At 35.9% G+C, this 72,089-nt stretch overlaps 2 protein-coding genes and 2 non-coding genes across 4 annotated transcripts; 2 read left to right on the top strand and 2 right to left on the bottom strand.

The window, feature by feature from the left end:
- The first annotated feature begins 23,491 nt into the window (after positions 1–23,491).
- LOC148954166 (protein CFDP2-like) lies at positions 23,492–23,908 on the top strand. Its single transcript, XM_089086184.1, has one exon. It carries the CDS (start codon positions 23,492–23,494, stop codon positions 23,906–23,908), a length of 417 nt encoding a protein of 138 aa, XP_088942310.1.
- Positions 23,909–39,582: 15,674 nt separating this feature from the next.
- TRNAK-CUU (transfer RNA lysine (anticodon CUU)) lies at positions 39,583–39,655 on the bottom strand. Its single transcript has one exon. It is a non-coding gene; the product is annotated as a tRNA-Lys (tRNA).
- Positions 39,656–41,051: 1,396 nt separating this feature from the next.
- On the bottom strand, positions 41,052–41,124 carry TRNAK-UUU (transfer RNA lysine (anticodon UUU)). Its single transcript has one exon. It is a non-coding gene; the product is annotated as a tRNA-Lys (tRNA).
- Positions 41,125–49,849: 8,725 nt separating this feature from the next.
- LOC148954163 (protein CFDP2-like) lies at positions 49,850–50,716 on the top strand. The gene has a single exon (XM_089086183.1). It carries the CDS (start codon positions 49,850–49,852, stop codon positions 50,714–50,716), a length of 867 nt encoding a protein of 288 aa, XP_088942309.1.
- Positions 50,717–72,089: the final 21,373 nt, after the last annotated feature.

Raw genomic sequence — 72,089 nt, 5'->3', positions numbered from 1 at the left:
CTTTATCTGTTCCTCCCTCTTGTGCCTATGGAGGGCTAATTATACTTGGGCCATCAATACCCTCCAATTTACTAGTTCAAGTGTTATAACCTTGGCAATCAAAGATTTGCCAATCTGAAAATTGCTGCTGAAAAATGGTCCTTGAAAATTAACAAAGTTTTTTAATTTCTAGGATTGATGTTGCATATACGCTTACAAACAATAATGCCACCAATCAGTAAGATCAGGGCCCTATTCTGTATTTTTAGTACAAAAAAATTCAAAAATATTTGATTAAATAGCCGAAAATTGTTAATTGTATGTAACTTTTCTCATTCCTTCTGAGCCGGGGTTACAGTGTTAGTGGGGCTGTCTGTCCTTCTCTAATATAATATTTCGCCCTTATTAATTGTTGTTTTGTAGAATTTTTTTCTTATGTTTTCTTTATTCATGTTTTATTTATGCACTTTGAATCATTTCCATTGATGTTATTATTATTACTCCTGTCTCCAAAAAGACAAAAGGTATTAAGGTAAAACTATTAGAAAATGTTGGAGGGATGTCAAGCAAATCATGTTTTACCATGCTCGAATACATTAAATCATTAGTTATCGGTTCCAATGACATTGTTAAGTCTGCCCGGGAAAATTTTACGTAGAATGCAGGAGATGTCTTGGTGTAAATACAATCTACATCATCTTCTGTGTTTGAGTCATGTAAAGAGTTATCGGTCGGTTCCACTGAAGAAGTTCTTAATATTTCAACAATTAGTGGAGTTGCTGCGGAAAGTTGTAGTGACGATTTTGAAAGTATAGTTCACAAGGGTCCAGGAATAAGGAAACCAATCTCTAACAAAAACCAAAGGAAGCACCTTATTTCATGAGGTCTTAATTAACCAAAGCTGAGTGTCTTCCGGGTTGATCCTTCAATATAAAAATAAAACAGTGGCGTTTTCATCTGGGATGCTATGAGGATAACCAGTATTTATAATATAATATCGATAAAGATGCTGCCTTCTGCTTCCTGTGTTTCCTCTAGAGATCCAAGGAGCGACCAATTCAAAAAAGTTTGGGTTGAAGCCCGTCTGCGGCAATGTCACAAAATGAAGAGCAAATAAAAGGCGAAGCAAGGAAAACTAGCAAGTCATTTCTCTTCCGAGTCTCAAAAAAACTTTGTTCTATTTTTGTCACTTCGTTAATAACAACCGTCATAGGGATTTCTTACTTGATAAAAGCACTCGAACTTAGGTTTAGCAGCAGGCAAAAGATGGAGAGACAAAGAGAAAAATTGGCTTTTAAACCTTGCTTTTAGTGCTGATTCTAGATATATAAAATTCATTAAGTTTACCGAACCTGTCAAAAGCTACGAGCCTTAGGAATTATGTGTGGTTTTCGAGAAAGGGGGGGGGCACCCCCCAAGATTCGATATATCAGAAAACCCAAGTTCTCTGATATTAAACCGAGTTTTTTTTTTTTTTTTTTTTTTTTTTTTTTTTTTTTTTGCCAGGGTGATTTTATTGAACTAATGATCCTAGAAGATCGGGAGAAAAGTCCTTATGCCTTTTTAAGTCACCAAAAGATTTACAGGCAACTCTTCTCCCCCCCCTCCAACACCCGTTTTTTCCCAAAGCCATCCGATCTAAAATTTGAGATAGCTGTTTTAATCAGTATAATTGAAAGGTCAAATATCTATGCCTCTGAGGAGACAAGACCACCACAGCCCCTAGGGAAAGGCCTCTAAGTTGTAAATTTTTCCTATTTTACATGTCGTGTTTGTTATTGGGAAGTAAACGGACATTTTTCAGGACGGGGGAATTTCATGTGGGGGGGGGGGGGTCCACGGAAAAAATTTAAACGGGGGAATTTACTCGAATTCCTAAACGAAATCCTAAACGAAGGAACTTTCCAAGGAGTAATTTTCGTGAGGGGGGATTTTCGATGGAAGGAAGAGGTAGAGATTGCGGTATTATTTGAAAAACAATCATAAACGAAATACAAAAACAAGTTTTTCAGCAGAAAGTAAGGAGTAAAATTATGACGTAAAAAGAACATAAATTATCCTGTATATGAGGGGATAATTTGTGTATGACTTTTTGTCCCAATTCTTTAAGGACAACTCCGTAAAAACAACGGTCGTTTAATTAAATAAGAAGTATTTTTTAAATACTAAAAAAAATTAGAGTGAAGAGCGAGGTATTGAGGAGGGGGTATTCCCCTCATATATGGAATAGTTTCTGTTCGTTCTAAGTTTTAGTTTTGCTTTTTACTTTCAGATGAAAAACTTTTTTTTTTAATTTAATCACTGTAAGGCAGAATCAATTCTGAGGGGAAAATGTTGAAATGTTGCTGATTTTGAATAGCCAGTAGGTTTTTTTCTTCATCCTGAGCCTTAGTAATTTCAAAGCTCGGTTTTTGTGACATTAATAGCTAAAATCGTAGAAACGTAATCTTTAATATCATCTAATCGAAAACAGACTGAAACATGTAATTTAGCAAAAGTCGTTCGACCGCTCCAATAGACCAGATTTTCCTATCTAAAGGTATATCTCAGGACTAATGTGTTTTGATGATTATAAGATTATAAAAATAATATTCTTTTCAACTTCAACAAAATTTACAGAATTGCAGTTTGGAAAATTTTCGTTTTTTGGATGTCAAAATTACATATCCCTTAAGCTAGTTTAAATTTTTTGTAAGTTAGTTTTTATAGTAGGCTTGTTTTTCTTGAAGATGATCTTTTTGCCTTAAATTTGGATATATATATAGAGAAAAAGAACATATTCCCAGATTTAACTCAACCATCTAAGGAACCTTGCCTCACAGAGGTCGGGGGAACATGACGGTCCCAAGTCCGTTAAATGAGGAGGGTTGGGCTGTGGGTTTGCAACCCAAACCCGGGACCCTGAGGGGCATCCCTCAGGGGAAAAACACCTGCAACTAAAACGCCTACAACAGCCTCGGATGCATCACCTCCCCCCAGATAACGACCCCCGCATGCCCCCGGGACCGATTTTTGACTGCGAAACAACACCTAAAGATGAATTTTTGGAATGTGAGAATGATGAACCAGATATCCAAGACAGAACAAGTTATTAAAGAGATGAGACAATACCTTATCGATATACTCGTTCTCACTGAAATAAGGTGGACTGGAAATGGATTAGAGAAATTTGATGATGGGTATGCTATAGCATTTAGCGGTCACCCTTCCGTCCACGCGCTGGTGTAGGAATTATGATGTCGCCACTTGCACTCAAAGCAATGGCGAACTGGACACCAGTTAGCGAACTTATATTGACAGCTTGTTTCGTATCTAATCATACAAAAATGCTCCGACCAACTGCCTGCCTGCTATGCTCCGACCAACAAAGCTGATGATGAGGAAAAAGATGCTTTCTACAACATGCTACAGTCGGTCACCAAAGACGTTCCCAGGCACGATATAATCTGTGTTGTTGGAGATCTAAATGCTAAAGTCGGTGCAGATCGTAAGTACTGCCCTGAAGTTCTGGGCCCATATGGCATCGGAGACATGAATGGAAACGGTGTACTCCTAATTGACTATGCCCTAAGCAACGACTTGGTGATAGGCTGGACAAAAACCAAATCGATCATTTCCTCATATTAAGACGCTGGAGAAGTAACCTGCTCGACGTGAGGGGCTTTCGAGGAGCGGACGTGAATTCAGATCACATCTTGATGATAGCCGAAGTAAGAATTAAACTGAAAGCTCAGAAACCGAAAACCAACGCCACAACACACAAACAGTTCGACACTGATAAGCTGAAAGATCGTGATATCTGCAGAAGCTTCTGCATATCACTACATAACGAATTTGAAGCGTTAAACCTGCTCGATGAAGCTGAAGACTCTAGTGTTGAAAAGGTATGAACCTCAAAGACAAGTGCATACCATGACGTCGCGAAGGCCAGCCTTGGCTTCAAGAAAAGAAAGAAAGAAAAATGGATCTGGGACGACACCTGGAAATGTATCAGTAAATGCAAGGAGACCCGGACGTTTATCCTAAACACGTTGAGCCCTGAACAAAAAGCCCAGTTACAGCTGTGTTACAAAGAAGAAGATAAGGCGATTAAAAGAAGTGCAAGGAAAGACAAAAGAAACGTTATCGAGGAAAAAGCAGCACTTGCAGAGGAAGCTGCTAAGAAAGGAGACTCGAAAATTGTGTATCGACTAACGAATGAGATAGTCGGAAAGAAAACAAACCGAACATCCCTTGTAAAAGATAAAATGAGGATGTAAACTCGGATCCACAGAAAGCTGACGAGATGGGCCTCGCATTTCGAGAAAGTCTTAAATAGACCCAGACCTGACGATCCAGAAGTAGTACCTGACACACCGTTTTTAAAAATTGACGTAAGTGCTGACCTCTCAAGCACTGAAGAAGTGACGACAACTGTGAAAAAGCTGAAAAATGGACGGGCACCTGGAGTAGATGGGATCACGGCAGAGATGCTGAAGGCGTCCCTTTGAGCCTGCATAACCGTTTGGACTGCTCTCCTAGTGGCCATCTGGAATAGCAAAAAAGTTCCAAAAGACTGGAACAAAGGTATACTAGTAAAACTCTTCAAGAAAGACGATGCGCTAGTCTGTGACAACTTGAGCAAAATACTAGCCACAGTCATACTAGAACGCCTAAGAGCATCCCTAGATTCACACCTCAGAGAAGAGCAACACGGTTTTCGACCTGGTAGGTCTTGCTCTGACCTTATTCTCATTCTGAGGCTGATGATGGAAGAGACAAGAAAATGGAACAAAAAGATGTACCTGCTCTTCATTGATTTTGAAAAGGCTTTCGATTCTATCGACCGAGATACTTTATGGAAGATTCAAAAATATTATGGATTACCTGATAAACTAGTCAAAATGATAATCGCACTCTATGAAGAGAGTGAATGTTGCGTGCGCACAGAAAATGGGGAGACGCGTTTCTTCAAGATAATGTCTGGAGTCAAACAAGGTTGTGTCCTATTCCCGTTCCTGTTTGTCATTGTAATGAAATATATTCTACGGCAGTCTTCAGGCTGTGGAGTAAAGATTAGCAGCCGGCAGATCTCGGATCTGGACTTCGCAGATGACGTTGTTCTTCTCGAAGAAGCGATACAGCGACTGCAGTTGCTACTCGACACCATAGATGAAATGGCCAAGAAAAGTGGAACTTGCAGTGAATGTCAGTAAGACAAGGAGCATGGTCACATCTGACTCCCCGCTTATAATAAAATACAGGGGTAAAGCAATTGACCATGTCAAAGAATTTAAGTATCTTGGGAGCTGGATTGAATATGATGGTGAAATAGCTAATGAAATTAAGAGGAGAAATGGACAGGCGACATCGACTTTTAATAAATTGAAACCAGTTTGGCGCAGTAGTAAATACTCTCATCGCTTCAAGCTCAGACTCCTAAATAGCTTTTGAGAACAAGTGCCTTAGAAAGATCCTGAAAATACCGTGGCATGAAAAGGTCACCAACATAGAAGTCCGTCGGCGAACCGGTCAGCCATTAGTTACTGACCTCTTGATACGTAGGAGATGAACGTATCTTGGTTACGTCCTTCGTATGCCAGAGGATCAACTCCCAAAAACAATATATGAGTGGCGCCCCGAGGGAGGTGGTGGAAAAGAGGTCGACAAAGACACACCCTACGACGGCAGTACGACCGGGACCTGAGAAGTGCGGAGCTGTCTCTTCAACCACAGTGGGAAGATGTCACGGCTGCAGCTCAGTTCTGAGATGTCTGGCGAGGCTTCGTAGACATCCTATGAGCCACTCCTGGCTCTGGAGGGTCTAAGGTAAGGAAAGAAATATGCCTATTTAATATATTTTTCTACAAACCAATAAGATCAATCGGTGAAAAAAAAAACACACACACAAAATGAACACACGCTAAAAATGAAAGCCATGGAGAACAAAACTAACAAACATCGAATCAACTCAAAAGATATATTAATAGTTGTAATGCTTCTTGTTTTGTCAATAATAGAAGTTAAGATTACCAAAATATTTCTATTTATCTTGTCACCCTTTCAACTTTTCGTTTGTTAGCATATGTATCTAATTTACTTGTGCTATTTTAGTGAAGAGAATAAAAAAAACAAGTTTTTTTAGTGCTGAAAACTTTAGCGTAAAGATCAAGGTATTGAGGAGGGGGCAACCTCTCCATATGTGGAATAATTTCTGTTCGTTTTGAGTTTTAATGTTGCTCCTTTCTTTAAAGGAGTCTCATAATTTTATAAAAATTTAAGAAAAATATAAATATTATTGAAATCAGGATTCATATTAGAATTGAGGAATCGGGTTGAATTGAACCTGCCTCCTCTTGTATTTTGATTTATAATTTCCAATGCAATTAGTTTATACTTGGATTCAATCACAGTCATCAAACGAAAAAAACATAAAAAATGAATTTATAAGGAAATTATGCCACCCCCAATGAAAAAAAAATGTGAGGAAATTAAAAAGGTTAATAAAAAACAAAGAGGGGGTAAGCCAAAACTGATGATTTATCCTGCACCCCCTATCGGAGGAGGCGGGAAAATCATCTCAGCTGATTGCAGAAAAATCCTAATATGACAAAACAATGGTATACACATCGTTCTCTTCAATGAGAATTGAGACATTGTAATTAAAATTAGAACTAAAACAATTAATTAAGTAATTAAAACAACTAATAATAATTAATTATCACTATTTTAAACATTAAATCCAGTTATATTCTTGTTGAATTGTGTCAACAATTGTATTACCACACTAAATCATTGGTTATGATCACTGGGTCTTTTATAGATTTTGTTAAAGAATAAAGTCAATTTTTTTACTTATATTGCAAGTTTTTAGCTTCCAATATGCAGAGGAGGATCAAATAAGCTAGACAATTTCAATAAAGTTGCCATTTTGTTCTTCAATTATCCTAGAGCCAATGCCCTGTCTCGATAGGGCTCCTGCAACGTCGGAAAAAAAACACAATTTTTCTCTTTGTCTCTCCATCTTTTGCCTGCTGCTAAACCTAAGTTCGAGTGCTTTTATCAAGTAAGAAATCCCTATGACGGCTGTTATTGACGAGGTGACAAAAATAGAACAAAGCTGCTTTTTGGGACTCAGAAGAGAAATAACTTGCCAGTTTTCCTTTCTTCGCCTTTTATTTGCTCTTAATTTTGTGACATTGTCGCTGACGGGCTTCAACCCAAACTTTTTTGAATTGGTCGCTCCTGGGACCTCTAGAGGAAACACAGGAAACACAGGAAGCAGAAGACAGCATCTTTATCGATATTATATTCTAAAAACTGGTAACCCTCACAGCCTCCCAGATGAAAACGCCACTGTTTTATTTTTATATTGAAGGATCAACCCGGAAGACACTCAGCTTTGGTTAATTAAGACCTCATGAAATAAGGTGCTTCCTTTGGTTTTTACTAGAGATTGGCTTCCTTATTCCTGGACCCTTGTGAACTATACTTTCAAAATCGTCACTACAATTTTCGATAGCAACTCCACAGATTGTTGAAATATTAAAAAGTTCTTCAGTGGAACCGACCGATAACTCTTTACATAGCTCAAACACAGAAGATTATGTAGATTGAATTTCCACCAAGACATCTCCTGTATTCAACGTAAAATTTCCCCAGACAGCCTTAATAATGTCATTGGAACCGATAACTAATGATTTATTGTATTCGAGCATGGTAAAACATGATTTGCTTGACATCCCTCCAACATTTTCTAATAGTTTTACCTTAATACCTTTTGTCTTTTTGGAGACAGGAGTAATAATAATAACATAAATAGAAATGATTCAAAGTGCATAAATAAAACACGAATAAGGAAAACATAAGAAAAAAATTCTACAAAACAACTAATAAGGGCGAAATATTATATTAGAGAAGGACAGACAGCTGTACCATGAGTAAAATGCGATATATTTAAAATACAAGATTCTTTCCTTCTGAAGATGATTCAGGCAGAAATTAAACGTCCCCTAATTGAGTTCAAATACCGCTTCCAAGAGTCTAAATTTTTAATCAGCAAAAAGAGAAATTGCATTCTAGCTTCAGTCAAACAACGACGCTAGTCGTTCGAATTTCGCTAAGATAATTAGTAGTAAAAAATGCTATGCACAATATTTCTAAGGAAGTTTAAATGGCAAAAAACTGCGTGAACGCTTTAATAATCAAAAATATTTAAAAGACGTCAGTGAATAAAATACGTGCATTTGTGGTTCTCGTTTGCAGATGTTGATCAGTTTTTCACAGTGCTTAGAAATAGTACTTTTCTTTACTGCATGATAAAAGGTATTTCTGATATTATTATTCTTACGCGTAAAGTGGGTCCTTTAAGACATTATTCTTAAACTCTTACATCTAGGTCACTATTTTTGTTATTTGAAGTTACCTATTGCTCTACACCTAAATATGTAAGTCAATAAGTATATTGCCTTTTTATCTGTGTTTATTTCATTTATATGTCTGCGTCTAGTCTAATAATAGGTAATTAGTTCGTATGTCTCCAAGGTAAACGCTCCCCAAGGAATCTGATCTCCAGATAGCTCGAGAAAAAAGAGGCCACATTTATATGTCTACATGTTCAATTTTCTCCTACTAATTGAGAGCGGCGCTAGCCCAGTTCACACAATCTCCCGCCCTATAAGCACCAATATTAGAAAAATTTCTACTGCTACACATATAAATCTTTTTTATCGCTATAACTGGTATGAGTTGGAAGTTAGAGAAAAACATGCGACCTAATTAAGCACTAAAACTTTTTAATATAAATTTAATTATTGGGAAAGATACAGACATATAAGAAAAGTGAATAACCCTATTGCCACTAAGCTACAACAGGAAACCCCTTTTATCACATAGGAGATAATAGGATCCCCCAAAATAGATTAAGTAAAAATAAATTTATTTGCAATTGATTAAAAAAAAATGGACGAACTTAATGAGTTATTAATAGTGCAGAAGTTAGTCGCGAAAAATATAGAGATAGCAAAATCTATCCCGGAGTACAATGGTCAATCAGATATTGACGAATTTAATACCCAATTGACCCAGTTTGTACAACTAACAAAAACAGGGCTAGAAGCGTTAGTCGACATGCTACGGGGCTAGAAGCGTTAGTCCTGCTACGATTAAAAGGCCAGGCCTTAACATTTTTGAAGCAGATTGAACCTACTATAGGCGACGACGCCAGCTTGCCAATAAATTCGGTTGATAAATTGTTAAAAGCATTCAAAGATAGGTTTATAGACACCAGTTCTATAAACAAATTAAAACACGGAGCAGTAAACTTTGAATTTTCACAGAATATACGAGAATACCTGGATAATATACGCGTTTCTGTAGAAGCAAAATACGGAAGTGGTTCTGGGCAACTGTATGAAACAGCCATACTAAATATATTTTTGAATGAGCTACCCCAAAAACTCTATAAAGTAGTAATATCCAAAAATATTCGGACGCTGGGTCTTGCAGTTCAGCAAGTAAAGCGCTTAATCGAAGTTAATACAAAGGTCGCTAATCATAGTAAAGCAAAAATAATTAGCCTAGGCGATTCAATCACGAACCTAATTTTCAAGGGCGATCAGGCATCCCCCAATTTCTTTTCAAGGGATTACTCCCCAGTTCCAAAAAGAAACAAAACGCCAGAGCCCGCTAGGCAGAAAACAGTACGTTTTCAGCCTATTAAACAATCTAATTATGGAAATAACCCTACAATAATAAGGTGCTATAATTGTAATCGTGTTGGCCATATCGCCAGGGAGTGCCAATATGTCACCAATCGCATACCAAGAATTGCTGTCGGTAAAACACAAAATTACGGCAACTATTTGTTCAGAAGAACAAATTTTAGCACCGGTCGTGCAATAGGCTATAGCCAAGGGGGATTGCGCCAATCAGTACCCTATGATGCGTACCAACCAAATTTGTATAACCCTCCCCCAACAGAAAAATTAATTATCGATCTGAAAACCCAAATACTCGCCAAGGCCAATATAATGCGAGAATGTAATATAGAAATCATGAAAATTTGCCGATGAGAAATAAACATTTTACAAGTCAACGGCAGTGGCAATCAGCGCCAGCAAACGGCACTGACACGAGACATCCACGTTACCATAATAATACATGGAGCAGACAGACAGACGTAAATCAATGAAATATGCCTACGGAACCTAATGCGTCTGAATATGTATTACATGCACCGACACTTGAAATAAATTCCCAGAGAAAAGTTTCAGGCGCCTTAGAAATATACAACGGACCCAGAGGGTGCCCGGAATATTTAATAGGTCCACGAAAATATTAGTGCCGTCTTGTCGTGATATTATTACCAAGTAACCTATATTTAACGGTTTTTGTGTAGAAAATGTTTATTTTAAGGCTTTGATTGACTCAGGTGCAACAATTAGTATCATAAACTCTTGCGTATTCAATTTATTGCCTCTTCATATCAAGCGACAGAGAAACCCTAATAATCCCAATTTAACAAGCGTGACAGGTCATAAATTAAATGCAAAAGGGTCAATTTGCCTAAACGTAAAAAGAGACAATAGAACGTTCATGACAAATTTTATTATACGTGATAACTTTCCATATGAGGCTATTATAGGCGCAAACTTTCTAAGGTCTAATAAAATACTATTAGACGTGGCTAATGAGAGGCTTGTCTACCCAGCTAAGGTAGGGGAAGACATTTCTACCTTAAGAAATCGTAACAGAGGTTACGAAGACAACGTAACAGTAAACAGAGTTTCTGGTGGTAGAATGTCGCAATATTTTGAACCTCATATCTCGCAAAGACATGGAATAATTGGAAATTTGTTCAACTACCCTGAAAGATATTGCAGAAATAAATTAAATTTGAACAATGAAAGTATTGAATCTGCAAAAATTAAAATTGGAGATATGAGACAATACAGGTCAAATGAAATTAAGAAAATAGTAGAATTATGGAAGAACATAATAAAACACAACGTGACGCCACAAGATGCAACAATGGCGCAGCATAGCGCCAGTATGAATCTAATAAACAATGAAGATAAAGAAAAATATTACGGATTCGTGATAAGGAAAACAAAAGTCCCTCCCAAAACGATGCAAAAAATTCAAATATCACAGATGATTGAGCCAGTGATTAGCAAATCAGAAATATGGTTTGCCACACCGTCGAAAATACCTGAAAATCTGTTATGCGAGGAACAGATTATATCTTATGACAAAGGGGAAGGTTTTATTTGGGTAACCAATAACCATGAAAATGATACAATGACAATTAAAAAGGGGACGTGCCTAGTTCAAATCCAGGTTTTAACGGAAAATGATTTAAATACATGGGAAAATTCTAAAAGAAACCTAGTTAACGGTATTAAAACTTCAAATGACAAATATCCTTTAACTAAATCGCAATTTTTAAACAAATTTAATATGGATCATATTACGGACTTGGAACTTAAGAAAAAATTATGCGAATTATTATGGAATTTTAAGGATGTATTCTCTGAATCTTAAGATGACATCGGGCTTATACAATTTTACTAAAATTAAATTTTAACGACTAGCAATCTCGTTGCAAAACAGCCGTATCGTGTGTCAGATTAGCACAAAGAGTGATTAAAAAATAAAGTCCATGAATTAGAAAAAAACGAAATTATACGCCCTATTTTAAGTCCGTATAGTGTACCATTAATCTTAGTACTAAAAAAGAATGGAAATATTAGACTCTTAGTAGATTATAGAGGCCTCAACAAAAAAGTAGTTAGTGATAAATTTCCTCTACCAAGAACAGATGAAATTCTTGACTCAATTTCAGCCAAAAACAAAATTTTTACTTCTTTGCACCTTACCCAAGGCTACCACCAAGTAAAAATAGCCAAATAGGATGCCCATATAACAGCTTTTTCAGCAGCCGCATGTGGTTCATATGAATACTTAAGGATACCATTTGGGCTTGAAACAAGTTCAAGCGCGCTATGTACACTCCTTCTACATCTGTTAAGAGGATTAAAGAATACAATTCGTTTTGTTAATGATATTATATGCGTGGGGGAAACCCTGACCAACGTTTAGCAACGTTAGCTATGGTGTTCGAGAAGTTCAGACAAGGCAATTTAAAACGCCGGCCTGAGAAAGTAAATTTATTTCAATCAAAAATTAAATTTTTAGGAGTAGAAGTAACCCAGGGGGAGATATCCCCAGGCCCTGATAAAATGAAATGTGTTGAAAACCTCAAGCCCCCCAGAACTATGAAACAATTAAGGGGAATTTTAGGACTTACTGGCTACTTTAGAAAATGTGTGCGGAATTACGCGCAAACTACGAAACCCCTCAACGACTTAATTAAAAGTAAATCCCATAACGTTACTTAGTCCCAGGAAGCTTAAACTTCTTTAGACCGTCTCAAAAAGATACTCACTTCTAAACCAATATTAGCACTCCCTGATTTTGAAAACGGAGGATTTTTAGTTACAACTGATGCTAGTTCAAAAGGCATTGGCGCAATTCTTTCGCAAATAATCCCGGTAGAAAACCCAAATCCTCTTGAGGGAACGCCTAAACAAATAGAAAAAGTTATATGCTATTCAAGTAAAACTTTATCAAAAGGCGAAAGTAGTTACTCCACCACAAACTTAGGATTATTATCTACTATTTACCACTTGGACAAGTATAGGCGCCTTTTATTGGGAGGGGCCACTGCGCTGCGATTGGGCCATTAAGGCTAGCGCCAGCCATGTACGTCTGAACCGCTAACAAACACTTGAGCTAGATTGGTGATGAAAATTCATGACTGATACATTGGAGTTGACCAATGAATCCAACCACAAAACATATCTTGCAACATTTTGCGCCGGTATTTTGAAAATATTCTACCGAAAGCTGAGAAAAATGAAGTTAACGCCATAAACGCTAAGAGCAAACATGGATGTAAGAAAAACAAAGTCAAAGACGCAGTAAAAGAAAATAAAATTAACTATTGTCCCCTGTCTTTGGACAATATAAAAAGAAAGCAAAAAAGGACGAAATGTGTGTAGCACTAATTGATTATTTTGTGAATGATGATGTGTTACCGGATAAATTCAAAACTCTTAGAAAGGAGAGAGATAATTTTTACTATGATCTTGATGAAGAAATACTGTGTAGAATTGTGACCACCGAGACAAACAGAAACCAAACCTCAATAATACATGTATTACCACAAAACTTGATAGGGCCTACATTTAAATATTTTCATTCAGAGACAGGTGGACATTTAGCGGTAATGAAAACGTTCCATAAATTGAAACAATATTTTTACGTACAATCTGCACTGACAAAACTTAAAGAATTTGTAAGCACATGCGGAGCATGTAATTTGAGAAAAATCCCCCCAGCTTACCCGAATCCTCCAATGGGAAGGATCCCTGTAGCAAAGTACCCCTTCGATATTATCTCATTTGACCTATACGGGACAAGTGGAGGCATACCTGTTTCTAGCAGAGGCAATACTTGTATTCTTCCGGTTATAGATCATTTTCCGGATTTACTTTTGCAAAAGCTTTAAAAAATCAAGCCGCTTATGCCACAAGTAGACATTATCAAAGTTATTTTTACAATTTGGCATTCCTAATAAAATTTTGAGTGAAAACGGGAGCAATTTTGTTGCAAAAGTAAAAAAAGATTTAATGAGTTTTCTTAATATAGAGAAAATGGTGACAGCGCCGTACCATCCACAAGCTACTGGCAAAATAGAAAACAGGCATAAAATATTTTCTAACGTATTATGTATTTATACAAAAGACAACAAGAGCGACTGGGATAAATTCATACCTTATTTAACTAACGTAATCAACACTGCTTATTCCGAAACAACCAAAGACCATGCATTTTATTTACTTTTTGGTCGTGATTTCAGAATCCCGTTTAATAGAATTATTGAATCTCGGCAGCACGATCACAGGTCAAAAGATTAGAAACACGTATTCATGAATAGGATGAAGAGAACGTATAAAATAGATAGGCGACCGTTTGAAAAATGTAAAATAAACCAAGAGCTTAGAAACCAACCCAAAGTTAAGGGGAACATAAATTTCAAAATAGAAGACTTCGTTTACCTAAAGAACAAAGCAAAAACGGAAGGAAAAAAACTTTCCAACAAATATTTTGGACCGTAGAGAAGAGTCAAAAGCACGATAATGAAGATACCTATAAAATGGAAAACCCTGATAGAGGAAGAACTTACACGGTGCATATTAGCCAAATAAAAAGAGCCAAATGGCCAGAGAGATGGGCACCACATCCCTATTCTATTGATTCGCCAGATTTGGAAAATGAGCCCCCTAGGTTAAGATTGGCAGAGCTAAAACCCTTTAATTTCAAGCAAGACAATTTCGAGAATGACAGTGATGAACAAAACTTTGAAGAATTTCTAGCAATGGAAAACCTAGTTGTTCCTAAGAAAAAATCCCTAATACCAGGATATTTTCCTGAAATAAAAACGCCAAAAAGTCCAAAAAGTTTTTGATCAACAAGCGCAGGAGATTTAGATTATACAATATCTCCAAAAACCCAGTTCTTCCCCGATAGAATTTCGACCCCATGTCCCCCCAAAAGATTTACAGACGATATCGTTTCCCCTGCAACACCGATAGAAAGGCCCCTGTCTTTACATGAAGAATTAAACAGAGCTGTAGAAACCCCCGGTATTACTGTAAAGAAAACTCCTCCCAAAGATTTAACTAAAACAAACCTGCGAGAAGCCATGGATTTCATAAATTTTCCCATAAAAACGAGTCAAACTACATTGCCCGGGAATAAAACTCCAAAGGATGACCTGCAAGGTCAATATCATGATATAACTGTGTCCAAGGTCAAACCTAAACAGTGGACTTCATGGAGGGAAACCCTAGTGCAAAAAATGCCCCATCCCCCTGAGGACATGGCATTCAAATAATGGAGGAACCCCGCAAAAACTATTGATTCCTCCCAAAGCTCTCAAGAATCTTTCAAATCTCCCGAGTTGAAAACTCAAGGCGAGGGATTAGAGAATAAACCTTCTACTTCCAGAGGAGTAGAAATTTACGAAGGAAGGGCAGGTGATACCTCAAAAAGTGCCACCTCTAAAAGTTCTAATCCGGATTAGTCGGAAACCAGTTCCGAAGAGTCTGATGGCGAATCAGACCATATAGAAGCTAAAGAAATAGGGAAATCAAGACCGACCTCAGCAGCCGCACACGGGAAACAAACGAAATTAAAAGGGCAAGAATTTTTGAAAAAACAATACAAAAAATTTGACCTTATTTCGCTAGAAAAACCGAAAAAGAAAAAAAAACGCAAGAAACAGAGGAGAAAATGACGACACAGTCAGGTAGAACGGTTAAAAAACCTGACAGATGGAAATATCCCTAATTAATGTAAAGACAAATTTCAAATATGTTAAATTTAACACCATAATAAATTTAAAAGTGTGCAAGTAAAGTTAACCAAGTCAATATTAATGAAAAAAAAGAGATCTGAAGGCTTTGAAAGAGAAACAGAGAGTTTACTTTCTTATAGCTCCGAGGCGAAAAAAAAAAGAAAAAGCTTTTTAATTTCATTATATTATATCTATGAAGTATGCTGTCCTACAGCTCTGTGTTAAACATTACTTTCAAAGAGAAACAAAGGCATTAATGTCTTTAGCTCCTTGGCGAAAAATTTAATTTCATTAGTTTATATCTATGACGTATACAATAACAGAGAGATCACTGTTTTATAGTTCTGTGACAAAAATGTCCTTTAATTTCATTGGTTTATCTATGACATATATTGTGCTCTAATTTTTGTGACATATTTTCGCAAGTCAGTCACGTTATATCTTACCTATACTGACTCAGGTCTCCCTTGGATTTTCAGTGAAAAAAATCGACCCAGGTCCTAACTGTGAGCATTTTCAGATTACAACAATGGAGTTGAAACCTACTCGAAGGGCGATAATTGATACTGAGTTCATTAGCATAATGAACGCGAAGGAAAACATTATATATTCGGCAGCTATGTTAGTCGTGGACGAACAAGGAAATCAAATATATGAGAAAGAATGAGATGTAGCCTACAACCTTAAAGGGTACGCACCCCACACTTATAAGTATGGTTTAGCACATGCAAATATCCCCAAGTATCGCCCAGCTAGAGGGGAGGTTTAAACAAAGTAGAGGAAAATAGGCGCAAAGCAACTTGGTTATTTCAAACTTTTGATAAAAATTCTACGATAGAACCTTAATATCAAGTATTTCTACTGTAGGGGGCCCACTAAAACAGATTTATTAGTACTCGATAAATACAGAGCCACCAAAATTTTCTATAACCTTGAAAAAAATCCCCAATGTGTCAAATATGAAGGCATACATCATCCTTTAGCGGAAATCCAATATTACAAACAATTTTTATTTGACCCTGAATCTGAAGAATACAAATCCCTTGGTAGTAAATTATTCCTGAAACGCATGAAAATTTACCAAAGAAAAAGAGACGCCTATAAAAATAGTAACAAGAAAATTAAGAGAATATTCTAAACTCAAAACTACCTATTAGTAGGTAACTGTGGAAGAAATTAACCTTGTATGCATAAACTATTTTGTCTAAGTGCAGATTATAATTGTTTTAGGCCTACACATAAAATAGGATACCAGTGTAATTACGTGCTGCACGCTTGCTTATTCATGTGTTTCTCACTCAAGAAATACAATGTAAAATTAAATTGTATAACGATTACTAGCTAAGCTTTAAAGTTATATCTCTAACCAGTCATAGAGGTATATCACGACCAGAATAAAGCTCGGGAGTCCTAATTTTACTTTCCTAATCTATCTAATCATAAAATATTTATTCTGCTTTACACCTACAAATCAGTTTTCTTTGGACAATGCCACAAAATGATTACATAATAAGAAATAACCTATTTAATTTTTTTCAAGCTGAATTGAATTTGATTAAAAACAGTTTAATTATAATAAACTGAGATAAATCTAGTAAAAATGGAGCATTTAGGCATTTTTTGTAAACCTCAAAAGTGATGCTTAAATTTTCAAATCATTTGATTGGTTGAAGTTGCCATAAGAAAACCCTATATACATCAAATGGTAACTAAGTATAACTCATTATGGTTACAAATTATAAGCTGGAGAATGTATAAAGGCAGTCCAAATGTATGGGCCATCAGTCAATATTAGGATCAAAAATAGTTTTAAACAGAGGGATACAAAAAATCCGATCCGAACTTTATCTATAGTTGGCTATTGGTACGTTTATATGTAGAATTTCAAGGCGGATGTGGAATTATATCTCAATAATAATATGTAAAATTTTAAAACCATTTGATCAGTTAAGAGAAATGGATTGAAACCCTGTGTATGTCCAATGGCGACTAAGTAAAACCCACAAGGAATTCCCCATTAATGTGAAGGTGTGTCTCGCTTAACGGATTCTAATAAGACTTTAATATCATATTTATTTATTTAGTGCTGAAGGGTTTGCTCAAACAATAGCCTTCTAAAATGATATTGATGTCAGTTCTTCATTACGCTTATATTCTTTGCCAAGCATCAACTGGAATCAACGCGGGTAAGCTTGGAATCCAGCATCTAATGACCTTATTCGAAAGGCGAACATGAGGCACCAATGTTGACTTGTAATTACGGAAAATCCAAGAGAAGAACACGGGGAAACAAAGAAGAACACCTCTGCATTTCAGCCGTTAAACCCGACACCCCCTGGGAACGTCTAAGCCAAGAAATAGGGAAGACATTAAAAAATGAGTGGGTAGAGAGGTCTCCACTCGTCCTTGTTATGTCTCATTCCCTCATTGTAGTATCGTTTGCGTAAAACCGTGTGGTTATGACGCTGCACATGCGTTTCTTAAACAGCACGGACGTGCGTGAACAATGCAGGCACGAAATAAGTTGTAAAATTAGACCTCAAACTTAATAATGTAGGGTAAATTATGTTTATTTAATATCGATACTTCCGTTCTCAAAACAAATTTGAAGACATCTCTGTTTTAAATTTTTAGATTTTCGTTGAGAGTACTAATATTAGTGTATTTATTTAATTCTGTCTCATAGCGTAGGAATTAATGTACCCAATCAACACGTGACTTATTTGTAGTATGAGTGTTTACTTTAAAGAACGTGTGATTCTGCCTCGCTATTTTTATTACAGGAAGTAAATGGACACATTGGCTATCGAGCATTACAATGAGCTGCCCAGTACAGATACAACCGAGAAGCATCTATTTTCATCATATCTCAACCAACGAAGAGTACTCACCATAAACTCCAGGCAATTTTTATCCAAGCTTCGTCTACGAAAACAACAGTTACCTCTGACCGTCGTTTCATCAACTAAGAACCATATTACGTATCAGATAACACTATATTTAAACCCCTAGTCCAAACACTTTAGCAAATTATGTAATCACATAAATGCTGAGAAACACAGTGGGAAGAACATGATAAACGATATTTAACGATATTTGAATTTTATTTACACCTAAAAACTCTCGAATTTACTTGAAGCTTAAGTTAGACACAATTTGAAGTTTAATTACGAAAATCCCATTAAGCAGCACAAGATGAACAATATTTAATGATATATGAAGTTAAACGATATTTGAAAATGTTTGAAGTTCAAGTTAAAGACAATATGTTAAAAGAGTCACTATAGTATGACGACAACCTGTTTCAAATCCAAATTTCAATTACCCCTTGATTAACCGAGGAATCACCACAAAGGCTAATCGACGCAAGCCATGAGCTAACGATTTTATAAAAGGCACAAATGAACAATTTTAACTCGAGAATATATTCTCTATGTGCCCCACAAAATCCTAAAAATGATATGCTGAGAAGAAAAACACCAACACCTGTAGTGGGAAGCATAATTTCCCAGTTGACTATTAGAGAAAACTTGTCGTGTGAAGACAGTCAGACTCGAACTGCTCCTTGAAAAAACTATAACGTAAATGCTTCAAAGTTTTTGCCAAGACAAAAAGATTGAAGGACAATAATATGCAACAGAAGGGTGTAGTACACTAAGGACTCGAAGGTGATGAATAGATGTAAATCTACATGTGTTATTTCCTAATAACTTGGATAATTCAAAAATCCTAATAGTGAAAGTGTTTTAATGTTACCAGTGAATATGATGAACCCAATATTGTATGTTATAAATCATTCATGTATGTACCACAAGTAGAATTAGGTGTAATATTATCATGTTATTCATTTAACGTAGTGTAGATAGAATGTAGTACGTCATATAGACAGCAAAATAAAAAAAAAGCCTTGTAAAAAATCAAAAAAAAAATCCTTATTATAGTAGCAAACCTAGAACCATGAATAATCTTCTTCCGGTAGATGAGTTTTAGATAGGGATGTAGAATAAAATAAGAAAGGTAATAGTGAAAATTTTAAGCACTCCTAATTAAGCCACAACATAAATATAAAATAATTATGTAAAAGAAATAGTTAATAAATGGCAAACATTAAAATAAAAGATCAAAGGCGAGCAGTTGCTAATGACGGGACGTCATTAACTAATGGGAAGGGTGATATGTATCATTAGTAAAAGGCGATATATTTAAAATACAAGATTCTTTCCTTCTAAAGATAATTCAGGCAGAAATTAAACGTACCCTAATTGAGTTCAAATATTGCTTCCATGAGTCTTAATTGTTAATCATCAAAAAGAGAATTTGCATTCTATCATCAGTCAAACTACGACACTAGTCGTTCAAATTTTACTAAGATGATTAGTAGCAAAAATGCTATGCACAATACTTCTAAGGAAGTGTAAATGGCAAAAACCGCGGTAATGCTTTAATCATCAAAAATATTTAAAATAATTAATTCGATAAAAGATTTGTATTTTTGGTCTTTTTGGGCCGATGGTGAGCAAGTCTTCACAGTGCAGGAATAAAAAACTTCGTTTGATAGCGCGGCAGAAGTGCTTTTTGAGATTATTCGTAAAGTTGAAGCAGGTCCATTGAGATAGTAGTCTTAAACTCTTTCATCTCGGTCACCATTATTGTTATTTGAAGTGACCTATTGCTGTGCATCTAAATATGTAAGTCAATAAAGCTATTGCCTTTTTATCTGTGTTTATTTCATTTATATGTCTGCGTCTAGTCTAATAATAGGTAATTAGTTCGTATGTCTCCAAGGTAAACGCTCCCCAAGGAATCTGATCTCCAGATAGCTCGAGAAAAAAGAGGCCACATTTATATGTCTACATGTTCAATTTTCTCTCATTAATTGAGAGCGGCGCTGGCCTAGTTGACACAATCTCCAGCGCTATAAGCGGCGCTATCGGAGAAATTTTTATCGCTACAAATATCAATCTTTTTTATCGCTACACAGCCCCACTAACACTGTAACCCCGCCTCAGAAGGAATGAGAAAAGTTACGTACAATTAACAATTTTCGGCTATTTAATAAAATATTTTTGATTTTTTTTTGTACAAAAAATACAGGGCAGGGACCTGATCTCACTGATTGGTTGCATTATTGTTTGTAAGCGTATATACAACATCAATCCTAGAAATTACAAAACTTTCTTAATTTTCAAGGACCATTTTTCAGCAGCAATGTTCAAAGATTGCCTAGGATATTACACTTGAACTAGTAAATTGGAGGGTATTGATGGCCCAAGTATAATTGGCCCTCCATAGGCACAAGAGGGAGGAACAGATAAAGATTGCACTGATTTTAATTTATGCAGGAACGTTTAATCAACGTTAATCAACGTTTGTCTGTTTTCAGGTAGCTCAATGAGGATTTAATCCCATGACCATTGCCATCCGTAACCAATTTAATCACACAAACTGTTCAAAGTTTTATCAAAATACAACGTATATACTAGTATTGGCTCTTGTTTTACGGATTAGCGTAGTCTAAAAGCCACAGGGGTCGACTTTTTATTACCCACAAAGGTCTACTTTTAGAATGAAAGTTTAGAATAACGACTATTTTCATCGCGACTTAGTGATACCCTTGGAGGGACGAACAAGTGATGCCTTTAAATTGCCCTTCGAGGGCAATTAAAAAAAAAATTAGTAGGGTGGAAAACAGGGCGAAAAAGCAACAAATCATATAGCCAGGACCAGTTTTTCCGGGCTAAAGAAGGATCGTAAACATTAGGCTAATATATCCATAACTTTTTTTTTGTTGCTATAAAAAGCCTTATCCTATGTTTTTTAGGGAGCAATTTAACAAACAGAACCTGGTAGGGTAAAAATCCGGATGAAAAACCAATGAATCAAAAAGATAAAACTAAACACTGTATAATTGTTTTTCAGGACTGAGGTTTGAGATATTCATAACTTTTTTGGTTGCCATTGCAGGCCTTATTTTATATTTTTTGGGGAAATTTAAAAGTCATGGATTTCCTTTTTCATTTTTTGCAAATTTGAAACTTCTATTAACTGCAGCGAATCTGGTATAAACAGAAGCAGGAATATTGCCTTCGAATTGACCACCTGGAGGAAAGCATTTGCGGGTATAAATACAAAGATTAACCATTCCGGAATCGTTATAATGATTACCCTTAAAGAGTTCCCCAAGGGTCTCTCTCAAAAACACTCATGAATACATATAAGTGGTTACGTATTTAATATATGGTTAATGGTTAATATTCATCCCCATTTTCTCAAAATTATAACTGCTTAAAAAGCATTTGTAACAATGTAATGTAATCAACTAATTTTATCAATTAACCTATGAACAAGATTAATTTTACCGTTAAACAATCTTTTGGTCACCACAGGTTTTTCTAGCTGATTGTAAACTTTAACTCAGTTTAAAAATTCACTTTATAGGTTCGCTCAATATATATATATATATATATATATATATATATATATATATATATATATATATATATATATATATATATATATATATATATATATATATATATATATATATATATATATATATATATATATATATATATATATATATATATATATATATATATATATATATATATATATATATATATATATATATATATATATATATATATATATATATATATATATATATATATATAACTTATGCAGAAATGTTTTGTAATACAAAAAAAAAATTTCGAAGCAAATAAATGATGTTACAATATTGCGCAATAGGTACTTCTGGGTGGAGCTTAAAGGCAAGTCAGGAATGCAAAGTCACCTTATCGGCTTATCGCTATGCGGTTCATGTATGTACGGAACGCAATGAATATGTCAAAACTTTCTAGTTGTGAAAGTAACTTTGATCAAGCAACAACATAACAGATTTTATTTGTGATTTTAATTCTGAAACAAATTTAATTAAAAGATTAAAAGATTAACATGGATAGAGGATTTTCACAAACAGGAAGCTATGGGTTTACACGAGAGAGATCTATATTGCGTGAAATGGCAGTAAGAAAGAGAAGGCAAAGTGTATACACTATGACGGAGGTCCAACCACTGGTACCTAAAGAGTGGGAACAGTTATATAGGGAAAATAAAAGGCCTTTATTAATTGAGCTGGAACTTGAAAAACGGAACCGGGAGCCAGGCCAGTTTATAGAAGAAAATCTGTTGAAAAAACAGACAGAATCTATGAGACATGCCCCAAAGCCAAACTTACTATGTACGAGACCAGAATTGTAACAAAGAAGCTTCCAGTATTTATCAGACCGAAAATAGCTAAGATCGTAGAAACAGAATCATGCAACGCATGTATTCGAAAAAAGACTGCACCAATGAATTTAGCAAAAGTATTTTGAAAGCGGCAATAGCCCTGAGTTGCCTAACTACAGGGATAGCTCAGAAATTCTCTGTTTTGATGCAGATAAGCTTATAAAAACAATATTCTTTTCAACTTCAACAAAATTTACAGGATTACAGTTTGGAATATTTTCGTTTTTTTGATGTCAAAATTACATATTCCTTAAGCTAGTTTTAAATTTTTTGTAAGTTAGTTTTTATAGTATGCTTGTTTTTCTTGAAGATGATCTTTTTGCCTTAAATTTGGATATATATATAGAGAAAAAGAACAGCTTCCCAGTTTTAACTCAACCATGTAAGGAACCTTGCCTCACAGAGGTCGGGGGAACATGACGGTCCCAAGTCCGTTAAATGAGGGGGTTGGGCTGTGGGTTTGCAACCCACACCCGGGACCCTAAGGGGCAACCCTTAGGGGAAAACACCTGCAACTGAAACGCCTACAACAGCCTTGGATGCATCACCTCCCCCCCCGATAACGATCCCCGCGTGCCCCCGGAACCGATTTTTGACTGCGAAACAACACCTAAAGATGGGTTTTTGGAATGTGAGAATGATGAACGAGATATTCAAGACAGAACAAGCTATTAAAGAGATGAGACAATACCTCATCGATATACTCGTTCTCATTGAAATAAGGTGGACTGGAAATGGATTAGAGAAATTTGATGATGGGTATGCTATGACATTTAGCGGTCACCCTTCCGTCCATGTGCTGGTGTAGCAATTATGATGTCGCCACTTGCACTCAAAGCAATGGTGAACTGGACACCAGTTAGCGAACGTATATTGACAGCTCGTTTCTTATCTAATCATACAAAAATGACCATCATCGCCTGCTATGCTCCGACCAACGAAGCTGATGATGAGGAAAAAGATGAATTCTACAACATGCTACAATCGGTCACCAAAGACGTTCCCAGGCACGATATAATCTGTGTTTTTGGCGATCTAAATGCTAAAGTCGGTGCAGATCGTCAGTACTGCCCTGAAGTTCTGGGCCCACATGGCATCGGAGACATGAATGGAAACGGTGCACTCCTAATTGACTATGCCCTACGCAACGACTTGGTGAAAGGCCGGACAACTAAAACTAAATCGATCATTTCCTCATATCAAGACGCTGGAGAAGTAGCCTGTTCGACATGAGGGGCTTTCGAGGAGCGGACGTGAATTCAGATCACATCTTGATGATGGCCGAAGTAAGAACTAAACTGAAAGAGACCTAAGGGTCTCTCTCCAAAACACTCATGAATACATATAAGTGGTGCCAAAGTAGGAGTTAGGTAGCTTGTCTATTGTCTTTTGAAAGTCTGGGAAATGATTGTTGCTTTAGATTACTGTTAGAACAAACCTATTCTTTTTTTTGTTGTTTCAGCTACTTTTTTTTCTTGCGTCATTAATAAAATTTTCAATCTTTAAGTTAAATTTTTTTTCAAAATTTTTTTAATATCTTCAAAAGCAACTTCGGTAAGAAAAAACAACAAAACAAACCCTAGTTGCTTGACTTGAGCTGCACCTGTTTACACTGAATTATATGCCATAGGACTTTCAGTTCGACAGGTTAGTCTAAGCTTAGACAGATGAAGGTGATTTTTGCTAATAAAAATAAACCAAGTGACATCACTACACGAATTAGTGCAAAAGTTAATTCCTAGAAAAGTTTTCCCGAAAAAGAATCCATTGAAGACCAACTTAAAGTAGAAAATTAATAGTAGGCCTAAATTATACCATCCGGAAGGACGATTTTTATGAGCCACAAATCTAGAATAAAAATGACCTGAATAATCACTAACAGTTTTTCATCAAGCGACTTAAGATTCGACTGCCGAAACAAAATTTGGTTCCTCGGCTGAAAAAAATACTGATATGAGCTTAGAAAGCAAAATGATAACAAACACCAATAAAAGCCTGAATTAGAACCGGTAATTTATCAGCTAAGATATTTTCAAGATCTTTTAAAACTGTAGCTCCGACTAGTGTGACTTGTGCTCCAGTTCTCACTGAATTCTCGTCTGTCGGATTCTTTATCTGTAATTAAAATAGAAAACAATTAGTGATAGTATCAAATTGGCCAAGATATACGCTCAAACACATTCCCAATAGTTTCAAAGCGTCAAACACTAATATGCATAAACAAACGATACCACTCTGCAGCTTATTAAGGTGAATCTCATCGTATATAGTTGGTAAGTGTACATAACTTCCGGCCAGACACCAGTGGCACACATTCCAGTGACACTATACAAAGGGTACTTGAACCGAGTATTTATCCATTATATAATCAGAATCAGTCAGTTTTCGATGCTAACAATAAAGTGTGGTTTTTTTTATTATTCTTTTTTTTTGTGAAATTAGTCTTATGTTCCCTGTGGTTCATCAAGTATTATTTGCTGCCCAGTCTATTCAAATGCCGTATAAATTTTAAATGAATAAAATTAACCATTTATTTCAGGGTTCCACTCTGTCCAACTTGTCCCAAGAAACCCGGTAGCCTCATAAGAGAACGAATTTAAATTCTAAAATTGCAATTTCAATTAAAAAGGTAAAAAGATAAGTAAAATTTCTCTTCACTGGAAGGAGAGAATAAACTAGGCGGTGTAAGTCGAAATGTTGACACGATATTCGAAAGGTCCATTCTCCCCAAAAAATTTAGTAGTAAAAGGAGAGCGTGCTACAGCGTGCTAAGACTAAAATCATGAAGGACATTTAAGGCACTATGATTAGAGCTAAAAATCTAGCCCATGGCCCCTTTGACACATTGTTCAGACCGGAATCTTGCAAAGATTTTCAATCTGTCTGACTGAAGGGTGATTTGTAGATTGTGGAAACTTGGAGTAAAAATGAGTTAAGACTTGCCCAAAGTCCACGGTAATTAGTTTATCCTTTGTTTGCCGAACATACCTGCTCTGAGTGGTCAGAACTACGGCTGCCCCCAAGGGACGAAACTAACTGCTCTTTTATTCCTTCCCGTCATCAACCCAATCCTAGCAGAACTCGGAGAGTATTTTAAGTTCGTTTACGACTTGTCTGCCTTTCTCAAGTACACAACACAGAATGCGGTAGCAAAGATGTAGTTAGACCAGTCTTCCTCCACAGACTTCATCACACATTGTCAATTAAATGGCCTACAAGTGAATGAACAGAAATCGAAAGTTCTACGATTCAATCCACTCAAGCGGGACATTATAGCTCAGACGTGCTGTTTCCAACTGTTTTCTTTGCAACAATTCTAGATGTAATATTTACAGGCTTAAACAGGATTGCTTGTTTAAGCTGCATGTTGACAATATTGCACGCAAATATCACTACTCAATCCAGAGTTAAAAAGTATGCACAGGTCTGGCTTATCTGATCGCCAACTCCCACTGGCGTTTACATCCTACATCAGGCCTATCCTCGAGTATTGTTGTCCCCTTAAGAGTCCCAAAACTCAAAACACTGCTTACATGTTTACAGAACTAGATGTCTGACAAAACTTGCTTCTAAAATAATACTTGGACCCCGCTTCAGCAACAGCAAAATTCCTCATTAACTTGCCCAACTGGTGATCGATGACTTTAAAGCCATTATGAGGAAGCCATAGGGAAGAGAGCAGAGTAGGGAAAAGGCATGGACAAAATGTGTGTCGGGCCACGGTCAGCTGCGCATCAATAGATTTTAACCTTTGATACAAACAATATGAGTTTAAATTTGTGACTGAATTAGTGAAAACAAGAATTTTTTCGGCTGGATTCCCTTTTAAAAACTATGTTGCACATGCATGTCACATACATGGCTCTAGGACAAATTAAAATATTATTCATGTTCCATGCATTTTATTTAAGAATTTAGAGTTTTACTAAAATAAGCTTCGTATAAACAACCCAGAAACCAACAAGAAAAAGAAACAAAGCCACAATTGGAAGCACTGATTACCATTGAACAATATGGGCTGCAGTTTTGTCCCGAGCTGACCTAAGGGCAATAACTTACCTAGCAAAAGAAAGAATTTTTACCAATCCCGTCCCTTATTTAGTACTGGGCTAGTACTATTGCTTATTGAAAATCACAGATATTGGCAAGTGGTTTGATTTTGAAATTATGTTTGTTGGCTTTAAAATTGTATAATTCCGCTCATTTTTTTTGTTTGCTATTTGTGTTAGTTCTTCGCGTTGATTGTTTTTTAACTCTTCAAATTCTGATTTTCATTTGTTTCATTCTGTTGGCTTCCACGTTGTTTATTTTTATACAAGTTGTTTCGTTCACATTTCCGTTCAGAAAATGTTTCATTCCAAGTTTGCTCAACGTGTTTCCTTCTAACTTCCTCCTGTATTGCTGAAGGTGGTTGCCCTACCTAAATATTCGTTTTTTTCGTCTAGTATTTTCGTTGGCCTTAAAAAAAAATCTTGATCTTTATTCTTTTTAGTGTTTTACAACAGAGCACTGAAAATTAGAGACAAATAATCAATATATATAAAAAATACATCAATTCGCACAAAGAATCGCTATTCACATCTATTCATAAAATAAATTCATTTCATTTAGTTTTCATTTTGAAGCCAACATGTTCCTTTTAACACAATTTTGACTATGATCCAGTGACAGTCCAAACAGTAAATGCAAGAGCGCCATCTGTTTCAAAGCAAAGCTAACTTTTTCAAGATTTAAAGCATAGAATAACAATGTGGTGTCTTTCTTAACATTCATAGCATTGTGTCCTTTATTTGTAGCATTCCGTTTTGGATATTTTTCTAGACAGCTTAAGCCCTTTGTACAAAATATTCTCTCCTATGGGGCTGTTTTGCCCTTGTATATAAAATGCTGTTAACAATAATGCCCATATTCTGTTTTAGTTTTGTCAGACATCTACAATTTTTTATTAATAATTGGAGAAATTTAGTTGAAGGACGACTCTAGGAAGTATGGTTACGCATTTGGGCAATCGACTCCCCAACCCAGATTAACCACTCACAAAAACATTCAAACCTTGTACTTTAACCTACTTTTATTTTCTCCCACAGGGAGTGGCGCGGTCATTTTCTACCCCCCATTGTACCTATGGACTTTTGCTGGCTAGCTAGCAATGAATTTTCATACTTGAATATCACTCCGTGCTTTACTATATCTTGGGCTGCTGTGTGAATAACGAGGATTACGATATTTCTTGAGGTAAATTTTTTAAGGTCGAATAAGGTACTATTAGACCTAGCGAACGAGAGGCTTGTATACCCGGTAAATACCCCTTCCCCTACTTTAAGAGATTATAACAGAGTTTGTGAAGAGGGTGTAACAGTAAATAGAATTTCTGGCAGTATAATGTCACAATCTTTTGAACCTCATTTCTCGCCACAAAGAGGACATGGCATAACTAGAAAGTCGTTTCCTGATTCTGGGAAACTTCGGAGAAGTGAAGTAAATGTAAATAATAAGTGGATTGAATCTGCAAAAATAAAATAGGAGATATGCGACGATATAGGTCGAACGAAATTAAGGAAATAGTGGAATTATGGAAAAAAGTAGTGAACCCCAATGCGGTTTATGCGCAACCAACATTATTGGCGGATAGCGCCAGTTTAAATTTAATAGATAACGAAAATGAAGAAAAATATTATGGATTCGCAATACGGAAAACAAATGTCCCTCCCAAAACGATGCAAAGAATTCAAATATCACAAATGATTGAACCCGTCAGCGACAAATCCGAAATATGGTTTGCAATACCGTCGGATGAAATCCCTGAAAATCTGTTATGCGAAGAACAGATTATATCTTACGAAAAAGGATAAGGTTTTATTTGGGTAACTAATAATCATGAAACTGATACAATTACTATAAAATAGGGAACAATTTTATTTTTTGTATTTTGAATATACCACATATTAATTACTTTACATAATTTCAAAATATTTCAGACCCAAGGGCAAGTAAGTCCTAATAATAGGACGTCTTGAAATAATGGGAAGGGTAATATGTACCGTAAGTAATATGTGATATATTTAAAATATAAAAAATAAAATTGTTCCCTTCTAAAAATAATTCTGATATAAATTAAACTCCCCCAAATTGAGTTTAAATCCCGTTTCAAACTTGAGTCTAAAGTCTAATCAACAAAAGAAAAACTGCGTTTTATCGTCAGCCAAATATCCCTTTAAAACTTCCAAGTAAAAGATGATTAATTTTCGCATACCAGCTTGATGAATTTCGAGTCAACTTTGTAATACTCCGTCGAATTCCATACTCTTTGTATTACAGAACAATAGAGACTTGACAGATGTAAAAAGCAGAAAAAGCTGCGGGTTGAATGGCATTACAAAGCAAATGAGATGGTTTTGAATTTAACAAAAATACTTGACAAAAATCATACGACATTGTTTTATACAAAGTTTTGAGTTTCTCTTAGGAATGTGGGCCTTTAATGATCTAAATATTGCGAAAAAACTATTGGGTAGTCAGCCAGCATAATAATCTTATTTTATCAGCATAAGAGTAAAGTGAGGAATCCTCCAACAGGAGTTGCGCCAATCGTGAAATACCTCTTAGGGCACAGAATCAGGACTTGTGTTAGATAGTGATGAAGTCTCAATAAACCCATTACTTTTCTATTTGTGTTGTTTTTATTATATGCCTGTATCTCACCGCTGAGTAGATAACTAGTTCAACTGTCTCCATTGGTACGCTCCTAAGGAATCTGATATTCACGCAACAATTGGGGAAATTTAGTTGAAGGACGACTCTAGGAAGTATAATTACGTATTTGGGCAGTCGACTCCCCAACCCAAATTAACCACTCACAAAACCATTCAAACCTGGTACATTAACCTACTCTTATTTTCTCCCATAGGGAGTGGCACGGTCATTTTCTACCCCCTATTGTACCCATTCCATTCCCCCCCCATTACGAGTGGCGCAGTCTTTTGCGGCACAAGTTTGTGTCAACTTAGCGGTCAAACATATAAACTCCAGCGGCACAAGTGGCGCGGTCGGTAGGACCAGCGGCACACATAAAATATGTTTTGCGCAAAGGCCTCGCCATCTAGCAAAGGTTTCGTTGTTTCAACGTGTTTTTTGGACCTGAAATGCCATCTTTGATTTTTTTCAGAAAGTTTCTGAAACTTTTAATGGTGTATTAACAATCTAGAAAAGGCTAAAATAAGATAATGAAAAAAAGCAAAGGTAAGAAAAAAGAAAAAAAAGTGATGAGAACGAGTTCTGAGAAAAATCAGGTGTACTCTCTTGATTGTAGACAGTGCTTAGATAGTTTTAAAAGCAGTTAGTTTGATAAGTGCCATCTCTTGGAAATTGGAAAACCTCCATGTCTACGCCTGTGGCCAGGCGGTTCCAATCGAGTAAAAAGCTAGGGTTGATTTTTCGTAGTTCAAATCTCGATTCTATTGGGGATAGCAGAAGTCAATGATTGTTTTATTTACAAAATTAGCAACAACCTAGCCACTACTTCAAAACAGATAAACTAGACGAAGAATATGGGAAATATGTTGTCTGCGGGAAAGAGCAAGCAACTCCAAAAAATACAGCATAAAACGTAGAAAAATAGTAGAAAGTAAGTAGTTAAGTACATTTAGTGCTAGATAAGTAGTTTTAACACTAATTTGGGGGAAAACGAAATTTTTTACAAAAACATACGATATATCCAGCAGAGAAATATTCCATTTGATGTCATAAATTTGCAAAATATGTTCCTTTTATGTCCTAAATTTCTAAAATATGTCCCTTTTTTTGCCCTATTATGTCATTATGTCCCGGCATATAGGAATATGTCCTTTGGACATAAAATATGTCCAGTTGGCAACCCTAAGTGGCGGTAGTATAGTGCTTTATTGTATGTGTTTTTCATAAAGAATATACCTTATTTTAATTCCTTGGCGGTTGGATTACAAAATTTTCGAATAAAAGAAGAGGAAACTATTTTTTTACGTTTTATACTGTATTTTTTGGAGTTGCTTGCTCTTTCCCGCAGACAACATATTTCCCATATTCTTCGTCTAGTTTATCTGTTTTGAAGTTTTGCCTAATTGCCAATCACTTACCCACGACCCTGAGATTAAAAGTCTCATGCTCTACCGACTGAGCTAGCCAGGCTTATCATATATTCGTGAATAAATAATATATGATTATTAGGAATTTCAAGTCAATTTTTGGATCTTATGCCAAGTGCTTATCCAATAAATTTCCACTAAATTTACTTACCTACTTATTTTCTACTATTTTTTTTACGTTTTATGCTGTATTTTTTGGAGTTGCTTGCTGTATACCGCAGACAATAAATTTCCCATATTCTTCGTCTAGTTTATATGTTTTGAAGTTTTGCCAAACTGCCACTCACTTACCCCTAATCTTTCAAGTATCAGAAAAATGGAAAACAACTTTAAAATGAGAAATTTTCAGTTTATAAAAAATCCTCCCAACGAGGGACTCGAGCCCAGGACCCTGAGATTAAAGGATGAGGTCATCGAACCCAGGACCTCATCACTTTCTTTTTTTCTTTATCTTACCTTTGCTTTTTTTCATCTCCTTATTTTAGCCTTTCTAGATAATTAATACACCATTAAAAGTCACAGAAACTTTCTGAAAAAAATCACAGATGGCATTTCAGGTCCAAAAAACACGTTGAAATAACGAAACCTTTGCTAGATTGCGAGACCTTTGCACAAAAAATGTTTTATGTGTGCCGCTGGTCTTACCGACCGCGCAACTTGTGCCGCTGGGGTTTATATGTTGGACCGCTAAGTTGACACAAACTTGTGCCGCAAAAGACTGCGCCACTTGTAATGGGGAGGAAAATGGAATGGGTACAAAGGGGGTTAGAAAACGACCGCGCCACTCCCTATGGGAGAAAATAAAAGTAGGTTAAAGTACCAGGTTTGAATGGTTTTGTGAGTGGTTAATTTGGGTTAGGGAGTCGATTGCCCAAATGCGTAACTATACTTCCTAGAGTCGTCCTTCAACTAAATTTCTCCAATTGTTGCGTGAATATCAGATTCCTGAGCTAGCCGGGCTTATCATATGTTCGTCAATAAGTAATATATGATTATTATGAATTTCAAGTCAATTTTTGGATCTTATGCCAAGTGTTTATCCAATACATTTCCACTAAATTTACTTAAGTACTTTCTTTCTACTATATTTTTACGTTTTATGCTGTATTTTTTGGAGTTGCTTACTCTTTCCCGCAGACAACATATTTCCCATATTCTTCGTCTAGTTTATCTGTTTTGAAGTTTTTTCAAATTGCCACTCACCTACCCCTACTCTTTCAAGTGTCAGAAAAATAGAAAACAACTTTAAAATGAGAAGTTTTTAGTATATAAAAAACCCGCCCGACGAGGGACTCGAACCCAGGGCCCTGAGATTAAAGGATGAGGTCCTCGAACCCAGGACCTCATCACTTTCTTTTTTTTCCTTTTTCTTACCTTTGCTTTTTTCATCTCCTTATTTTAGCCTTTTATAGATTGTCAAAACACCATTAAAAGTCGCAGAAACTTTCTGAAAAAAATCACAGATGGCATTTCAGGTCCAAAAAACACGTTGAAACAACGAAACCTTTGCTAGATGGCGAAGCCTTTGCACAAAAAATATTTTATGTGTGTCACTGGTCCTACCGACCGCACCACTTGTACCGCTGGGGTTTATAGGTTGGACCGCTAAGTTGACACAAACTTGTGCCACAAAAGACTGCGCCAATTGTAATGGGGAGGAAAATGGAATGGGTACAAAGGGGGTTAGAAAACGACCGCGCCACTCCCTATGGGAGAAAATAAAAGTAGGTTAAAGTACCAGGTTTGAATGGTTTTGTGAGTTGTTAATTTGGGTTGGGGAGTCGATTGCCCAAATACGTAATTATACTTCCTAGAGTCGTCCTTCAACTAAATTTCTCCAATTGTTGCGTGAATATCAGATTCCTTAGGAGCGTACCAATGGAGACAGTTGAACTAGTTATCTACTCAGCGGTGAGATACAGGCATATAATAAAAACAACACAAATAGAAAAGTAATGGGTTTATTGAGACTTACATTTCAGGTATACAGCAATGTACGTATATGAGCAAAACTTCAATTCAATCAGAATGATAGTTTCATAATCGCTCATGGAATAGTAGTGCCCTAATAATAATCCCTCAAAAGTATTTTTCATCACTATCTAACACAAGTCCTGATTCTGTGCCCTAAGAGGTATTTCACGATTGGCTCAACTCCTGTTGGAGGATTCCTCACTTTACTCTTATGCTGAAAAAATAAGATTATTATGCTGGCTGACTACCCAATAGTTTTTTCGCAATATTTAGATCATTAAATGCCCACATTCCTAAGAGAAACTCCAAATTGTGTATAAAACAATGTCGTATGATTTTTGTCAAGTATTTTTGTTAAATTCAAAACCATCTCATTTGCTTTGTAATGCCATTCAACCCGCAGCTTTTTCTGTTTTTACATCTGTCAAGTCTCTATTGTTCTGTAATACAAAGAGTATGGAATTCGATGGAGTATTACAAAGTGTGCTCGAAATTCATCAAGCTGGTATGCGAAAATTAATCATCTTTTACTTGGAAGTTTTAAAGGGATAAAGAGGCTGAGGCTGAGGATAAAACGCAGTTTTTCTTTTGTTGATTAGACTTTAGACTCAAGTTTGAAACGGGATTTAAACTCAATTAGGGGGAGTTTACTTTATATCGGAAGTATTTTTAGAAGGGAACAATTTTATTTTTTATATTTTAAATATATCACATATTACTTACGGTACATATTACCCTTCCCATTATTTCAAGACGTCCCGTCATTAGGACTTGCTTGCCATTGGGTTTGAAATATTTCGAAATTATGTACCGTAAGTAATATGTGATATATTCAAAATATAAAAAATAAAATTATTCCCTTTTTTATTGTAATTGTATCATTTTCGTGATTATTAGTTACCCAAATAAAACCTTCTCCTTTTTCGTAAGATATAATCTGTTCTTCGCATTACAGATTTTCAGGGATTTCAAACGACGGTATTACAAACCATATTTCGGATTTGTCGCCGACGGGTTCAATCATTTGTGATATTTAATTCTTTGCATCGTTTTGGGAGGGACATTTGTTTTCCGTATTGCGAATCCATAATATTTTTCTTCATTTTCGTTGTCTATTAAATTTAAACTGGCTCAATCCACCAATATTGTTGGTTGCGCATAAACCGCATTGGGGTTCACTACTTTTTTCCATAATTCCACTATTTCCTTAATTTCGTTCGACCTATATCGTCGCATATCTCCTATTTTATTTTTGCAGATTCATTCCATTTATTATTTACATTTACTTCACTTCTCCGAAGTCTCCCAGAATAAGGAAACGACTTTCTAGTTATGCCATGTCCTCTTTGTGGCGAGAAATGAGGTTCAAAAGATTGTGATATTGTACTGCCAGAAATTCTATTTACTGTTACACTCTCTTCACAACATCTGTTATAATCTCTTAAAGTAGGGGAAGGGGTATTTGCCGGGTATACAAGCCTCTCGTTCGCTACGTCTAATAATACCTTATTCGACCTTATAAATATTACCTCAAGAAATATCATAATCCTCGTTGTTCATGCAGCAGCCCAAGATATAGTAAAGAATGGAGTGATATTCAAGCATGAAAATTCATTGCTAGCTAGCCAGCAAAAGTCCATAGGCTTGGTAGTTCGTTTACCATTGCGTAATTTCCATCATAAAGTTTTCCTTTCCTTGTAGTCAATAATTTAGGGTTTTCCATAGATTTCATTGCAGTAAATTCTCTCGACAAGTATTCAATATTATTTGCTGATCTTTTCCTTCTGTTTTTGTTGGTACTGGTTCCTAGTGCCATGTCAATTTCTGCCATTTTTTTGTCAAAGTCATCTATTACGAATTTTGATTTTAGTTTTAGGATAACTGGAATTGGAATCTCTTTATTATCTTTACTATCCATTATTTTACTGGTCTGCAATCCTTTATCCGATCTTAGGAATTGCAATATCGATTCTTTGAGTTCATTCATATTTTTCTCTAGTCTTGTTACTTTTTGGAACAAGGTTTCGAAGGGTTTGGGGTCCAATTTAATAAACATTTTCCATGCATTATGTTTAGCTAGCAATGAATTTTCATGCTTAAATATCACTCCATGCTTTACTATATCTTGGGCTGCTGCGTGAACAACGAGGATTATGATATTTCTTAGGGTAAATTTTTTAAGGTCGAATAGGGTATTATTAGACGTAGCGATTGAGAGGCTTGTATACCCGGCAAATACCCCTTCCCCTACTCTAAGAAATTGTAACAGAGGTTGTGAAGAGAGTGTAACAGTAAATAGAATTTCTGGTAGTATAATGTCACAATCTTTTGAACCTCAATTCTCGCCAAAAAGAGGAGAGGAGACTTCGGGAGACGGGAGACTTCTATTCTGGGAGACTTCGGAGAAGTGAAGTAAATGTAAATAATAAGTGAATTGAATCTGCAAAAATAAAATAGGAGATATGATATATCAGCCAAATTAAAATATCAGCCAGCATAATAATCTTATTTTGTCAGCATAAGAGAGAAGAGTGAAGAATCCTCCAACAGGAGCTGGGCCAATCGTGAAATAGCTCTTAGGGAACAGAATAAGGACTTGTGTTAGATAGTGATGAAAAGTGTTTTCGAGGGATTATTATTAAGGCACTACTACTCCATGAGCGATTATGAAATTATCATTCCGATTGAATTGAAGTTTTGCTCATATGCGTACATTGCTGTATACCTGAAATGTAAGTCTCAATAAACACATTACTTTTCTATTTGTGTTGTTTTTATTATATGCCTGTATCTCACCGCTGGGTAGATAACTATTTCAACTGTCTCCATTGGTACACTCCCAAGGAATCTGATATCCACGCAACAATTGGAGAAACTTAGTTGAAGGACGACTCTAGGAAATATAGTTACGCATTTGGGCAATCGACTCCCCAACCCAAATTAACCACTCACAAAAACATTCAAACCTGGTACTTTAGCCTACTTTTATTTTCTCCCATAGGGAGTGGCACGGTCGTTTTCTAACCCCCTTTGTACCCATTCCATTTTCCTCCCCATTACAAGTGACGCAGTCTTTTGCGGCACAAGTTTGTGTCAACTTCGCGGTCCAACATATAAACCTCAGCGGCACAAGTGGCGCGGTCGGTAGGACCAGCAGCACACATAAAATATTTTTGTGCAAAGGCTTCGCCATCTAGCAAAGGTTTCGTTGTTTCAACGTGTTTTTTGGACCTGAAATGCCATCTTCGATTTTTTTCAGAAAGTTTCTGCGACTTTTAATGGTGTATTAACAATCTAGAGAAGGCTAAAATAAGGAGATGAAAAAAGTAAAGGTAAGAAAAAGAGAAAAAAAGAAAGTGATGAGAACGAGTTCTGAGAAAAATCAGGTGTACTCTCTTGATTGTAGACAGTGCTTAGATAGTTTTAAAAGCAGTTAGTTTGATAAGTGCCATCTTTTGGAACTTGGAAAACCTTCGTGTCCACGCCTGTGGCCAGGCGGTTCCAATAGAGTAAAAAGCTAGGGTTGATTTTTCGTAGTTCAAATCTTGATTCTAATGGGGATAGCAGAGGTCAATAATCGTTTTATTTACTAAATTGGCAACAACCTAGCCGCCACTTCAAAACAGATAAACTAGACGAAGAATATGGGAAATATGTTGTCTGCGGGTAAGTTCAAGCAACTCCAAAAAATACAGTATAAAACGTAGAAAAGTAGTAGAAAGTAAGTAGTTAAGTAAATTTAGTACTAGATAAGTAGTTTCAACATTAATTTGGTGAAAAACGACTTTTTTTTACAAAAACATATATCCAGCAGATAAATATTTCATTTGATGTCATAATTTTGCAAAATATGTCCCTTTTATGTCCCAAATTTCTAAAATATGTCCCATTTTCGCCTTATTATGTCATTATGTCCCGGCATATAGGAATATGTCCTTTGGACATAAAATATGTCCAGTTGGCAACCCTAAGTGGCGGTAGTATAGTGCTTTATTGTATGTGTTTTTCATAAAGAATATACCTTATTTTAAATCCTTGGCGGTTGGATTATAAAATTTTCGAATAACGACATTTTTTACAAAAACATATATCCAGCAGAGAAATATTCCATTTGATGTCATAATTTTGCAAAATATGTCCCTTTTATATCCCAAATTTCTAAAATATGTCCCTTTTTTGTCCTATTACATATGTCCCTTTTATGTCCCAAATTTCTAAAATATGTCCCTTTTTTGTCCAACTACTTACCTAGCACTAAATTTACTTAACTATTTACTTTCTACTATTTTTTACGTTTTATACTGTATTTTGTGGAGTTGCTTGCTCTTTCCCACAGACAACATATTTCCCATATTCTTCGTCTATTTTTATCTGTTTTGAAGTTTTGCCTAATTGACACTCACTTACCCCTACTCTTTCAAGTGTCAGAAAAATAGAAAACAACTTTAAAATGAGAAATTTTCAGTTTATAAGAAATTAACCCGACGTGGGACTCGAACCCACGACCCTGAAATTAAGAGTCTCATGCTCTACCGACTGAGCTAGCCTGACTTATCATATGTTCGTGAATAAATGATATATGATTATTATGAATTTCAAGTCAATTTTTGGAGCTAATGCCAAGTGCTTATCAAATAAATTTCCGCTAAATTTACTTAACTACTTACTTTCTACTATTTTTTTACGTTTTATGAATGGTTTTGTGGGTGGTTAATTTGGGTTGGGGAGTCGATTGCCCAAATACGTAACTATACTTCCTAGAGTCGTCCTTCAACTACATTTCTCCAATTGTTGCGTGAATATCAGATTCCTTAGGAGCGTACCAATGGAGACAGTTGAACTAGTTATCTACTCAGCGGTGATACACTGGCATATAATAAAAACAACACAAATAGAAAAGTAATGGGTTTACTGAGACTTACATTTCAGGTATACAGCAATATACGTATATGAGCAAAACTTCAATTCAATCAGAATAATAATTTCATAATTGCTCATGGAATAGTAGTGCCTTAATAATAATCCCTCAAAAACACTTCATCACTATCTAACACAAGTCCTGATTCTGTGCCCTAAGAGCTATTTCACTATTGGCCCAACTCCTGTTGGACGATTCCCCACTTTACTTTTATGCTGACAAAATAAGATTATTATGCTGGCTGACCACCCAATAGTTTTTTCGCAATATTTAGATCATTAAATGCCTACATTCCTAAGAGAAACTCCAAATTGTGTATAAAACAATGTCGTATGATGATTTTTGTCAAGCATTTTCGTTAAATTCAAAACCATCTCATTTGCTTTGTAATGCCATTCAACCTGCAGCTTTTTCTGCTTTTTACATCTGTCAAGTCTCTATTGTTCTGTAATACAAAGAGTATGGAATTCGATGGAGTATTACAAAGTGTGCTCGAAATTCATCAAGCTGGTATGCGAAAATTAATCATCTTTTATTTGGATGTTTTAAAGGGATATTTGGCTGACGGTAAAACGCAGGTTTCCTTTTGTTGATTAGACTTTAGACTCAAGTTTGAAACGGGATTTAAACTCAATTTGGGGGAGTTTACTTTGTATCAGAAGTATTTTTAAAAGGGGACAGTTTTATTTTTTATATTTTAAATATATCACATATTACTTACGGGATGTATTACCCTTCCCATTATTTAGAGACGTCCCGTCATTAGGACTTGCTTGCCCTTGGGTTTGAAATATTTCGAAATTATGTACCGTATGTAATATGTGATATATTCAAAATATAAAAAATAAAATTGTTCCATTTTTATAGTAATTGTATCATTTTCATGGTTATTAGTTACCCAAATAAAACCTTATCCTTTTTCGTAAGATATAATCTGTTCTTCGCATAACAGATTTTCAGGAATTTCATTCGACGGAATCGCAAACCATATTTCGGATTTGTCACCAACGGGTTCAATCATTTGTGATATTTGAATTCTTTGCATCGTTTTGGGAGGGATTTGTTTTCCGTATTGCGAATCCATAATATTTTTCTTCATTTTCGTTGTCTATTAAATTTAAACTGGCGCTATCCGCCAATAATGTTGGTTGCGCATAAACCTTATTGGGGTTCACTACTTTTTTCCGTAATTCCGCTATTTCCTTTATTTCGTTCGACCTATATCGTCGCATATCTCCTATTTTATTTTTTCAGATTCAATCCACTTATTATTTACATTTACTTCACTTCTCCGAAGTCTCCCAGAATAAGGAAACAACTTTCTAGTTATGCCATATCCTCTTTGTGGTGAGAAATGAGGTTCAAAAGATTGTGACATTATACCGCCAGAAATTCTATTTATTGTTACACCCTCTTCACTGCCTCTCTTATAATCTATTAAAGTAGGGGAAGGGGTATTTGCCGGGTATACAAGCCTCTGGTTCGCTACGTCTAATAATACCTTATTCGACCTTAAAAAATTTACCTCAAGAAATATCATAATCCTCGTGGTTCACGCAACGGCCCAAGATATAGTAAAGCGTAGAGTGATATTCAAGCATGAAAATTCATTGCTAGCGTGAAAAATTCATCGTTTTTCACCAAATTAATGTTGAAACTACTTATCTAGCACTAAATTTACTTAACTATTTACTTTCTACTATTTTTTTTACGTTTTATACTGTATTTTTCGGAGTTGCTTGCTTTTTCCCGCAGACAACATATTTCCCATATTCTTCGTCTAGTTTATCTGTTTTGAAGTTTTGCCAAACTGCCACTCACTTACCCCTACTCTTTCAAGTATCAGAAAAATATAAAACAACTTTAAAATGAGAAATTTTCAGTTTATAGGAAACCGCCCCACGTGGGACTCGATCCCACGACCCTAAGATTAAGAGTCTCATGCTCTACCGACTGAGCTAGCCGGGCTTATGGTATCTTCGTGAATAAATAATATATGATTATTATGAATTTCAAGTCAATTTTTGGATCTTATGCCAAGTGCTTATCCAATAAATTTCCACTAAATTTGCTTAACTACTTACTTTGTACTATTTTTTTACGTTTTATACTGTATTTTTTGGAGTTGCTTACTCTTTCCCGCAGACAACTATATTTCCCATATTCTTCGTCTATTTTATCTGTTTTGAAGTTTTGCCAAACTGCCACTCACTTACCCCTACTCTTTCAAGTGTCAGAAAAATAGAAAACAACTTTAAAATGATAAATTTTCAGTTTATAAGAAATCCGCCCGACGAGGGACTCGAACCCAGGACCCCAATATTAAAAGTCTCATGCTCTACCGACTGGGCTAGCCGGGCTTATCATATGTTTTTGGACCTGAAATGCCGTCTTTGATTATTTTTTTCAGAAAGTTTCTGCGACTTTTAATGGTGTATTAACAATCCTAAGAAGGCTAAAATAAGGAGATGAAAAAAGTAAAGGTAAGAAAAAAGAAAAAAAGAAAGTGATGAGAACGAGTTCTGAGAAAAATCAGGTGTACTCTCTTGATTGTAGACAGTGCTTAGATAGTTTTAAAAGCAGTTAGTTTGATAAGTGCCATCTTTTGGAACTTGGAAAACCTCTATGTCCACGTCTATGGCCAGGCGGTTCCAAACGAGTAAAAAGCTAGGGTTGATTTTTCGTAGTTCAAATCTCGATTCTAATGGGGATAGCAGAGGTCAATGATTGTTTTATTTACTAAATTGGTAACAACCTAGCCGCCACTTCAAAACAGATAAACTAGACGAAGAATATGGGAAACATGTTGTCTGCGGGAAAGAGCAAGCAACTCCAAAAAATACAGTATAAAACGTAGAAACGTAGTAGAAAGTAAGTAGTTAAGTAAATTTAGTGCTAGATAAGTAGTTTCAACATTAATTTGGTTAAAAACGACATTTTTTACAAAAACATATATCCCGCAGAGAAATATTCCATTTGATGTCATAGTTTTGCAAAATACTTCCCTTTTATGTCCCAAATTTCTAAAATATGTCCCTTTTTTGTCCTATTACATCAAATGGAATATTTCTCTGCTGGATATATGTTTTGTAAAAAATGTCGTTTTCCACCAAATTAATGTTGAAACTACTTATCTAGCACTAAATCTACTTAACTACTAACTTTCTACTATTTTTTTACGTTTTATACTGTATTTTTTGGAGTAGTTTGCTCTTTCCCACAGACAAAATATTTCCCATATTCTTCGTCTGGTTTATATGTTTTGAAGTTATGCCAAATTGCCACTCACTTACCCCTACTCTTTCAAGTGTCAGAAAAATAGAAAACAACTTTAAAATGAGAAATTTTCAGTTTATAAAAAATCCACCCAACGTGGGACTCGAACCCACGACCCAGAGATTAAAAGTCTCACGCTCTACCTACTGAGCTAGCCGGGCTTATCATATATTCGTGAATAAATAGTATATGATTATTATGAATTTCAAATCAATTTTTGGATCCTATGCCAAGTGCTTATCCAATAAACTTCCTCTTCTTTTATTCGAAAATTTTACAATCCAACCGCCAAGTAATTAAAATAAGGTATATTCTTTATGAAACACACACACAATAAAGCACAATACTACCCCCACTTAGGGTTGCCAACTGGACATATTTTATGTCCAAAGGACATATTCCTATGTGCCGGGACATAATGACATAATAAGGCAAAAAAGGGACATATTTTAGAAATTTGGGACATAAAAGGGACCTATTTTTAAAATTATGACATCAAATGGAATATTTCTCTGCTGGATATATGTTTTTGTAAAAAATGTCGTTTTTCAACAAATTAATGGTGAAACTACTTATCTAGCACTAAATTTACTTAAATATTTACTTTCTACCAATTCTTACGTTTTATAATGTATTTTTTGGAGTTGCTTGCACTTTCCCGCAGACAACATATTTCCCATATTCTTAGTCTAGTTTATCTATTTTGAAGTTTTGCCAAATTGCCACTCACTTACCCCTAATCTTTCAAGTGTCAGAAAAATAGAAAACAACTTTAAAATGAGAAATTTTCAGTTTATAAAAAATAGCCCAACGTCGGACTCGAACCCACGACCCAAAGATTAAGAGTCTCATGCTCTACCGACTGAGCTAGCCGGGCTTAAAATATCTCCGTGAATAAATAATATATGATTATTATGAATTTCAAGTCAATTTTTGGATCTTATGCCAAGTGCTTATCCAATAAATTTCCACTAAATTTGCTTACCTACTTACTTTCTACTATTTTTTTACGTTTTATACTGTATTTTTTGGAGTTGCTTGCTTTTTCCCGCAGACAACATATTTCCCATATTATTCGTCTAGTTTACATGTTTTGAAGTTTTGACAAACTGCCACTCATTTAACCCTGCTCTTTCAAGTATCAGAAAAATAGAAAACAACTTTAAAATGAGAAATTTTCAGTTTATAAAAAATCCTCCCGACGAGGGACTCGAACCCAGGACCCTGAGATTAAAGGATGAGGTCCTCGAACCCAGGACCTCATCACTTTCTTTTTTTTCCTTTTTCTTACCTTTGCTTTTTTTCATCTCCTTATTTTAGCCTTTTCTAGATTGTTAATACACCATTAAAAGTCGCAGAAACTTTCTGAAAAAAATCACAGATGGCATTTCAGGTCCAAAAAAAACGTTGAAACAACGAAACCTTTGCTAGATGGCGAAGCCTTTGCACAAAAAATATTTTATGTGTGCCGCTGGTCCTACTGACCGTGCCACTTGTGCCGCTGGGGTTTATATGTTGGACCGCTTAGTTGGCACAAACTTGTGCCGCAAAAGACTGCGCCACTTCTAATGGGGAGGAAAATGGAATGGGTACAATGGGGGGTAGAAAATGACCGTGCCACTCCCTATGGGAGAAAATAAAAGTAGGTTAAAGTACCAGGTTTGAATGGTTTTGTGAGTGGTTAATTTGGGTTGGGGAGTCGATTGCCCAAATACGTAACTATACTTCCTAGACTCGTATTTCAACTAAATTTCCCCTATTGTTGCGTGAATATCAGATTCCTTAGGAGCGTACCAATGGAGACAGTTAAACTAGGTATCTACTCAGCGGTGAGATACAGGCATATAATAAAAACAACACAAATAGAAAAGTAATGGGCTTATTGAGACTTACATTTCGGGTATACAGCAATGTACGTATATGAGCAAAACTTCAATTCAATCAGAATAATAATTTCATAATCACTCATGGAATAGTAGTGCCTTAATAATAATCCCTCAAAAACACTTTTCATCACTATCTAACATAAGTCTTGATTCTGCGCCCTAAGAGCTATTTCACGATTGGCTCAACTACTGTTGGACGATTTCTCACTTTACTTTTATGCTGAAAAATTAAGATTATTATTCTGGCTGACTACCCAATAGTTTTTTCGCAATATTTAGATCATTAAATGCCTACATTCCTAAGAGAAACTCCAAATTGTGTATAAGACAATGTCGTATGATTTTTGTCAAGCATTTTTGTTAAATTCAAAACCATCTCATTTGCTTTGTAATGCCATTCAACAAATCATCTGTCAAGTCTCTATTGTTCTGTAATACAAAGAGTATGGAATTCAACGGAGTATTAAAAATTTTGCTCGAAATTCATCAAGCTGGTATGCGAAAATTAATCATCTTTTATTTGGAAGTTTTAAAGGGATATTTGGCTGACGATAAAACGCAGTTTTTCTTTTGTTGATTAGACTTTAGACTCAAGTTTGAAACGGGATTTAAACTCAATTTGGGGGAGTTTACTTTATATCGTAAGTATTTTTAGAAGGGAACAATTTTATTTTTTATATTTTAAATATATCGCAAATTACTTACGGTACATGTGGAAGCGCGCTGGGCTGAGAATCCGTGAATTCGGGTTCGATCCCTGGTGTGGTCAGTTTCTTAGTTTGGGACGCGGGTCAGTGGTGTGACCCTGTAAGCTTAGCCAGAGTCAACCCAGCTCTAAATGGGTACCTGGAGAAATCTGGGGAAGGTAAAACAGGAAGGGTTTGCGAAAGCATAGATTGGCTGGCCCCCAACCCCCCATTGCACTTCCTGGCTGAAGGGCCACGAAACGGAAATCAGCACCGCCGGTTTGGACCTTAAGGGTCTAGTGCCGCATCCTTTACCTTTACCTTTACCCATATTACCCTTCCCATTATTTAAAGACGTCCCGTCATTAGGACTTGCTTGCCCTTGGGTTTGAAATATTTCGAAATTATGTACCGTAAGTAATATGTGATATATTCAAAATATAAAAAATAAAATTGTTCCATTTTTATAGTAATTGTATCAGTTTCATGATTATTAGTTACCCAAATAAAACCTTATCCTTGTTCGTAAGATATAATCTGTTCTTCGCATAACAGATTTTCAGGGATTTCATCCGACGGTATTGCAAACCATATTTCGGATTTGTCGCTGACGGGTTCAATCATTTGTGATATTTGAATTCTTTGCATCGTTTTGGGAGGGACATTTGTTTTCCGTATTGCGAATCCATAATATTTTTATTCATTTTCGTTGTCTATTAAATTTAAACTGGCGCTATCCGCCAATAATGTTGGTTGGACATTAACCGCATTCGGGTTCACTACTTTTTCCCATAATTCCACTATTTCCTTAATTTCATTCGACCTATATCGTCGCATATCTCCTATTTTATTTTGCAGATTCAATCCACTTATTATTTACATTTACTTCACTTCTCCGAAGTCTCCCAGAATATGGAAACGACTTTCTAGTTATGCCATGTCCTCTTTGTGGCGAGAAATGAGGTTCAAAAGATTGTGACATTATAGTGCCAGAAATTCTATTTACTGTTACACCCTCTTCACAACCTCTGTTATAATTTCTTAAAGTAGGGGAAGGGGTATTTGCCGGGTATGCGAGCATCTCGTTCGCTACGTCTAATAATACCTTATTCGACCTTAAAAAATTTACCTCAAGAAATATCATAATCCTCGTTGTTCAGGCAGCAGCCCAAGATATAGTAAAGCATGGAGTGATATCCAAGCATGAAAATTCATTGCTATGGTGAAAAATTCATCGTTTTTCACCAAATTAATGTTGAAACTACTTATTTAGCACTAAATTTACTTAACTCTTTACTTTCTACAATTTTTTACTTTTTATACTGTATTTTTTGGAGTTGCTTGCTCTTTCCTGCAGACAACATATTTCCCATATTCTTAGTCTAGTTTATCTGTTTTGAAGTTTTGCCAAATTGCCACTCACTTACCCCTACTCTTTCAAGTGTCAGAAAAACAGAAAACAACTTTAAAATGAGAAATTTTCAGTTAAAAAAAATCCGCCTTACGTTGGACTCAAACCCACGACCTTGAGATTAAAAGTCTCATGCTCTACCGACTGAGCTAGCCGGGATTATCATGCGTTCGTGAATAAATAATATATGATTATTATGAATTTCAAATCAATTTTTGGATCCTATGCCAAGTGCTTATCCAATAAACTTCCTCTTCTTTTATTCGAAAATTTTATAATCCAACCGCCAAGGAATTAAAATAAGGTATATTCTTTATGAAAAACACATACAATAAAGCACTATACTACCGCCACTTAGGGTTGGCAACTGGACATATTTTATGTCCAAAGGACATATTGCTATGTGCTGGGACATAATGACATAATAGGGCAAAAAAGGGACATATTTTGCAAAATTATGACATCAAATGGAATATTTCTCTGCTGGATATATGTTTTGGTAAAAAATGTCGTTTTTCACCATATTAATGTTGAAACTACTTATCTAGCACCAATTTTACATAACTACTTACTTTCTACTACTTTTTTACGTTTTATACTGTATTTTTGGAGTTGCTTGCTCTATCCTGCAGACAATATATTTCCGATATTCTTCGTCTAGTTTATCTGTTTTGAAGTTTTGCCAAATTGCCACTCACTTACCCCTAATCTTTCAAGTGTCAGAAAAATAGAAAACAACTTTAAAATGAGAAATTTTCAGTTTATAAAAAATCCGCCCAACGTCGGACTCGAACCCACGACCCAAATATTAAGAGTCTCATGCTCTACCGACTGAGCTAGCCAGGCTTATGCAGTATTTGTGAATAAATATTATATGATTATTATGAATTTCAAGTCAATTTTTGGATCCTTTGCCAAGTGCTTATCCAACAAATTTCCTCTTCTTTTAGTCGAAAACTTTGTAATCCAACCGCCAAGGAATTAAAATAAGGTATATTCCTTATGAAACACACATACAATAAAGCACTATACTACCCCCACTTAGGGTTGGCAACTGAACATATTTTACGTCCAAAGGACATATTCTTATGTGCCGGGACATAATGACATAATAGGGCAAAAAAGGGACATATTTTAGAAATTTGGGACATAAAAGGGACAAAATTATGACATCAAATGGAGTATTTCTCTGCTGGATATATGTTTTTGTAAAAAATGTCGTTTTTCACCAAATTAATGTTGAAACTTCTTATCTAGCACTAAATTTACTTAACTACTTACTTTCTACTACTTTCCTACGTTTTATACTTTATTTTTTGGAGTTGCTTGCTCGAACCCACAACCCTGAGATTAAGAGTTTCATGCTCTACTCTTTCAAGTGTCAGACAAATAGAAAACAACTTTAAAATGAGAAATTTTCAGTTTATAAAAAATCCGCCCGACGAGGGACTCGAACCCAGGACCCTAATATTAAAAGTCTCATGCTCTACCGACTAAGTCGATTGCCCAAATACGTAACTATACTTCCTAGAGTCGTCCTTCAACTAAATTTCTCCAATTGTTGCGTGAATATCAGATTCCTTAGGAGCGTACCAATGGAGACAGTTGAACTAGGTATCTACTCAGTGGTGAGATACAGGCATATAATAAAAACAACACAAATAGAAAAGTAATGGGCTTATTGAGACTTACATTTCGGGTATACAGCAATGTACGTATATGAGCAAAACTTCAATTCAATCAGAATAATAATTTCATAATCACTCATGGAATAGTAGTGCCTTAATAATAATCCCTCAAAAACACTTTTCATCACTATCTAACACAAGTCCTGATTCTGTGCCCTAAGAGCTATTTCACGATTGGTGAACTCCTGTTGGAGGATTCTCCACTTTACTCTTATGCTGACAAAATAAGATTATTATGCTGGCTGACTACCCAATAGTTTTTTCGCAATATTTAGATCATTAAAGGCCTACATTCCTAAGAGAAACTCCAAATTTTGTATAAAACAATGTCGTATGATTTTTTGTTAAGTATTTTCGTTATATTCAAAACCATCTCATTTGCTTTGTAATGCCATTCAACCCGCAGCTTTTTCTGCTTTTTAAATCTGTCAATAGCGTTTGGAAATGTTCAAGTCTGTAATGTTCTGTAATACAAAGAGTATGGAATTCGACGGAGTATTACAAAGTGTGCTCGAAATTCATCAAGCTGGTATGCGAAAATTAATCTTCTTTTACTTGGAAGTTTCAAAGGGATAATTGGCTTGATAAAAAGCAGTTTTTCTTTTGTTGATTAGACTTTAGACTCAAGTTTGAAACGGGATTTAAACTCAATTACGGGGAGTTTAATTTATATCGGAAATATTTTTAGAAGGGAACAATTTTATTTTTCATATTTTAAATATATCACATATTACTTACGGTACATATTACCCTTCCCATTATTTCATGACGTCCCGTCATTAGGACTTGCTTGCCATTGGGTTTGAAATATTTCGAAATTATGTACCGTAAGTAATATGTGATATATTCAAAATATAAAAAATAAAATTGTTCCCTTTTTTATCGTAATTTCGAAAGAAAACAAACCGAACATCCCTTGTAAAAGATGAAAATGAGGACGTAATCTCGGATCCACAGAAAGCTGACGAGATGGGCCTCGCATTTCGAGGAAGTCTTAAATAGACCCAGACCTGACGATCCAAAATTAGTACCTGACAAACCGTTTTTACAAATTGACGTAAGTGCTGACCCCCCAAGCGTAACGTAAATATAAATATCTAAAACGATATTTGGAAATTTTCGAATGTTTACGGTTTTTTCTGCTATCTACTGATGAACGTCCAGCGAAAAAAAAATCCAACAGAGAAAAATTTTTCTCAAATGGTCGAGAAGAAGAAAAATAATGTATTCAATCCAGTGACCATGCTGTTTTACAGCATACTTAGCTGCATCCATAAGTTTGCATAGCCTGTTCTCAAAATCAGACTACGGTTAGGGAGTGTGGACCCTCAAATTTTGCTGAGGACTCCTTAAATGATTGGCTAGATAAAGTGTCTTCTAGGCTTATAGGTCTTAGTCGTATTACACCCGTCACGATTACTAAATACCTTGATCCACGTTTCATGAAAATGTGTACTTTCCCTGACAATCTTCTCCAAGTTGACAGCTTAAAGCAAGGGGCATGGATTTAGCCTTGCTGGCTGCTGAATCTGTATCAATAGATGCAATTGCAGTAACAGTCCCTGTTATCCAGCCACAACAGAATTAAGCCAGTTTGTGGGGATCACATGAAGAAGTTTCAGTAGTCAATGCAAGGCATGCTTCGTCAGCAGCCAGATCTTTCACGGTTCTGAAGATTTTCAATAATGAGTCATTAGTTGCAAGAAAAACAGATTCACTCAAGTCGTTAGAGTCTCATAATATGGGTTGCAGAAACACCTACACGAGGTTGTCATGAAATTAATGTCCATGCCCACCATCAGCCTCTCTTCTGAAAGTGTTTTCCGAAGCTGTTCAGTTAATCAAACAGTTCTTGGTAACAAACTGTAAGTAAGAAGCGACTCGGCCCAATAGCAACCGCAACTCTAAAAAATACAATTTTAAAAAAAAGAAGCATATCAAAAGAATTGGCTTTTAGTGCTGATTCAAGATATATAAAATTCATTAAGTTTACCGTATCTATCAAACGCTACGGGCCTCAGGACGTATGTGCGGTTTTCGAGAAAGGGTGGGCACCTGCAAACTTCAACGAATGATCATGAAAATCATACCATCAGATTCGGAATATCATAAAACCCAAGTTCTCTGATATTAAACCGAGTGTTTTTTTCTTTTTTTTTTTTGTCAGGGTGATTTTATTGAACTAATGGTCTAATACTATAGGGATAAGAGTTCTTCTGCCTTTTTTAAGTGACCAAAGAGATTTAACGGTTACTCTTCTCCCCCCCTCCAACACCTTTTTTTTCCCAAATTCATCAGATATAAAATTTATAATGGCTCTTTTAATCAGCACAATTGAAAGGTCAAACATCTATGACTCTGAAGAGACAAGACTCCCACAGCCCCTAGGGAACGGGCTCTAAGTTATAAAGTTTTCCTATTTTACATGTCTTGTTTGTTATTGGGAAGTAAACGGACATTTTACAGGACGAGGGAATTTCATGTGGGGGGGGGTCCACGGGAAAAATTCCAAGGAACTTTCCAAGGAGTAATTTTCGTGACGGGGAATTTTCGATGGAGGGAAGAGGTGGAGATTACGGTATTATTTGAAAAACAATCAAAAACCAAGTAAAAAAACAAGTTTTTCAGCTGAAAGTAAAGAGCAAAATAATGACATACAAAAACATAAATTATCCTGTATATGAGGGGATAGTTTATATATGACTTTTTGTCCCAATTCTTTAAGGACAACCCCTGGAAAACAACGGTCGTTTAATTAAATAAGAATAATTTTTTAAATACTAAAAAAAATTAGAGTGAAGAGCGAGGTATTGAGGAGGGGGTATTTCCCTCATATACGGAATAGTTTCTGCTAGTTTTAAGTTTTAGTTTTGCTTTTTACTTTCAGAAGAAAAACTTTTTTTTTTAAATTTAATCACTGAAAGGCAGAATCAATTCTGAGGAGAAAATGTTGACATGGTGCTGATTTTAGGGGTTTTTCCGCCGTCCAATTGTTAGCCAACAATGTTAGCTAACAAAAATTTGTTGGACGACGGAAAGAGAATTGTTAGCTAACAGAAAAAGTTAGTTCATAATTCGCAGAAACATGATATTGGGCAGGAAATTCAAAGAAAAATTCTAACCAAGATAGTGTTGCTGTGAGTTTATCTCAGATTGGGGTATGCTATGGCATTTAGCGGTCACCCTTCCGTCCACGCGCTGGTGTAGGAATTATGATGTCGCCACTTGCACTCAAAGCAATGGCGAACTGGACACCAGTTAGCGAACGTATATCGACTGCTCGTTTCGCATCTAATCACACAAAAATGACCATCATCGCCGGCTATGCTCCGACCAACGAAGCTGATGATGAGGAAAAAGATGCTTTCTACAACATGCTACAGTCGGTCACCAAAGACGTTCCCAGGCACGATTTAATCTGTTTTGTTGGCGATTTAAATGCTAAAGTCGGTGCAGATCGTCAGTACTGCCCTGAAGTTCTAGGCCCACATGGCATCGGAGATATGAATGGAAACGGTGCACTCCTAATTGACTTTGCCCTAAGCAACGACTTGGTGATAGGCCGGACAAAAAACCAAATCAATCATTTTCTCATATCAAGACGCTGGAAAAGTAGCCTGCTTGGCGTGAGGGCCTTTCGAGGAGCGGACGTGAATACAAATTACATCTTGATGATAGCCGAAGTAAGAATTAAACTGAAAGCTCTGAAACCGAAAACCAACGCCAAAACACACAAACAGTTCGACACTGATAAGCTGAAAGATTATTATATCCACAGAAGCTTCTGCATATCACTACATTACAAATTTGAAGCGTTAAACCTGCTCGGTGAAGCTGAAGACTCTAGTGTTGAAAACGTATGGATCTCAGTGAAAAGTGAATACCATGACGTCGCGAAGGCCAGCCTTGGCTTCAAGAAAAGAAAGAAAGAAAAATGGATATCGGACGACACCTGGAAATGTATCAGTAAACGCAAGGAGACCCGGACGCTTATCCTAAACACGTTGAGCCCTGAACAAAAAGCACAGTTACAGCTCCGTTACAAAGAAGAGGATAAGGCGGTTAAAAGAAGTGCAAGGTAAGACAAAAGAAACGTTATCGAGGAAAAAGCAGCACTTGCGGAAGAGTCTGCTAAGAAAGAAGACTCGAAAACGGTGTATCGACTAACGAATGAGATAGTCGGAAAGAAAACAAACCGAACATCCCTTGTAAAAGATGAAAATGAGAACGTAATCTCGGATCCACAGAGAGCTGACGAGATGGGCCTCGCATTTCGAGAGTCTTAAATAGACCCAGACCTGACAATCCAGAAGTAGTACCTGACAAACCGTTTTTACAAATTGACGTAAGTGCTGACCCCCCAAGCACTGAAGAAGTGACGACAACTGTGAAAAAGCTAAAAAATGGACGGGCACCTGGAGTAGATAGGATCACAGCAGAGATGCTGAAGGCGTCCCTTCGAGCCTGCATAACCGTTTGGACTGCTCTCCTAGTGGCCATCTGGAATAGCAAAAAAGTTTCAAAAGACTGGACCAAAGGTATACTAGTAAAACTCTTCAAGAAAGACGATGCGCTAGTCTGTGACAACTTGAGGGGCATCAACCTAACGTCTGTGTCCAGAAAAATACTAGCCACAGTCATACTAGAACGCCTAAGAGCAGCCCTAGATTCACACCTCAGAGAAGAGCAACACGGGTTTCAACCTGGTGGGTCTTGCTCTGACCTTATTCTCATTCTGAGGCTGATGATGGAATAGTCAAGAAAATGGAACAAAAAGATGTACCTGCTCTTCATTGATTTTGAAAAGGCTTTCGATTCTATCGACCGAGATACTTTATGGAAGATTCAAAAATATTACCGAGTACCTGATAAACTAGTCAAAATGATAATTGCACTTTATGAAAATAGTAAATGTTGCGTTCGCACAGAAAATGGGGAGACGCGTTTCTTCAAGATAATGTCTGGAGTCAAACAAGGTTGTGTCCTATCCCCGTTCCTGTTTTTCATTGTAATAGACTATAGTCTATGGCAGTCTTCAGGCTGTGGAGTGAAAATTAGCAGCCGGAAGATCTCGGATCTGGACTTCGCAGATGAAGTTGTTCTTCTCGAAGAAGCGATACAGCGACTGCAGCTGCTACTCGACGCCATAGATGAAAAGGCCAAGAAAGTGGGACTTGCAGTGAATGTCAGTAAGACAAAGAGCATGGCCACATCTGACTCCTCGCTGATACTAAAATGCAAAGGTAAAGCAATTGACCAGGTCAAAGAATTTAAGTATCTTGGGAGCTGGATTGAATATGATATTGAAATAGCTAATGAAATTAAGAGGAGAAATGGACAAGCGACATCGGCTTTTAATAAATTGAAACCAGTTTGGCGCAGTAGTAAATACCCTCTGCGCTTAAAGCTCAGACTCCTAAATAGTAATGTGATGTCCATCCTCCTCTATGCTAGCGAATGCTGGAAATTAAACGTCCAACTAGGGGAACGTGTCCTAGCTTTTGGGAACAAGTGCCTTAGAAGGATCCTGGACATATCGTGGTAGGAAAAGGTCACCAACATAGAAGTCCGTCGGCGAACCGGTCAGCCATTAGTTACTGACCTCTTGATGCTTAGGAGATGGACGTATCTTGGTCACTTCCTTCGTATGCCAGAGGATTGACTCCCAAAAACAATATATGAGTGGCACCCCGAGGGGAGGCGGAAAAGAGGTCAACAAATACACGCCCTACGACGGCAGTACGACCGGGACCTGAGAAGTGCGGAGCTGTCTCTTCAACCACAGTGAGAGGATGTCACGGCTGCAGCTCAGTTCCGAATTGTCTGGCGAGGCTTCGTAGACGCCCTATGAGCCGTTCCTGGCTCTGGAGGGTCTAAGGTAAGGAAAGAAAACTGCCTATTTAATATATTTTTCTACAAACCAATAAGATCAATCGGTGAAAAAAAAACACACACACACACACAAACAAAATGAACACACGCTAAGAATGAAAGCCATGGAGAACAGAACTAACAAACATCGAATGAACTCAAAAGATATATTAATAGTTGTAATACTTCTTGTTTTGTCAATAATAGAAGTAAGATTACCAAAATATTTCTATTTATCTTGTCACCCTTTCAACTTTTCGTTTGTTAGCATATGTATCTAATTTACTTGTGCCATTTTAGTCATTATAATAAAAAAAAAAAACAAGTTTCTTTAGTGCTGAAAACTTTAGCGTAAAGATCAAGGTATTGAGCAGGGGGGCAACCCCTTCATATGTGGAATAATTTATGTTCGTTTTGAGTTTTAATGTTGCTCCTTTCTTTAAAGAAGTCTGATAATTTTATAAAAATTTAAGAAAAATATAAATATTATTGAAATCAGGATTCATATTAGAATTGAGGAATCGGGTTGAATTGAACCTGCCTCCTCTTGTATTTTGATTTATAATTTCCAATGCAATTAGTTTATACTTGGATTCAATCACAGTCATCAAACGAAAAAAACATAAAAAATGAATTTATAAGGAGATTATGCCACCCCCAGTTAAAAAAAAAAAATGTGAGGAAATTAAAAAGGTTAATAAAAAACAAAGAGGGGGTAAGCCAAAACTGATGATTTACCCTGCACCCCCTATCGGAGGAGGCGGGAAAACCATCTCAGCTGATTCCAGAAAAATCCTAATATGACAAAACAATGGTATACACATCGTTCTCTTCAATGAGAATTGAGACATTGTAATTAAAATTAGAACTAAAAACAATTAATTAAGTAATTAAAATAACTAATAATCCTTAATTATCATTATTTTAAACATTAAATCCAGTTATATTCTTGTTGAATTGTGTCAACAATTGTATTAATACACTAAATCTTTGGTTATGATCACTGGGTCTTTTATAGATTTTGTTAAAGAATAAAGTCAATTTTTGTTACTTATATTGCAAGTTTTTAGCTACCAATATGCAGGGGGATTAAATAGGCTAGAACAAAGTATTTTGGGGAGACAGTTTATTAAGATAGAATCTCTCTCTTCATTTTACTGCATAGATCCATAGTTATGTCTAATAGACTTTCACTAGATGAGTTTGTACAGTCTATTTCTAAATTCTTTAAATGCTTTTGCCTCCTACATTACCAAAAACCCTCTTCCTTGTTATTTATACCATTTACCTAATCCACCCCCTCTTTTCGTTATTTTTTACTAGTTTAATTTCTTTTTAAATTCTACTAGTTTTTTACATGTTCCTGACATATCAAGTATAACAGTTTAACCTTGACAAACCTAGTTACCTTGACCTTGCTTGTTTACGATTAGGCCTATAGTTTACTATAATGTATAAGTGTTAAGCAATGACTAAGCACTGTATACTTACTGTTTTGGTGGAAATAAATAAATAAAGTAATATGAAGGATAACAAAATAATAAGGAAATTAATATAAATTATATTTATGCTATTAAATATATATATAGGTGATGCCTAAAGTAACCAAAACAGGTTATGTTATGCTGTATTATTAAATGCTAGTAGAATTGACTGTCAAATTCTTAGCTACATGAAGGGGCAGGTGCAGGGGTACCTCGAAGGACCAATGCCTGGGGGGATCCCATCATTTAAACCACTCATAGGTCACATTATACGACTCGTGGAAATTTATTATAATTAATCTTCTATCATTTATAGTTATCTACGGAAATAAAGAAGAAGCTAAAGCGGAATACATCATGAGTAACTAAGGACAGCTATGTTTGTATTCGCTTGTTCTTCAAACTGGACCCCCGCTGTACAATCTTGTTTAAGTCAATGGCATCGGTGAGGTCTTTTTCATTCGCCAACAACATAAGGAATCTAGTCAAAAATCTACCTTGGTAGTTCTCAGCAAATTCTTAACAAACTTGAGATTGCTAAATGCTCTTTCGGCAGCAGCAACTGCAACAGGTGCTGACACAGCCAATTGGCAAAGGCTGTTGGCTTGCTTAAGCTGGTGTTGCCGGCAATTTTTTTTCACCTATGACTTCTCTGAAGCAAGTAGCGCCGTGGCTAAACCAAAACAAAACTTCAAGCTCTACTTATAAAGCACTAGAATCTGGAGGTCTTTCTTGGTAAAAAAAAAAAACGTTGTTGCTAGCTCAATATCTGCAACTGAAACCCTTTTTTAAAGGATGCTAAATTTTGAATCAAAATTACTGAAAATTGGCAAGGCAAGCTGTGAGATCATCTCTCATCATTGTAGTCAACCTTTGAAGCAGGATTCTAAAATATTGTCTATGATACCTTGAGATCTCGGCTTGACCCTGAGCTTGGCTGTCAAAACAATATGGTTCAAATTGCCGACGATGATTCCTAGCGAAATCTGGCTCTGGATCGACTCCTCTTATTCTGGTAAACACTTTTGCTCTGTCAATGGAATTATTCCTTTCATCTTCCGATATCTTTCCAAAAGTTTCTTCATAGCTTCAAGCATCTCGATTGCGTCGATGATGTATCTCCTCTTCTTCAAGTTTTTTCTACTGCTATCCTAATCGTGTACATGAATTTTTTTTTCATAAAGTTGAGGTAAACGATAAATTTTAATTTTGGAATCCTTTCCAGAAGACCGCTAGCTTGTGTCTTCGACTTCACATCGGTGTTGTTTCGTAAATGGCTGAAACTATTGCTTCAAACTAAGTAACTTCTGCTTGTATGGTTTCAGCTCTTGCAGTTTACCGAGTCCGTGATAATTTTTGGAGCTTAAAGCTGTTTTCAATCGAAGAGGGTTTTCCTTTAAGGATGGAAAAATACTTTGTAGATGAAGAGAAGAACATGTATATGTCCTCCAGGATGTTGAAAAGCTCAAATATTCAACAAGATGAATTGCCACTATGTTCAATAACAATATTTAGTCTGTGGGCCAGTCAGGGAATATAGGGCACACTGCAATCAAGAAGTTTCGAAATTTCTTGCTTGGCTCCTTTAAATTCACCAGACATCGCGACTGCATAGTCATAAGACTGGAAAGCTAGTTTAAATAGAGGAATTCCTCGCCTTGACAATGTTTCTTTTATACTTTCTGTCATACCCTGCCCGGTTTTGTCATTAGTCTCACTGATATCTAATAGTCTCTTTCTAGGTGTCCCTTCCGAGCTTGTATAGCGGATTACACCCGCAACCGCAAGGTTATCAGAATATGAAACATCGGGTATTGTATCAAAGAATAACATTCTGAATACAAAACTTCATCGAGGATTTTATAGGTAAATAGCTAAATTTGTATGGTCTATATTGTTTATCAAGAGCTACCACATATATCGCTAGAAGTTAAACAATTTGAATAAAGTTGGCATTTTGTTCTTTAGTTATCCTAAAGCCAATGCCCTGTCTCGATAGGGTTCCTGCAGCGTCGAAAAAAAAACACAATTTTTCTCTTTGTCTCTCCAACTTTTGCCTGCTGCTAAACCTTAGTTCGAGTGCTTTTATCAAGTGTAAAAATGTGGGAAAGCCATCATAACCTGAATAAATTGTAAAGATAGCAAAGTATGACTTTTGCAGTAACGAAGTATTAAATTTCTTTGTGTAAGGATTTTGAACAATTGTACCCTTGTCAACAAGGACCATAAAATGCAAATACAAATAGCTGACTGCCGTTTCAAACTCAAGGGGTCAACGACAAGTATATTACGCGATTTGAATCACATGACCAAAAAACAAGGTTTTTTAATAGAAAAAGTGGAAAACAATCTTTGAACAAATAACTATCATTAGGATGACATCAAACTGGTCTCTGACCAATGACAGGAAAGAAAAACAAAATAGACAGAACTTAAAAAAGAGATTGAGGAACAGAAACGAGGTAGTCTTTGTATTGGAAATCGAACGAAGAGTAAGTGTTTACTTTGTAATAACGATAAGCTACCACTGTCTGTCTGAAATTCTCCTTGGGGATAAAAGTTTGAAGGTAAAGGTTAAAATAAGAAGAAAAACCTCTAAACGGCTTTCTGTCACTTGGAAATAATTTTAATACGTACATAAGAGAAATTGATGATCTTAGGACTTATAGTTTTATTTCGTATTTTCACCTAAATAAGGCTTGAACCATCTGGACAAAACAGCATTTTTTTTAAGGTTAGAATAAGCCAAAGTAAATTTCGTCCCAGAAATTTAAGCTTTGAATAACTGAGAGTTTAAAGAAGGAAGGAAACCTCAACCAAGAAGAAAGGAAAGCTAGTAGCCATTTGGGCTCTCCCTTTTTCAGCCTAGAGTCCCTTGAGGTTTAGCTTGACTTTATAAAGACCTTATATCCAAAATTGGAATTATCGGACAATAATATAAATTAACATCCCCCCTCCTTTTGTGCAACCCTCAGACGTTTATACGAAGAGGAACACCGTTCCCTTTTTATCACTCTTTCATTTCGTTAACCCGTACTGCTTGTTTATACAAAAGTAACCTTAATGTGTATAGAGGAAAGGTCAGGGGAAAAAGGGGAACAATAATACCAGCTTAAGAATTTCTAAACCTTTATGTCCAGATATTTTCAATTAAGTTTCCCTGCTAAAATTAAAGCTTAATAAAGGTCAAAGGAATACACAATCCTATCAAGAAATAATAAAAGAATCTCTTGGTTTAGGTTAATAAAAATTGGAATTAAAAGCAAGTACGGTTATTCTTAGCTTAGCTCAAAATAGCTTGAACTAAAGGATTTTATAATCCAGAACTCAAGCCTTGACTAGCTGTTCAAGTGCAACCCTTTTAAGTTGAAACATTTTTTAGCTTAGGATTAACTTAATCTTTTTCATTTCGGTATACATCGGTGGATGTGAACAAGTAGATCTTTTGACCTTAGAAGAGGTTTGGAAATAGCCAACATAGATAGAATTAGAATATTTTTCATTTTATCTTATTTTATAATAAAATCAGTTGTCACTGAATTCTGAGTACCGATTCTTACCCAACGCCTCAGTTTGTATCACGCTACCAAATTTATTAGCCCTGTTAAGTAGGGGCAACCTTACAACTGGTCTCAGCGGTACTCAGGTTCGGTACAACTGGTTGCAGCGGTACTCAAGTTCGGTACAACTTTCGGTTAAGTGGGGGAGGATTAATTAAATTCATAAAATTTGGTAAAATTTAGTCCTCTGTTCCTCACAAGAAGGTGTGTGTTCAGTTTTCCAAGACAGAAAAGTTCGAAAAAGTGTTCATTAAAGGAAATTTTTAACTAAGGGGGAAGCTCAGACAGACTTTTATCTTTTATCTTCCTAAGATTCTTTCTTTCTTCTCCTTTTCTTTCTCTTTGCTACAAGTCTAGTGTCCGTATAATCTGTAGATTGCTTAAATCCTTTTAAACGCTAGGGTTATAGTTTAATCATCTTCAAAGGTGTACTTATAATGTTATCCTTGAGGGTTAATTTAAATAAAGATATTGAACTAATTCTTACTAAAATTACAACCTAGCTCATATTAGTAGTTTAAAACAATTTAAAGGTTCAAAACGTTTCTTGAATTAAGCCTTTATGCGAATAGAACAATCCTGAGTTCAAATAAAAACAAAATCCAAGAGTTAGAAATTGCACTACAAAAAGCACAGTCTAGAATAAATGCTTTAGAAGGGCAATATGGAGTTGCCAAAGTCACAAGTAGGCTTCAAAGTCTATCTGTGGAGCAAGCGCCTCCCATCTCGTTACTGACATATCCAAATGAAATCCATTCATGGATTACCACCCTTAAAAAAAATACAGAGGAGTTTAGAAAAAATGACAGTGCTACGACTAATCATGCTATTTGTTATGCAAGGGGAGAAATAAAAAGATTCGCAACAAGCTTAGACATTCCTAAAAAGAAAGATATGTCAAGACCAAATAGGGATAATTATTCCAGGTATAAATTTAGTAAAAAAAAAAAAAATGCTTGCATAAAATTCCGGACTAGCGGGGGTTCATATAGACAATCGGAATGGAAAAATCCTCCAACTTGTATCCGCTGTAGTGATACAGGCCACAAAGCAAAATATTGTTTAGCTCCAACACCTATACACCACCCCCGAGAAAAATTTTAAGGCAATTTTGCCGAAGGTACTGCGGCCTCCGAGCAATGGTTAGGGACCCACCGGTAGGCACAGTCCCAGATTCCGTAGTTTTGTAGATATAGGTTAACCGTTAGTAGTAGATATAGTATGACCAGGAGGCTAGTGGAAACAGAAACAGGCTAGTGGAAACAGAAACAGACTAGTGGGAACAGAAACAGGCTAGTGGGAACAGAAACAGGCTAGTGGAAACAGAAACAGGCTAGTGGGAACAGAAACAGCCTAGTGGTAACAGAAACAGGTTAGTGGGAACATAAACAGGCTAGTGGGAACAGAAACAGGCTAGTGGGAACAGAAACAGGCTAGTGGGAACAGAAACAGGCTAGTAGGACTATGAAACAGGAGTCACTAGCACGAACAAGACTAGGACTATGAAGGTCACTAGCACGGAAAGACTAGGACTATGAAACAGGAGTCACTAGCACGGACAAGACTAGGACTATGAAGGTCACTAGCACGGAAAGACTAGGACTATGAAACAGGAGTCACTAGCACGCACAATACTAGGACCATGAAGGTCACTAGCACTGAAAGACTAGGACTATGGAACAGGAGTCACTAGCACGGACAAGACTAGGACTATGAAGGTCACTAGCATGGAAAGACTAGGACTATGAAAGAGGAGTCACTAGCACGGACAAGACTAGGACTACGAAGGTCACTAGCACGGAAAGACTGGGACTATCAAACAGGAGTCACTAGCACGGAAAGACTAGGACTATAAAGGTCACTAGCACGGAAAGACTAGGACTATGAAACAGGATTCACTAGCACGGATGAATGAGAGGAGTTTTGTTCTGAATATGAATGAATTATCTAATCTCGTTCAAGAGGTATTTGTCAGCCGACAAATATGTATAAAAAAAAAAGAGTCATTCAATAAAGTTCATCAGAAAATTATTCTTATAGGAGACCCTATCTAGTGTTACCGGAATTATATTAAAATGTCTTTTTGTTACACCAGTTGAAAACTTCTAAACGACGGTTAGTAAATATAAGAAAACTTAAAAAGATAAACAAGGAAGTGACAAAAAGTTCAATTCAAATAAAAAGGTTAGTAAAGAAAACAGAAACAGTAATCCTTTCTATTCTTCAAGCAGAAAATAAAAGTTTCCTATTCATTGTCACAGATCCGGCAGACATACGTAGGACAATTTTCGAAATTGAAAATTCACTACCAATAGGTTATAGAATATCGGCAAATTACACGCGTTACGGCTTACTGGAACCTTATAAATCAACTAGATACAATGTGCCGACACAAAAATGAAAATTGTTGGTTATTTTTGATTTTTCTATATCAAATAAACATGATTGGTTCAGAATATTCGAAATTTTCAACATTCCGTTCCCAGTGTCAAACACTTCTTATTTCTTTCAAATAGAAAATGAGTTCAAATTCTTTTGGTTAAGTAAAGATCAAACGAGATATTTTTTAGAAGATGACAATATAGAAAAAAGATGTAATTTACAGAGTATACCACTATTGTGCAACCACCAATTTATTATTAGAAGCACACAAATGAACTCCTGCAGTTTAGCAAACTATATGGAAAATAATGCATTAATTAATAAAGAGTGTCAAACCAAAATTATAAAGGAAAATAAAATCTTAATCCAAAGAATTGGAAAGGAGAAATATATAATCACATCTCCTTACAAAGAAGAAATAAGAATACATTTCGAATGTAAAACAGAAAAAACAGTAAATTCACATATATAAAAGGCAGCTCAATAATGAAATTGCCAGAAGAATGTTCTCTAACTGCAGAAATGTTAAAGATAAACAGTATGTATAGGGGGCAGATTACAAAGGAAATGGCACCTTTAAATATATCGATAATTAGCCTAGATGGAAACCTCTCCATAGCCGGTATAAAAAACGAATGGAGCGAAGAATTTGAAGATTTAATTTCTATATATTTCCAGAACAACATAAAGACGCAGATTGGCATAGCTGAGCTAAGAAAAATGCACATTTCCTTAAAGGAAGAAAACGGAAGGAAAACAGCTAGCTATTGGACATTTTTTTTCAATACCCTTAATCTATTTCTATCTTTATTAGGACTAGTCTCAATTGGAATTATATTTAAAACATTGAAAAAACTATGGTTAGACTATAGAAAACAAAAGTCTCAAGGATTCCACGTAAATGTAGAACAGGAAGAGATTGAACTAAATTGATTCTTAGCAAGTTATAGTTTCATTAAGAAAAAATAAATGTACTAAGAATTTTAAGTGTGGGAGGTTGTAAAAATGTGGGAAAGCCATGATAACCTGAATAAATTGTAAAGATAGCAAAGTATGACTTTTACAGTAACGAAGCATTAAATTTCTTTGCGTAAGGATTTTGGACAATTGTATCCTTGTCAACAAGGACCATAAAATGCAAATACAAATAGCGGACTGCCGTTTCAAACTCAAGGGGTCAACGACAAGTATATTACACGATTTGAATCACATGACCAAAAAACAGGGTTTTTTAATAGAGAAAGTGGAAACCAATCTTTGAACAAAGAAGTATCATTAGGATGACATCAAACTGGTCTCTGACCAATGACAGGAAAGAAGAACAAAATAGATAGAACTTAAAATAGAGATTGAGGAACAAAAACAGGGTAGTCTTTTTTTGAAAATCGAACAAAGAGTAAGTTTTTACTTTGTAATAACGATAAGCTACCACTGTCTGTCTGAAATTCTCCTTGGGGATAAAAGTTTGAAGGTAAAGGTTAAAATAAGAAGAAAAACCTCTAAAAGGCTTTCTGTCACTTGGAAATCATTTTAATACGCATGTAAGAGAAGTTGATGATCTTAGGACTTATAGTTTCATTTCGTATTTTCACCTAAGCAAGGCTTGAACCATCTGGACAAAACAGCATTTTCTTAAGGTTAGAATAAGCCAAAGTAAATTTCTTCCCAGAAATTTAAGCTTTGAATAACTGAGAGTTTAAAGAAGGAAGGAAACCTCAACCAAGAAGAAAGGAAAGCTAGTAGCCATTTGGGCTCTCCCTTTTTTAGCCTAAAGTCCTTTGAGGTTTAGCTTGACTTTATAAAGACCTTATATCCAAAATTGGAATTATCGGACAATAACATAAATTAACAACCCCCCTCCTTTTGTGCAACCCTCAGACGTTTATACGAAGAGGAACACCGTTCCCTTTTTATCACTCTTTCATTTCGTTAACCCGAGTAGAGTAAGAGGTTCCATTTTGCGTCCTTTATGTTCCATCCTGTGTATTTGTCCCACTTTACATTCCATGGCACCTTTCCAGTGCATGTACCTATGGATCTGGTTTGGTGGGTATAATCTATTCCATGGCACCTTTCCAGTGCATGTACCTATGGATCTGGTTTGGTGGGTATAATCTGGTTTGGTGGGTATAATCTGGTTTGGTGGGTATAGTCTGGTTTAGTTTTTCAAAGAGAGTGAGTATTTGACATTTTTGCAAAAAGGGATAAGGAACTCGCAAATTGGACTCTATGAACGATATTAATTAATGTTTTGAATAATAGGAGTGTGAATGATTCTAATTAGTGAGTGGATTGTATGACGGTGGAGAAAAAAAAAGGATTAAACTGATTAACAGTTAAGGTAACCCCGAAGGGGTTGTTAACTGAGGTAATTTGTTACTTGACCTAGCTTTACCTCTCCTATGTGGTCTTTATAATACACAATTAACTTTTTAAAATTATTGTAAATTTAAAATTGTATCTAACGTTCCCTTGGTTCCCCCATTTCTGAGGGGTTGGGGTGGGTAGGAGAGGGGGAGGGGGAGTCAATTTTGGAGGTAACACATTCTAAATGAGAAATCGTAAAATAGCCGAGACAATGAACAAGTCCCAATATGGCAAGTATTTAGTTAATATAATGCTTGGAAGAGAAATTAAGTTTTGAGGGGGTGTAAAAATGGTACTTATTTAATATCCCGGTAAACATACGACTAGAAATGCTTCAGGAGAAATAGACTATTGCTTCTTTCTGAACTAATCAATATTCCTTGACAAATATTTTTTTTATTCTTACTGTGTTGCTATTATTCAAAACATTGCATTGTCTATGCCACATCAAACTAGCGAATAATTATCGTGGCTTTTTAGGTGTTCAATTTTTTTTTTCAGTGTAATTAATAACATAAAAAAAATTATGACATTTAGATTTGGCTAACCTCTATTTTTACTACTTTATATGAAGTGAGGGGGGTGGGGGCATGTATTCAGTTAAAATAAAGCTAGGAAGGGGGAAATTAAGTTTTGAGGGAGGTTTAGAAATGCTACCTATTTAATACCCCGGTAAACATTTGACTTGAAATGCTTCAGGAGAAATAGACTATTGCTTCTTTCTGAACTCTCTGGGGATTGGGTGGGGGCAAGTATTTAGTGAAAATAATGCTAAAAAGGGGGAAATTAAGTTTTGAGGGGGGTGTAAAAATGGTACTTATTTAATATCCCGGTAAACATACGACTAGAAATGCTTCAGGAGAAATAGATTATTGCTTCTTTCTGAACTAATCAATATTCCTTGACAAATATTTTTTTTTATTTTTACTGTATTGCTATTATTCAAAACATTGTATTGTCTATGCCACATCAAACTAGCGAATAATTATCGTGGTTTTTTAGGTGTTCAATTTTTTTTCAGTGTAATTAATAACATAAAAAATGATGAAATTTAGATTTGGCTAAGCTCTATTTTGACTACTTTATATGAAGTGAGGGCGGTGGGGGCAAGTATTCAGTTAAAATAAATCTAGGAAGGGGGAAATTAAGTTTTGAGGGAGGTGTAAAAATGCTACTTATTTAATACCCCGATAAACATTTGACTTGAAATGCTTCAGGAGAAATAGACTATTGCTTCTTTCTGAACTGTCTGGGGAGTGGGTGGGGGCAAGTATTTAGTGAAAATAATGGTAAAAGGGGGAAATTAAGTTTAGAGGGGGGTGTAAAAATGGTACTTATTTAATATCCCGGTAAACATACGACTAGAAATGCTTAAGGAGAAATAGACTATTGCTTCGTTCTAAACTAATCGCAATTCCTTGACAGTCACTTTTCGGTCACCCATTTTTTCACAGCGGGTGTTCGATACTAAGAGAAAACATCCGGGCCCAAAGATTATTTATGTTCTTGTCACTTTGCGTTCCCCCAATTACTAAATATGGGGGTTTGAAACTAAGGGGGAACCAAGACTGACAAATGAGTATTTATAGTATTTTCAATTTTCTTAACCTCAATTTTTCAAATCTGGTGTTTACAACTAAGGGGGAAACTGGCCCAACCAAAAGAGTATTTATATTCTTGTCACTTTTCGTTCCCCCAATTTTTCAAAGCGGGTGTTTACAACTAAGGGAAAACTGGTCCGATCAAAGAGTATTTATATTCTTGTCATTTTTCGTTCCCCAAATTTTTCAAAGTGGGTTTTTACAACTAAGAGGAATGTCAGAAGGATTTATTAGCGAAGTTATAGTGGAGGGCGAGTTGCTAGTGAAAAACCCGTTTTTATGGGTTTAATTAAAATTTTTTTTTAGAACTTTTTGAAGTGGGTGTTTTGAGCTGTGAGGTATGTGTTAAATATGTTTTACTGAATTTATAGTGGAGGGTAAGCTGATAGGTAAAAGCCAATGTGCAAGAGTTGAAATAATTTTTTTTTTACGAGAAATGTATGAAAAGTGTTTGATTGAAAGAAGGATGTATTAGCGAAGTTATAGTGGAGGGCGAGTTGCTAGCAAAAACCCCGTGTGGATTAGTTGAAATAAAAAAAAATTTAACAAGAAATTACTGAAAAGTGTTTTGGGGGAGACGGTTTTATTGGCAGAAAGTTGTATTAGCGTAGTTATAGTGGAGGGCGAGTTGCTAGCGAAAACCCCGTGTGGATGAGTTGAAATAAAAAATTTTAACAAGAAATGGCTGAAAAGTGTTTTGGGGAGATGGGTTGATTGGCAGAAGGACGTAGTAGCGAAGTTAAAGTGGAGGGCATGTTGCTAGCGAAAAATCTAAGCTAATAAGGGTTTTTGACCGTAAACTCTAGTTTTTTGTAAGAAAATTATGGAAAATGCAATTCGTTGGTTCATAGGTGAAACTTAAGTCCAGGTATCCATCAAAAAATAAACTTTTTCTGTATAATCTGAGCTAATAAGGGTTTTGACCATAAACTCTAGTTTCCCATAAGAAAATTGTGGAAAATACAATTCTCTCTTTCAAATATGAAACTTAGTTCCATTCTCTGGTTCAAATGTGGAAAAACCCGTGTGGATGAGTTGAAATAGAATTTTTTTTAACAAGAAATGACTGAAAAGGGTTTTGGGGTGAGATGGGTTGATTGGCAGAAGGATGTAGTAGCGTAGTTATAGTGGAGGCCGAGTTGCTAGCGAAAAACCCGTGTGGATGAGTTGAAATAAACAAATTTAACAAAAAATGACTGAAAAGTGTTTTGGGGGAGATGGGTTGATTGGCAGAAGGATGTATTAGCGAAGTTATAGTGGATGGCAAGTTGCTAGTGAAAAATCTAAGCTAATAAGGGTTTTTGACCGTAAACTCTAGTTTTTTGTACGAAAATTATGGAAAATACAATTTGTTGGTTCATAGGTGAAACTTAAGTCCAGGTATGGATCGAAAAATAAACAATTTCTGTAGAATCTGAGCTAATAAGGGTTTTTGACCATAAACTCTAGTTTCCTGTAAGAAAATTATGGAAATTACCATTCTCTCGTTCAAATGTGAAACTTAGGTCAATTCTCTGGTTCAAATGTGAAACTTAAGTCCAGTGTTGGATACTCATAATAATGAGGACTGATGGTTCTAATTCAATATTTTTTTTTTCATAAAAAAAAACTATTTTTTTAAACTTCAAAATTATTCAACTTAATTTTTTTTTTAAGTATCTTAAAATGACAAAATATGCTTACGGCTCTAACAATTGTACTCTGCGATTGGTCATAGACACAATGTGGCTTTCCCACTGGTATTCTATGTCCGGATATCGACACTACTTAGTCTATTGCATGTATTAAATCAGTATTTTTTACGCAGTAGAACGATAAACACATAAGTGATATCTTTTAAAAAAGTGAAGATGGAGCATTTTAATAAAGTGTGTTCACATGTCAATGTTATTGTAGCATTGAATGCTGACAAGGAGAAGTATTTAAACTATGAAACAAGTAAAAATGGTAGCACTATTGGAAATGTATGTGTGCATTGCCATGACAGTAAGGAATTTAATTTCTTTGGAGTACCAAAAAAATTCAACTCTTCTTATGGTGGATATGCAAGAGTGAGATATCCAGAGATGATAGCACTCAATGAAAATGCCAACATAAAAATAATAGTTGATGAAGAGGGACATCTTCTTGCCAGTGCTTGTGGTAACATGCTACCTCTTGTTGCACCCCATCGTCAACTTTCGGGTACTAGCGTTCAACGGAAGATTAAAAGAAGACATGCATACTCTTCTACTAATATCATAAACCATATCTTGTCGACGTGCCGAAACTGTTACCTTTGTAAAAATAATGTTGTATTAGACAATCAAATTGCCGGAAAAATAAAAAGGGCATTGGAAGAAAATATCACTAAGGAATATAAAGATGAATATATGAAAAACAAAGTGCCAGCGCACGTCCCAGCCATTAATCAAACAATGAATGAAACATAAACTAGCACAGATGAAGTGGATATTGAACATGTGGATGACCCCCATAAGAAATGTGCTTCCATGCTAGTATTATTATAGCATTAAATGCTGACAAGGAAAAGTATTTGAACTATGAAACAAGTACAAGTGGTAGCACTATCGGAAACGTATGCGCGCGTTGTCATGACACTATGGAATTAAATTTATTTGGAGTACCAAAAAAATTCAATTATACAAATGGTGGATATGCTAAAGTATCATTTCCAGAGATGTTAGTACTCAAAAAGAATGTCAACATAAAAATAATAGTTGATGAAGAGGGGTATCTTCATGCTAGTGCTATAGGAAACATGCTACCTATTGATAGAACCTTTCGTCGGCTTTTAGGTATTAGCATTCAAATGAAAGCAAAGAGGAAAAGAAAGGCCTACTCTGTTACTAATATCGTAAACCATATCTTGTCTACGTGCCAAAACTTTTACCTGTGTAAAAATAATGTGATAATAGACAGTGAAATTGCCAGAAAAATAAAAAGGGTATTGTCAGAAAATATCACTATGGAATATAAAGATGAAACGATAAAAACAAAGCACCAGCAAACGTTATAGTGAAATTGCCAGAAAAATAAAAAGGGTCTTGTCAGAAAATATCACTATGGAATATAAAGATGAAACGATTAAAAACAAAGCACCAGCAAACTTTACTGGCATTGATCAAACAGTCAATGAATCAAATAATACCAAAGACGAAAATCATATTGAGCCTGTTGATGAGACACCAGTAAAAATTGTGTATGATTCAAAATGGAATAATGATTATTCTACTGATTACGAACTAAGAGAAGACAATAACTACAATATCAAGAGAGAACACGGTGAACTATTTTATGGAACAGATTCCAAATGTCCAAAGTTAATCATTGATATTAATAATGTATCCTGATATATTTTTGTATTAATATTGTACATAACAATATTTCATTAAAAATATTTCACTGTTTTATTTTCATTATTTTTTAGAGTAAGCTAGTATATCATGCGTTTACAATGTTTATTAAAATATCGACGATGTAAGAAAAGGAATTTACATACATCTATTTTCAGACACATGGGATAACATTGTCAAAATCTAGGTATCAGAATTAAAATTGTAGGTAAGTAAGTAAGCAAGTAAGTAAGTAAGTAAGGAAGTAAGTAACAAACTCTTTCTTGAATTCACCTCTTGGATACACAATACAGAAATTTACATGCACACAGAGACAACCCACACACACACACACACACAAAGACAGACGACACACACACAGCGACTACAAACGCTCACAGACAACAACACCCAGAGAGACCACACACCCACACAGTCGACACGCACACACACACAACACACACTACACACACACACAGACACTACACACACATAGAGATGACACACGCACAGAGACGACACACACACAGAGAGAATACAACCACACAGACAAGACACACACACACACACACAGAGAATACATACACACAAATACGATACACAAACACAGAGAGACGAGACACACACACACACAGATACGACACACACACAAAGAGACGACACACACACAAAGAGATGACACACACACACACAGATAAGAAACACACAAAGATAAGATACACGCACACAGACGATACACACACAAAGACGAGCAGCACAGAGAACGACACGCACACAGAGACAACACACACACACACAGACGACACACACATTGCGATGGCACACTCACAGAGACGACACGCACACAGAGAAGAGACACGCACAGAGACGACACACACACACACATAGAGAATAAACCCAAACAAATAGATGACACACACAGAGACAGAAGAGACACACACACACATATAAACGACAAACACATATATAGACGACACACTCACACAAAGAGACGACACGCACACACACAGATACGAAACACACATAGAGACGATACACGCACAGAGAGGACACACACACAAGGACAACAAGCACAGAGACACCACGCACACAGAGACAAAACACACACAAAAACAACACACATATAGCGACGACACACGCACAGAGACGATACACACACAGAGACGACAACACACAGAGAGAAGACACACGCACAGAGACGACACACACACACAAACAGAGAGACGGCACACAGACAGAGATCACACACACACACAGAGACGAAACACACATAGAGATGACACACGCACAGAGGAGACGACACACACATAGCGACAACACACTCACAGAGACAAGGCACACACACACACACACACACAGAGAAGACACACCCACAGACACGACAAACACACACAGACCACACACACAGACAGACGACACACACGCACATAGCGAGCACACACGCACGGAGACGACACACATACAGAGACGACACACACACAAACACACAGAAGACAAACAAAAAGATTACACAGAAACATAGAGGAAACATCCATAGAGACGAAACATACACAGAAACGATACACACACACAGAGACAACACACACACCCCAGAGAGACGACACACACACCCAGAGAGACGACACACACACACAGAAATAATAAACACACATAGAGATGACACACATACAAAGACAAGAGATACACATACACAGAGGCGACACACACAGAGAGACTACATACTCATAGAGACAACACAGACACACACACACACACACAGAGAGACACCACAAAAACAGAGGCGACACACACACACACACAGACACAACACACACACACAGAGACGACAAACACAAAGTGAGGACTTACACATAGAGACGACACACGCACAGAGATGACAAACACACAGAGACAAGACACATAGAGAGAGACACGACACACACACACACAGAGAGACGACAAACACACAGAGACAACATACACAAAGATATCACACATACACACACACACAGATACGAAACACACGCTCCTTGTCAGCATTCAATGCTACAATAACATTGACATGTGAAAACGCTTTATTAAAATGCTCCATCTTAACTTTTTTAAATGATACGACTTATGTGTTTATCGTTCTACTGTGTAAAAAATACTGATTTATTACATGTAATAGACTAGGTAGTGTCGCTATCTGGACATAGAATACCAGTGAGAAAGCAACATTGTGTCTCTAACCAATCACAGAGTACAATTGTTAGAGTCGTAAGCATGTTTTGTCATTTTAAGATGCATACAAATAAAAAAAAGTTGAGTAGTTTCAAAGTTTTAAAAAAATAGTTTGTTTTTATGAAAAAAATAAATTATTGAGTTAGAACCATCAGTCCTCATTAATTAAGAATATCAAAAACTGAACTTAAGTTTCACATTTGAACCAGAGAATTGACCAAGTTTCACATTTGAACGAGAGAAATGTAATTTCCATAATTTTCTTACAGGAAACTAGAGTTTATGGTCAAAAACCCTTATTAGCTCAGATTCTACAGAAATAGTTTATTTTTCGATCCATACCTGGACTTAAGTTTCACCTATGAACCAACAAATTGTATTTTCCATAATTTTTTTACAAAAATCTAGAGTTTACGGTCAAAAACCCTTACTAGCTTAGATTTTTCACTAGCAACTTGCCCTCCACTATAACTTCGCTAATACATCCTTCTGCCAATCAACCCATCTCCCCCAAAACCCTTTTCAGCCATTTCTTGTTAAATTTTTTTATTTCAACTCATCCACACGGGTTTTTCGCTAGCAACTCGGCCTCCACTATAACTACGCTAATACATCCTTCTGCCAATCAACCCATCTCCTCCAAAACACTTTTCAGTCATTTTTTGTTAAAAAAATTTCTATTTCAACTCATTCACACGGGTTTTTCCACATTTGAACCAGAGAATGGACCTAAGTTACACATTTGAACGAGATAATTGTATTTTGCATAATTTTCTTACAGGAAACTAGAGTTTATGGTCAAAAACCCTTATTACCTCAGATTCTACAGAAATAGTTTATTTTTCAATTCATATCTGGACTTAAGTTTCACCTATTAACCAACAAATTGTATTTTCTATAATTTTCTTACAAAAAGTTAGAGTTTACGGTCAAAAACCCTTATTAGCTTAGATCTTTCGCTTGCAACTCGTTCTCCACTATAACTTCGCTAATACATCCTTCTGCCAATCAACCCATCCCCCCAAAACTTTTGTCGGTGATTTAGTGTTAAAATTTTTTATGACAACTCATCCTATATGTGTTTTTACTAGAGAGTTACATACAACAATAACTATAATAGAACATAATTCTGCCACTAAACACATAAGCCACAACCACAAGGTCATTCATTTATTGTTAAAAAAATTTTTATTTCAACTAAACAACACGGGGTTTTCGCTAGCAACTCGCCCTCCACTATAACTTCGCTAATACATCCTTCTGCCAATCAAACACTTCAGTCATTTCTTTTTAAAAAAATTTTTATTTCAACTCATCCTCACGGTTTTTTCGCTAGCAACTCGCCCTCCACTACAGCTTCAATAATACATCTTTCACCCAGTCATCCCATATCCCCAAAAACACTTTTCAGTCATTTCTAAATGAAATTTATATTTCAACTAATCCACACAGGTTTTTCAGTAACAACTCGCCCTCCACTATAATTTCACTAACACATCCTTCTGACATTCCTCCTAGTTGTAAAACCCCACTTTGAAAAATTTGGGTAACGAAAAATGACAGGAATACAAATACTCTTTGATCGGACCAGTTTTCCCCTTTGTTGTGAACACCCTCTTTGAAAAATTAGGGGAACAAAAAGTGACAAGAATATAAATACTCTTTGGTCGGGGCATTTTTCCCCTTAGTTGTAAACACCCTCTTTGAAAAACTGGGGTAACAAAAAGTGACAAGAATATAGATACTCTTTGCTTGGGCCAGTTTCCCCGTAGTTGTAAACACCCGCTTTGAAAAATTAGGGGAACGAAAAGTGATTGTCAAGGAATTGCGATTAGTTTAGAACGAAGCAATAGTCTATTTCTCCTCAAGCATTTCTAGTCGTATGTTTACCGGGATATTAAATAAGTACCATTTTTACACCCCCCTCAAAACTTAATTTCCCCATTTTTAGCATTATTTTCACTAAATACTTGCCCCCCCCCACACCCCAGACAGTTCAGAAAGAAGCAATAGTCTATTTCTCCTGAAGCATTTCAAGTCAAATGTTTACCGGGGTATTAAATAAGTAGCATTTTTACACCTCCCTCAAAACTTAATTTCGCCCTTCCTAGCTTTATTTTAACTGAATACTTGCCCCCACCCCCTCACTTCATATAAAGTAGTCAAAATAAAGCTTAGCCAAATCTAAATTTCATCATTTTTTATGTTATTAATTACACTGAAAAAAATTGAACACCTAAAAAGCCACGATAATTATTCGCTAGTTTGATGTGGCATAGACAATGCAATGTTTTGAATAATAGCAATACAGTAAAAATAAAAAAAATATTTGTCAAGAAATATTGATTATTTCAGAAAGAAGCAATAGTCTATATCTCCTGAAGCATTTCTAGTCTTATGTTTACAGGGATATTAAATAAGTAGCATTTTTACACCCCCCCTCACACCTTAATTTCCCGCTTTCTAGCATTATATCCACTAAATAATTGCCCCCACGCACTCCCCAGACAGTTCAGAAAGAAGCAATAGTCTATTTCTCCTGATGAATTTCAAGTCAAATGTTTACCGGGGTATTAAATAAGTAGCATTTTTACACATCCCTCAAAACTTAATTTCCCCCTCCTAGCTTTATTTTAACTAAATACATGCCCCC

The sequence above is a fragment of the Artemia sp. Qi Xiang Cuo genome, chromosome 3 (genome assembly GCF_049724085.1).
Source record: "Artemia sp. Qi Xiang Cuo chromosome 3, ASM4972408v1, whole genome shotgun sequence".
NCBI lineage: Eukaryota > Metazoa > Arthropoda > Branchiopoda > Anostraca > Artemiidae > Artemia > Artemia sp. Qi Xiang Cuo.
The sequence above is the reverse complement of the archived record's forward strand: the minus strand, read 5'-3'. Positions and strand labels throughout refer to the sequence as shown.

What these genes read in the sequence shown, in the direction of transcription:
- LOC148954163 (XM_089086183.1), top strand. Translation starts at nt 49,850, where the DNA reads ATGTCGCCACTTGCACTCAAAGCAATGGCGAACTGGACACCAGTTAGC.
- LOC148954166 (XM_089086184.1), top strand. Translation starts at nt 23,492, where the DNA reads ATGTCGCCACTTGCACTCAAAGCAATGGTGAACTGGACACCAGTTAGC.